The sequence below is a fragment of the Juglans regia genome, chromosome 1 (assembly GCF_001411555.2).
Source record: "Juglans regia cultivar Chandler chromosome 1, Walnut 2.0, whole genome shotgun sequence".
Classification (NCBI taxonomy): domain Eukaryota; kingdom Viridiplantae; phylum Streptophyta; class Magnoliopsida; order Fagales; family Juglandaceae; genus Juglans; species Juglans regia.
The window spans coordinates 43,254,875-43,315,822 of NC_049901.1; the positions used below are offsets into that span (position 1 = coordinate 43,254,875).

General features: G+C 34.7%; 7 protein-coding genes across 17 annotated transcripts; 3 read left to right on the forward strand and 4 right to left on the reverse strand.

The window, feature by feature from the left end:
• Positions 1-7,858: 7,858 nt before the first annotated feature.
• LOC108995902 (serine/threonine-protein kinase 19 homolog) lies at positions 7,859-13,853 on the reverse strand. 2 transcript variants are annotated; one of them, XR_001996928.2, is made up of 9 exons: positions 13,601-13,853; positions 13,432-13,505; positions 12,703-12,783; positions 12,025-12,117; positions 11,467-11,586; positions 9,724-9,795; positions 8,946-9,023; positions 8,461-8,731; positions 7,859-8,008 (listed from the first exon to the last, which is right to left on the reverse strand). XR_001996928.2 is itself a non-coding variant. In XM_018971570.2 (8 exons), exons 1-8 carry the CDS (start codon positions 13,701-13,703, stop codon positions 8,540-8,542), a joined length of 813 nt encoding a protein of 270 aa, XP_018827115.1. In that variant the 5' UTR covers positions 13,704-13,853; the 3' UTR covers positions 8,029-8,539. The 2 variants fall into 2 exon arrangements, 1 of the variants encoding a protein (XP_018827115.1); XM_018971570.2 differs by lacking the exon at positions 7,859-8,008 and having other exon boundaries at positions 8,029-8,731.
• Positions 13,854-23,505: 9,652 nt separating this feature from the next.
• Positions 23,506-33,308, forward strand: LOC108996013 (dolichyl-diphosphooligosaccharide--protein glycosyltransferase subunit 2-like). Of its 2 annotated transcripts, none has more exons than XM_018971728.2 (20): positions 23,506-23,617; positions 23,796-23,940; positions 24,629-24,821; positions 24,937-25,026; positions 25,324-25,386; positions 25,654-25,723; positions 25,945-26,009; positions 26,963-27,017; positions 28,274-28,401; positions 28,491-28,606; positions 28,991-29,060; positions 29,680-29,784; positions 29,930-30,019; positions 30,103-30,251; positions 30,469-30,580; positions 30,658-30,741; positions 31,739-31,819; positions 31,898-32,122; positions 32,588-32,710; positions 32,982-33,308. In XM_018971728.2, exons 2-20 carry the CDS (start codon positions 23,798-23,800, stop codon positions 33,096-33,098), a joined length of 2,079 nt encoding a protein of 692 aa, XP_018827273.1. In that variant the 5' UTR covers positions 23,506-23,617; positions 23,796-23,797; the 3' UTR covers positions 33,099-33,308. The 2 variants fall into 2 exon arrangements, with proteins under 2 accessions (XP_018827273.1, XP_035548209.1); XM_035692316.1 differs by lacking the exon at positions 23,506-23,617 and adding an exon at positions 23,684-23,700.
• An 869-nt stretch (positions 33,309-34,177) lies between these two features.
• Positions 34,178-37,995, reverse strand: LOC108995978 (probable methyltransferase PMT8). Of its 2 annotated transcripts, XM_035693839.1 has the most exons (8): positions 37,898-37,991; positions 37,438-37,748; positions 37,174-37,338; positions 36,862-37,044; positions 36,163-36,757; positions 35,441-35,553; positions 35,136-35,356; positions 34,220-34,760 (listed from the first exon to the last, which is right to left on the reverse strand). In XM_035693839.1, exons 2-8 carry the CDS (start codon positions 37,681-37,683, stop codon positions 34,436-34,438), a joined length of 1,848 nt encoding a protein of 615 aa, XP_035549732.1. In that variant the 5' UTR covers positions 37,684-37,748; positions 37,898-37,991; the 3' UTR covers positions 34,220-34,435. The 2 variants fall into 2 exon arrangements, with proteins under 2 accessions (XP_018827222.1, XP_035549732.1); XM_018971677.2 differs by having other exon boundaries at positions 34,178-34,760; positions 37,438-37,995.
• A 1,200-nt stretch (positions 37,996-39,195) lies between these two features.
• LOC108995975 (protein root UVB sensitive 1, chloroplastic) lies at positions 39,196-44,493 on the reverse strand. 6 transcript variants are annotated; one of them, XM_035692623.1, is made up of 4 exons: positions 44,391-44,493; positions 44,232-44,306; positions 41,647-41,689; positions 39,196-41,494 (listed from the first exon to the last, which is right to left on the reverse strand). In XM_035692623.1, exon 4 carries the CDS (start codon positions 41,247-41,249, stop codon positions 39,321-39,323), a length of 1,929 nt encoding a protein of 642 aa, XP_035548516.1. In that variant the 5' UTR covers positions 41,250-41,494; positions 41,647-41,689; positions 44,232-44,306; positions 44,391-44,493; the 3' UTR covers positions 39,196-39,320. The 6 variants fall into 6 exon arrangements, with proteins under 6 accessions (XP_035548516.1, XP_035548688.1, XP_035548331.1 ...); XM_035692795.1 differs by having other exon boundaries at positions 39,196-41,505; XM_035692438.1 differs by lacking the exon at positions 41,647-41,689 and adding an exon at positions 43,878-43,951.
• A 1,893-nt stretch (positions 44,494-46,386) lies between these two features.
• Positions 46,387-49,016, forward strand: LOC108995955 (uncharacterized protein At1g03900-like). 2 transcript variants are annotated; one of them, XM_018971634.2, is made up of 4 exons: positions 46,387-47,040; positions 47,530-47,820; positions 48,432-48,487; positions 48,739-49,016. In XM_018971634.2, the coding sequence occupies exons 1-3, from the start codon at positions 46,534-46,536 to the stop codon at positions 48,468-48,470; spliced, it is 837 nt and encodes a 278-aa protein (XP_018827179.1). In that variant the 5' UTR covers positions 46,387-46,533; the 3' UTR covers positions 48,471-48,487; positions 48,739-49,016. The 2 variants fall into 2 exon arrangements, with proteins under 2 accessions (XP_018827179.1, XP_018827178.1); XM_018971633.2 differs by lacking the exon at positions 48,432-48,487 and having other exon boundaries at positions 46,390-47,040.
• A 615-nt stretch (positions 49,017-49,631) lies between these two features.
• Positions 49,632-56,635, reverse strand: LOC108995956 (protein CHROMATIN REMODELING 8). Of its 2 annotated transcripts, none has more exons than XM_018971638.2 (8): positions 56,463-56,635; positions 55,940-56,088; positions 55,067-55,624; positions 54,483-54,894; positions 52,578-53,448; positions 51,697-52,306; positions 51,073-51,543; positions 49,632-50,668 (listed from the first exon to the last, which is right to left on the reverse strand). In XM_018971638.2, the coding sequence occupies exons 2-8, from the start codon at positions 56,027-56,029 to the stop codon at positions 49,982-49,984; spliced, it is 3,699 nt and encodes a 1,232-aa protein (XP_018827183.1). In that variant the 5' UTR covers positions 56,030-56,088; positions 56,463-56,635; the 3' UTR covers positions 49,632-49,981. The 2 variants fall into 2 exon arrangements, with proteins under 2 accessions (XP_018827183.1, XP_035549165.1); XM_035693272.1 differs by lacking the exon at positions 56,463-56,635 and adding an exon at positions 56,387-56,454.
• Positions 56,636-57,673: 1,038 nt separating this feature from the next.
• On the forward strand, positions 57,674-60,576 carry LOC108995958 (ABC transporter I family member 19-like). Its single transcript, XM_018971639.2, has 6 exons — positions 57,674-57,937; positions 58,418-58,578; positions 58,757-58,808; positions 59,083-59,219; positions 59,731-59,817; positions 60,084-60,576. The coding sequence occupies exons 1-6, from the start codon at positions 57,760-57,762 to the stop codon at positions 60,369-60,371; spliced, it is 903 nt and encodes a 300-aa protein (XP_018827184.1). The 5' UTR covers positions 57,674-57,759; the 3' UTR covers positions 60,372-60,576.
• The last annotated feature ends 372 nt before the right edge of the window (positions 60,577-60,948 follow it).

Here is a 60,948-nt window from a genome sequence, read left to right on the forward strand (position 1 = left end):
TTAATTAAAGCCTGTAAAGTTGATATTCTTAATACCTGGATGATAAATTTAAGCCAACTTTTGCCCGTATATTCAACATGATCGAGCAGCTAGCAGATTGCTTTTGGAAAGATAGGTACCCATTTGTGGCTTTTTAAAGACTTTTGAAATTGCAGGGATGGATGGATCGATGGATGACTGCTACTATTTACGATCGAATCTTTATTACGAAAAGCATATTTTGCTTTTGAAAGACATAACTTGTCATGATCTATATCCACTTGAAATATTTAATAATGGAAAATACGTACACATGTCATCTCCCAGCTCGCTCGCAAATAGTAATTTTGATCAATCAATGCGAAGTTCGTTCTAATTGCAGGTTAAAGTTATTAGCGATGCATATTAATTTAATATATATATATATATAATTTGCATGTACTCATGAAATCTTCAGTACCGAAAAAGCCATGCATATTGTCCTCATGATGTATTCACGCCTGCACGTACATCAATAATTAATAATAATATTATTAATATTAAAGTAATTAATTAAGTTAAATTCAGTATACATTACAAGAAATTTATTTATTTATGACCAATTATTTTATATAAAAATAATTATTTTTTATTAAAATGAATCTGTTTTCTTCACAAATTAATAATCATAATCATCACAAATTAATAATCTGTTATAAATATTTGTTTCTCTTGCAGTGATACGCAATATGCATGTATCTTAAACGATGGAATTAAACAAATCTCGAGAAGATATCATAATTAGCAAGCAAATTAGTTTCCGTCTCATGATTAACTATATATTATATATATATATATATATATATATATATATATATAATAAGTTACGACATGATCATCATGATCAGTAGTAGTACTACCCCGCCATTAATATTATTAAAAAGATCAATATCATCTGATCTTCTCGAATTAAGGTTTTAGTACTATTGTTGCAAGAGTAATTAATACTAGCTAGCTAGAAACCTCTTAATTTGTCAACAAAGCTAGCTAGCTAGGCCTATATACATAAGTGCTATGCCCATAGTTTAATGTTTTTGTAGGGTAATCCACCATCAAAAGGAATTTCTCACAGTATTAATGGAATAAAATGGCGCTCTCAATAGATATTCCATGCTTAGTCATGCACATTGCACATCCATAATTTAAGACTTTACGTCCTTTTCATATTCTACAAAATTACAAAATAAAAAAACTTGAAAATAATGTAACCCACATCAAATCATTCCGTTGATAGCTTGAAAACGTGGGAAATTGATTTCTACAAGTATAAGCATCTTGGATCACGCATAGCCTTGATGTGATTGCATGGAAATCACAGATCAGATATATATATATATATATAGACAATTAATTAATTAATTGATTTCAAATAATAAAACGTCTAGATTGGTTGAACTGATCATCACCCTCTATGATTGTTTTTGTTTTGAAAAACAAAACACCAATGGAGCAAGCTGATCTTGATCATTATCAGGGCTTGCAACAGCGCGCTAGCTGCATATATGCCATGCAACTGCATGCGTATATATATAATAATTCTAACAAGTTAAAAATGGTGCTCTTTTTTTGCTGTTGTTAATTATTACAGTTTTGGTAAATATATGCTAGCTATAGCTATATAACTATATAAGGCATGCATGCAGCAATTTTTGCTTTAAAGTCACGGTAAGATTATGATCTATTGAAATCATTATAAAAGTCGCGCAAGATTAACGTTCTTGTCATTCTCAGACAATATAGAATTTCGTAATTCATCAATTATATCATTCTACGTACACTCAATTTGAAGATGTTACATGCACGATCGATGATATTGCAATCGTCTCGGAGCGGGACAGGTACTGGCTGAATTGTATTATATAATTATATGATCGACATGGGGTCGATCGATTTATATATGATCTGATTATAGAGAGAAAACGTGTGTGGGGAGTTTGAGCTAATAATGTACTAGACTTCGGATTATTGATTTGCGCCGCAAACGTGAACGTAAGATCTCACACGTACACAGACATGCACACAGGCAAATTAAGAGAAAGAGATCGATCGAGCAATAAAACACAGATAATCAGAGTTTAGGCAGATAGACGAAATTATATTGCATGCATGCATAACAATCATGCAAGCACATGATGATGATATATGGATTTTGAACTAGCTAGGCAAAATTAAGTAATTATTTGAGACCCTGCGCGCATGTCGTGTCAACGTCATAAAAAATAAAACACATCCATACAGCTTGGCATTTTATATATGTGGATGCCGATTGCTCCATGCATGCATTATTTGCTCTCTAAACCCTAGCCTCTGTCCTTGTAAATATAGCTGTTAACTTAGTACGTACTAGCTCAAGATAGGTATGTTTCAACGTCCATATAATAATATATATATGTATGTATGTATTTAAATGTTCGTTCTGATCTCACTATCGATCGAGTCTGTTCTTTTCCCATCGTGTTTTGAATCTTTGTCAACCTAGCTATCTAATTATGTGGGATCATTACCGTTCGATCGGGCAATATATTCTTTGAACTTGCTCATGATCATGATCTGATCTGACTCCTGTTGTGTATTTTTCTGATCTTTTTTCAAGTTTTCCCCCCATTTTTCCATGCACCTTCCCAATAATAGAGAGATCAAAACATGACTAGTTGCTGTCAGAGTAGTGATGACTAGAATCCGTGAACCACAAGCTAAAACCAATTGGTAGATGTCCGAGACAGATTTCTCATATCAGTTTTTGTGTTTGGGAGTGAATAAACTAATAAATGATGAAATTGAAAGGAACATGAATTGAGACGCGGTACGTGATCATGGAGTAGTACTAGATCAATAAACTGAATCATATATGAAGATATTATATATTATTTTCCTTTGGGTCTTTTGTTTGGATATCTAAGATAGAAAAAAAAAAAAAAAAGAAATGGAAATGAAAGTACTCATAATTTTATTTAATTAGTATATTTTTATAATATGCAGATTCTTTTAATTAATTAACTTATAATATAATTATATTCCAAGTAGTAGGAGTACTATATACTACTTTTTCTTTCCTTTCCTATCCTATAAAAACACTCCCAAACAAGAAAATGGTGGTTTTCATCATTCCTTTTTTGGATAAGTAGGTAAGTTGTATTGGATCGAGAAAAAGTAACGTTAGAGAGAAGTCATTATAATAGTGAACACTTTATATTCACTGTATGGCTGCTTCTAATTGATTGTTCTTAATACTCATTTAAAGAGATATATGGTCTAAATGATATCATATTATATATATAAAATGAATATTTTTAATAATGACTTCTATCTATATTTATTCTAAAAATAATAAATAATAGTAGTAGTAGTATTGTTGGATATTACTGGTAATTTTAATGCTGCAAGCTGCTCAAAGTGGCCAACTTCTCTGATTTGAGGAGACACGCAAACCTGTTCCCGGCCCCTAAAAGTGGAGCATACAAAGTTTTCAGAGATTTTGCTTTTAGAGGACATTATTAATTTGTATGCTTTCTTATTTGAAAAGAAACATCTGGTAATTGGAACAATACAAGAAACTTATAAGCACCTTTCCTTTTAATATATATGGCAAAACGGCCGGCGCGTGAGCAAGACTAGCTCGTCATCATGTGCGCGCGTCGACCTAGTTTGCACGTGAACTTTACATGCCTCAGACTAGTCTCTAGCTAGTATCTATATATACACACTGCAGTAATAATTATATATATATATATATAGAAGAGAATCGTTGCCCTAAAATTTGTCAGATCTAACCCACTCCTATCCCCACAGTTCTAGGGCATGGCCCCCGCGTGCCGACATAATTATCATACATCATGAGGAATTCTAGCCATTGTCGATCGACTCAGGTGGCATGGGTCGTTGATACTTCCTATTCAACTACAATATTATTCTTGTTGTTCTCGGCCGGCCCTAATCAAATATTTAACTTACGTTTGAATTGAATTGAATTGAATTGGAGTAGAAGTTAAAAATTAAATAAAATATTATTATTATTTTAAAATTTAAAAGAATTAAATTATTTATTATATTTTATATTAAAATTTTAAAAATTTATATTGATTAGATAAAATAAATTTAAAATATAAAACTTAAAAAAGACTAGAAAACAAGTCTCTTCGTCAAACAGTACTTCAGATCTAGTAATTAATGAATTGCAGGGCAATACAACCAATCAATCGCCACTGTTTCCAATAGTGGCACCATATTATATATATAGTCCACCTCGATCACATGAGACAGACTGTAAAAAACGACAATGCCTGCATGCAGTACCTTTGAATCTTCTAAAACTAATATATAGGGAATATTGGATAGATCTTCTTTTAATTAATGAGTTGTTATCTAATTGCTTAAAAAAATATATATTTTTGCTTAAAAAAAAAATGTCTCCTAATGCAGGTATCATTAGGAGAGACATGTAATTATGAATATGTATTAAACAAAGTCAAAGGAAAATTTTACTTGAAACACATGATGACCCCACAATAATTAGAAACTTGAATATATAGCAACAGCTAGCTGCATATATGCCTAGAGCTAGCTAGCTAGCTAGCTAGGATCTAAGATCCAATTGATCAAGTGATCTCTTGAGTACTCTATGAAAGATCCACGCTTAATTAGCGCATACTCGATCGATCGATCACATACATTCACGTGTGACACTTACATGATATGCATGAGTACTACTACTACTACTCCACCAACCACATGAAATTATAATGAATTGGGTCCGACCCAATATGGGTACTTCAACATGTGCGTGCTACGTGCTACGTACACTATTTTGTCATGAAACCCTAGAAGTTCAAACACCAACCAATCCACAGTCCACGTGCTCCTACGCATGCAGATTAATTAATTTATATATAGTGAAATTCCAATTTCCATGCATGCACAACAAAAACACATGAGTACATGGGCACCATTTAATTAATTAATTAGCAAATTAAATAATAATTATAATAATACATGATGGCTGCCATGGCACATAATACATGTGTGACCAATCAATCACGAAGCTAGCTTATAGCTAGGGAAGCTACCAACTACTCATGGCAGGCAATCAAAGATGTGGCCAAAATATATGTACCAATTAATTCATGTAATTAACTCAAAATACCACTACTACCAAAAAAAGCCTAGCTAGCTTTTGGTGCAACAAGAAGACAAATATGGTAGAAGTTTTACGCGGTTGAAGAGACAATTGTGAGACAGAGACACGCGTTGGGTGATGTTTGGTCGTCAACAAATGTTGAGAGAACGAATTATTATTATTTGAATTGCCATGTTTGGCCGGGGTGCAATCAATCATATAATATATATATATAAATATATATATATATATATATATATATATATAAACTTGGAGATGGATATATAGGCCACAGAAGATTACATTAACATGATTTATCGATAACACGAATTAGAAGAATCTATATATATATATATACCCATCATCATCTTATACTAATTTCGAGGTAGATGATGATCTGAGATCATGATTTGGACAATGATCCATAATTATAATTTATATATGATGATAATTCGATTCAATTAAATTGAAAGTATTAATTAATTTAACTGCGTTGTAATTAATTAAAATCGCTCGATCGAGCTGCATGCACTAATTCATTGGCCGCCGCCGCCGGCCCTACCGATCGATGATCAGATATATATATATATATATAGATACACACACTAAGCCAACCCTAGCTAATGATATTTATAATTATTCGTTTTCTAACATCTTTCCAAAAACCTGTTTGTCATGTGGTGGGTAGCATCAGACATACCTGTGTACGTACAACTGACTTGAATTTGATGGTCCCTGACTACTCCCGATCGACCCATTTTTGTCAGCAGCGCGAAAGCTTCACTTTATCTAAACTTTACATCGGATTCTAGTTATTATTAAACCATCTTATATTCGAAATGATCAGTATATTTCATCCAAAGTTTTGGTGGGTCCAACGTACTGATCATCAACTAGTCTTTTATAATTAATCTAAAAAAATTCTTTTCTTTAATATATAATATATAGAATGATTTGGTCCAACGAACATGTAAGAAATAAATCATAAACAAGCTGTACGTACGTGTGTGGTTCGTTTAGCACTATTTTTGGGTGTTTTTGTTTAGGCAGTACTTGATCAACACTTGAAAGTCCAAAGGTAGGTACTTACTTGCAGTAACTGTGAGAATGGGCTAGGTGGGCTTAGTTTTTGGTACGTTGTGGTTGGTAGCATGAGATCACATTAATGTTAAGAACAACGAGGGCGGGCATAATAAACCTAAACCCCACGCCATAAATGAAATCGAACAGCTAAAGTCAAGAGTAGTGAACACTACCATTGTCTAAATAAAGCTCATTTGGCAACTTTTTTTATTTTTTTTAATTTCTTTTTTGTTCAGGCCTACAGTATTATGCTTAACGTTTACGGTAACGTAATCTTTACCGGCCCCCAAACTTCACTTCAATTTGAAAAGGGCGTCTATCTTTATTTTTTAACCCCCTTTTTTCGGTAAATTAAAAAAATATAGATATATTTACATTGGAGGTGGGTTTTAACTCCTTCATTAAGTAAGAAAGTGCCTATTATTTGGTATTTTACTTTTGGATTTCTGTTATTGTCAATTTCGAACATTAATTTAAAGCCGCTCATTAACTTATAAAACCCCAAATGATTCATAATTTACAACAAAAGAACCAAAGATTTGAACAATTTGAGATTTTACAACTTGTTTAGTAGAATAGCATTTCGATTTGAATTTTACACTGCTTACATAACATAATAGTAATGTTAGATACAATCTTAAAGCGTACAAGCCCCGCGTATTCCATTTAAAAAAAAAATGAAGTCCACAATTAAAAAAATTACAAAAAAATATATGACTTGCACACCATATAAATACAAATATTATTTCTCATATAACATAATAAACATGTCGGTAAGGGAAAACTTGCAAAACTTCAGTTACAAAGAAAATTGCCCAGAGTTGTGACTGATGCTGACAAGTTTGGATTCGATTTTTAGCTTCATAGAGAAGTTCAATTTAGCATCAAACATAGAAGATAAAGGAAGACAGCGATGATGCTAAGGCGTTTGCTTTGATTTATATAAATATATTATATAGCTTTATTTCTTTTCTTTTCTTTTCTTTTTTTCCTTATCTAATATGAGGGTATCAAGTCCTGTCATCCCGATTGAGAGGCATATTCTTGTCTATGCTTTTATTAATATTCAACGCAAAGATTCCCCCTACCCATCTGGTTTAGCAATCTTCAGATTCACGTTTCCATTTGATGTAAACTGCCATCAATTTGCTTGCGGCGCAAACAAAAAAATAGGCTTGGAAAACAATTTTTCCATCTATATATATATACATATATATTTAACAGTGGCACATAATGCCGTCAGAAGCTTCCTTTTTTTAATAGGATCAAATAGGGTTTGGTCCCCACAACACAGACCTTAAACGTAGGCCGACTCAAATTAACCCACAAGCCCATGGGCAAATGTTGAATTTCAATTGTTTTTTTTTTTTTTTTTTTTTACTTTTTTGACAGGTAAGGCCTCTCCTTGTATTCCAAATCTACAGTTGTTCAACTTTTGTTCCTAGATATATAATATGCCTCGGATTTTAATATGCACCTCATGTTCTTGAATATATTAATTTATATTTTCTGAACAGTAGTTGAAAAAAAATTCTATTCAACATTCCCACACACCACACTTTTTTTTTTTCTCTTACCAAATATGTAATATATAGATGATAAGTAAAATAATTCAATAAATTTAAGAAGAATAAAACTAAAAATTAAAAAATTAAAAAAAATATATAATATTTAGTGTGTAGAGATAATGAATAGCAAACCTCGTGAAAGAATCCCTTCCGGCGGTAATGTCCTAACCTCTGATTCCATTTCAATTGCAGCATTTAATTTTGGATTACTCCACCTCCTCGAGCACTAGAAGAATATAGCACAACAATTTGTTTTTATATATTTATTTTCCTTCACCACAATAGTATATAAACTTGGGTCGAGTCGTTTTGACCTTTTACTTTCTAATAGCCACCGAACTTGATGATGACAGTACTTAGGGCAGCGCTTTTTTTTTTTTTTTTTTTCTTAATAAGAAAACTGGTATGAACTGATTAGGTTACAAATAGATTTAAAAAAAGTAATCTCATAAATCGATGTGGCTAGATGTGATATATTAGATCATCTGCTTTATAATAAAAATAGTTTTACAATCTAATGCACCACAACCAACCATATCAGTTTGTAAGTTTTATTTTGTGAGATATCTTTGTGAACCAAACATTCCCCTATGGGTATATATTAGTCACTTTAATCCCCACATGTAAATCTATGGATAGCATCAGTAGCTTATCATTCCAGAGCATAAGAAACTTTACCTCTTCTCAAGATTGACAACCAAGAGAAGCTTTGTCATCATCGGATGGACCCAAGAGGAGATGGTATCTTCCTGGGGTTTTAATCTTTGGACACTTGAACAACTAAGCCAGTTGATGTCTGGTTTGTTTTGAGGTGACCCGAGCCAATCAGATCACGAAGATGAAATCTCATATCGAGTGGAGAAAACCGGAGACGCTTCTTCTCCATAGAAGTTAACATCATCTCTTTGTATCTCCTGCGGTTTAGGAAAGAAAGCACTTCCTTTCTTCCCTGTAACAAAAAGAATCGATTAAACACATCATATCCAGTTGTTGGGAAGATGATTCATTTGATATAATCTGGTTAAGAAACTCAAATCCACATTACAGTTGGAGATTATTTCCGTTTCACATAGGCTATGGACAATTATTATGTAATTTGCAGAAATTGTTTCCTATTGCCCACCAGAATGGTATGCAAAAAAATAAACAAAGCATTCGCATACCTGAGAGAGACCCTTTAGCACTGAACCAATATTTGGAATTGCAAACCAGTACATGTTCGGATCAATAAGCTGACGAGTCTAAAAAGAAGACAGCAGTTGTTAGTAAGAAGACAGGGCTGAATACCATCAAACCTTTTTAGAAAGAACCAAAAAGAAAAATAATAAACAATAAACTAAAATCATCCACACAGATATTCCAGGAGGTCACGATCCTTGCTATGAATTAAAAAAGGAACCCAAAAACTCTCTTATAAGTAATACATAACTATTCAGATTGATTCGTGCAATTGTGACTCATTAAAGATGATGAAGTTTCCACGTTCACATCAATACCTTGCAATATCCTAAATACCTTGCAATTTATGTGTTTGAGAGTAGAAACTTCAATACCTTACAATAATCTAAATACATTACTTTTGTTGAAAAATTTGTTGAGTATAAATCTCATTCAAACATTAAGAATATTTGTCTCCCATGAAAACAAGCACAAACCCAGTCTACAGCAAGAGAACATAACTTCTGTTTTTTTTTTTTTTTGGATCGGTAAGGGAACATAACTTCTGTTAATGTCACTATCGTATTATATGTTTTTAACCTGCCATGTTGAAACACCATGTACAACCTCTCCAAAGCTTAATCTTCCTAATCAGAATATCAGTTCAAGTTCCAATTCCAAATACACACGCACACAGCAAAATAAGTACAAAATATAACTGATCATAGAATGCAAAAAAGAATAATATTAAAAATATATCACTGAAGATTCCAGTTTACTTACAAAAAGGCCAGCATTGATTAAAAGGGAGATGTGTCCATCCTTAACCTTTCCCCCAAGTGATAAGAGTGTATGCTGCAGCAAAAGCATTGTTCTTTTGAGTTGTGTTGTATCTAATACAGCAAATAGTTCAAGCGGTTTTACCATTTATAGACAAACTCCCTTACACACATAAAAACAAATGTTTCATAAAAAAATTAAAATTAAGCAGCCTTCACATTCATTATATAGAAAAATAGTCAAAAATAGGTAACCAAAAGGACAATTTTTAGGTGAAAGTACCAAGCTTTGTCAATATAGATATGTCCATACATACCTCAGAAACAGTTTTTTTTTAAATAATTATTCTTTTTGTTTTTACTTTTTGTCCATTGTTATACAAATTCAAAAGCCCAACCAATTAAAAAATAATTAAAATTATAAATATTTAAGCCTCATTTGGATGTTGACCTGAGTTTGAGTTCTTTATGAATAGTAATGAGTTGAGATGAAGTGAGTTTTGTGGGGCCCACTTAAGATGAGTTTAAATATATTATTTATTTTCCTTTTTCTAATAATAAAATCTATATGATTACCTATCAAAATATGAGTTTAGATATATTTATGGGAAGTTAAAAAAGGTTGTGAGTCACATGTGTAAAGAGGTGTTGAGTTGAAAAAAGTTGTGGGTTCCGCATGTAAGGAGGTTTTGAGTTGAGATGAGTTTAGTGATTTGATAATTGGGTGTTTAAATGTTAGACTCAGCTTAAAATTAGACTGAACTGAGTTAATCTCAGTTTAGTTCAACTTCCAAACGAGGCCTTAATGTATGAAAAACCTAATATTCAGACCAAAAAGGTAAAGAGATTCATCAATTAATAACCATCATCTCTACAAAAATGTCAGGTGTTTTTTTCTCAATTAAAAAAAGACAAACATGAATATTCACAAAATTATTGAAAAACTATTTCTTTCTAGCATTCAGAAATAAGTCTATCAGTCCCAATGATATTAAATTTTTATCATACATCTCAATGTTCTTAATGTACCATTGTACCTACTAGAGAAATGCATAAAGGCTTGATCTATGGAACTTGGGATATATTTATTCATTTTGGAGTTGTTCTGGTAAACAACCAGCATACTCAAGTTTTTCCCTCTTATTAATAAATAGCTAAAAAATGCCTATCTTCTAAGTGCTTCACAAATTTCCAAGCCCAAAAATTACATGGTAGGTAGTAGAATTCTCAGGCAGATACCCAAAAATCTCAATTCTGTCAAAAACTTTTTTTTATAAGTAATTCTGTCCAAAAATAATTCACAACAAGATACCTTTCTTGATGAAAAAACAGTACAAATCAAGATTTATCTAGAGCATCAATATAAGGCAAAATGTTCTGGCATATTTAAATTTTAAATATTGATATAGAGAGAGGTATGATTCTAAGAGATAATGCACCACACAAAATAATGCACATCTACTATTACTTATTTTTTCTTGGAAAGAGCTTCTAAGTAGAAGCTCAATACATGTGGAAAACTATTGCTTAGGATGCATCAATTTGGTTAAACATGCATGGATGAGAACATATGTACTCACACATAAGCACACACGTAGTAAATAAGACCCTAACAGAAGTCACCAAAAGAACTAGGTAATGGCATAAAAGTTTATGTTTGACTAGTCATAGAAAAGTTTCTTATAGGAGGAGAATAAATAGTATTTAAATAAAAGATAGAAAGTGGATTGATATTCGTAACACTCACAAGCTCTTGATGTTCTATACTAGATTCCAGCTTAGCATCCACAACATGTGTTCTAAACCATTTAAAAACTTCAAGATCACCCTGCTTCTTTTCTCCCAGTCTTTTCACAACACGTTCTATCTACACACAAAAAATAGACAAGAGAAAATTATTAAGAGGAGTGCTATAGCAACAAAGGAATTATACAAAAGTAATCTCAAAAACTAACGTGGTTTCATGTAATCCATCATATCTACTTTATAATTAACAACTTTGTGGCTAGAGTACCGATCAAAAAAACAAATAACTTTGTGGCTGGAGTATTTCTTAATTATTAATAGGCTCCCAATCCCTTAAAAGGGTTGCATTGTACAAATCGCTGGTGCACAGAAAATCAAGCACACCATAGTCACCAAAACCACGGTGTCCATTCACCACCAAGCACAAACCCAGATTATGTGTGGGAGAACCTCTGTTTTTAAGTTTTTCACATTAAACCCCCACCCTTGTATGTGCTTCCATGAAAAATATGACCCTTCATCCTTCTAGACAACGTGAAATTACTCAAATGCAACCAACCTGGTTTAGATAGTCGTCCAGAAACATTACAGCATGATCATCCTGTCCGGTATTTAATTTGAAAATGCGCACTACTTTCTCTCTTCTTAAACACTGCACAAAAAAAACATCGCACCCTATATCAATCATAGACAACTTTGAAATAGAATTAAAACAACCAAAAATTTCAGACACAAGAAACATCAAAGAAACTACATACTATTTAAAATTTCACATTGTTAAATTTATTTTGATAAGTAATATTCACTGTTAAGTTAAACTTGAAAAATTATTTTTCTATTGGATATATAGCATGCGTTTATAAATTATCACTTTAGTATGCTTTTTTTTCTTTTCTTCCTTCATTTTTCTTCTTTGTTTTTTCTTTATTATTGCAAGACAAAAATTTAAGAATACGGCACAAAACAAATTAATTAAGAGTATGCATAGGAGTTGCTTCACATATAAACAGAAAAAATCACCTCCAATTGTACCTAATTTAAGGCCTGAATTAAGAAATTAATGTTTGCTTAGTACCGCGAGAAAAAAAAATTAACAGATTAGAAACCCTTTTCCCTGTTTAAATTACCCATCTCTAGAAAGGGAAATTATAATAAATAACTGAAATAATCGCCAGATATTGGTACCACATTCTGGACTCAACAAAATTCTTCAAAATTTGAAGGCCAAAAACCAGACCTCCAATTCTCTATCCACTTGTGTTCTGTCCTTTACGCTGCTGTACAATTGTGACCGTAAAACAAAGGGCTGAATTGCGACCTGAGAACATACATTAATTTAAAAAAATTCAAGGACTATAATGGAATAAATAAATATTACCCTGTACAATATTAAATAATAAAAATTCTACAATGTGTAGAGTGAAAACTTCATTCAGCGAATTAGAAGCTTGCTCAGACTTTTTTTTTTTTTTTTTTGATTGGGGGGGGGGGGTTTTGAACTCCAGACCTCCATTTTGGAGGCTGGGGGTTATGCTAATTAGGCCACAGGCCTTTGGCAAAGCTTGCTCAGACTTATTGACTAATTAATTAGGCCAAACTTAAACTTATGTCACAAATTCATTCCTCTAGGTTTATTTGAGTGGAATGACATGAGTAATTTTTACAAATAACAAGTATAACAGGCATCAAGATCAGGCAAACAATCTCGTCGTGTCCAGATAAGTTGTTGAGAGTTTTATTGGCCAAACTTAACAAGTATAACATGCATTAAACTTTTAGGACCTATAAGCCAAAAGCTGAACAGCAAGACAGATAAGAGTAATGACCAATTAGGTAGTAAATAGTAAAATCCTTAGCCTAATTTTCAAATTACGCGTAACTGAATTTTCATATTACCAATGAAGCACATTATGCAAGCGTGGTAAACATTATCCTGAATTTTCTGGAGAAAATGATGAACCCTAACCTTCTCAATGTGAGGGAACTGAGCTCGCATCATGCGAAGCGCCACCAGTGTATCGCTAAATGTAAGATTTTCCTCTGCATTAATGAAACAAAAATAATAGTAATCGCTTGAACAAAATGAAAATATTTCAAATTCAAGATTTTAAAAAATATATATATATAGCATTTACCTAGGGATAGAGTTTGATCAAGATCGCTGCATTGGGGCTCGGTATCTTCTTGGTCCCGGAGGCGTTTTCTGCCTCTGGATGAAGGTTCTGGAATCTCGTCCATGTTGTCTCCAAGACTGCAATTCGCCGCGAGATTCCGGAACCAATTGGAGTATATTCTTAGATCCTCGAGAGCACCGACTTCGCTCAGAATCGAAGGACGAGTGAAGACCGTTTACCTGCATCTGCATCCCTAATCCTATACAGAGCAAGATCTTATTTTATCATTTATGAGGTATAAATTTTAAGTTCAAAAATACAAATGATAGGTGCAGTCGTATTACGCAAGGTTCCTACAATTACTTACAAAATAAATAAATAAATACGATATTTATATATAAAAAAAAAAAAAAACTTAATTTTTTAATAATAAATTATACTCTTTTTTAAAATGATTGTACTTCACAACTATACATAACATTACTTAATTTTTAGGTTGCGTTTGGTTTCTAAACTAAACTAAGTTCAATTGAGTTCAATCTAACTTTAAACTGAATTTAACATTCAAATATTAAATTCTCAAATTACTAAACTCATCTCGACTCAAAACCTTCTTACACATGGGATCAATAATATTTTTCAACTTAAAATATATTTATACGTGAGACTCATAACATTTTTCAATTTCTTATAAAAAGTATTAAACTAATCTTAACATCTAAACATATTTTAAACTCAGTTTATATAGATTCTACATAATTCTCTTCGTTATTTAATTTATTATTATTCATAAAGAAATCAACTCAGTAGAGATCAGCTCAATATCTAAACCCAATCTTAAGTTCAAATATATACCATAAATAGCAAGATCATAGACTGAAGAACTTAAAAATGATAAATATTATCAGATATTGTAAAAATTATATCGTTAAAATATTTCATAAAATAAAGTTCTGGTTACATGATAGTTAGTTCTTTTAAACAATAATTATTGTTTTTAAAAATTGATAAATAATTTAATCAAGAAATTTCTTCTGATAATAAGTAAACAAATGATTCTGATTCTAGATAAAAAGAAGAACAATTTTATGAAAATTAAATTTGTTTAATTCATCATATTATTCCTCCTAAATGATTTTCTATAGTTACTATTATTGTTTGTCATGAATTTTATTTTTTTGTGGTTGCTTTGATTGACTCTGGATCGGATGTGAATTGTATCTAAGATGAAATAATTCCTAATAAATATTATGAGAAATCTATTGAGAGATTATTCTTGACAAATGGATCTCAAATGAAGATCAAGTATGAATTTAATACTACTCATGTTTGTCAAAATAATATTTGTTTTAAAATTCCTTATGTGCTTGTTAAAAATATAATTGATAAAGTCATATTAGGAATTCATTTTATTTCTTCTTTATATCCATTTCTTTTTTAAAATGATGGTATTACTACTGATCATTTCAGACAGAAAATTAAGTTTAAATTTGCTTCAAAATTTAAAATTGATACAGAAGAAAGTTTGAAATCTTTGATTTCTGCAAAAACAAAGCATTTAAATTTCCTACAACAGGAAATCAAATTCAAAAAGATTTCAGAACAACTGTCTAATACTTTACTTCAGTCAAAAATCAATTATTTCAACAAAAAACCGTTTGATAATGTTTGTTTAGATCTTCTGGATGTCTTTGGCATTGGAAGAAATATGTTGTTTTTTTAACTTATATTGAAGATTTTTCTGAAAATAACATTTCAACTAAAACTCGACCAATTCAAATGAATATTGAGACTTTAGAATTTTGCAAATATAAAATTCATGTTTGCTTGTTAATAAAATTATTAGGCATAGTAAGTCTCATTAGTCTTGTGATGTCTTTTATGTCTAGAAAAATACAGAGATTGAAAGAGGAACATCCTGCCTAATGATTAATTACAAACCTTTGAATAAGGTCTTAGAATAAATTAGGTATCATATTCCCAATAAAAATGACTTAATTCATAGGCTAAGTGATACAGTTGTCTTCTCCAAGTTTAACCTAAAATTAAAATTTTGGCAAATTCAGATTAATGAGTCAGATAGTTATAAGAGTGCCTTTATCACCATTTTGGACACTATAAGTGAACTGTGATGTTCTTTGGCCTTAAAAATGCCCCTAGTAAATTCCAAAATATTATAAATGATATTTTCAATTCATTCACTCATTTCACCATTGTTTACATTGATAATATTATTATATTTTTCATATCTATTGACGAACACTTAAAACATTTGTATTCGTTTCTAGATATCATTAGACAAAATAGTCTTGTTATTTTTGCTAAAAAGATTAAAGACTGCGTTTGGATAACCAACATACCTCAGCACTTTCTAAGTATTCTCGTACTATTGGAAATACTCAACAAGCCAAACAATTTAAAATACTCTCAATGGGACCCACAAACCCACTTCAATCTCTGCTCATAAGTATTCACAAACATTCTATAATATTTATTACTATTATATATAAATACATAAAATAAAATCAATATAATATTTATCACTATTAAATATAAATAAAAAATAAAATCACTATAATATTTATAACTATTATATATAAATAAAAAATAAAATCAATAATATTTATCACTATTATATATAAATAAAAATTAAAATCAATAATATATATCACTATTAAATATAAATAAAAAATAAAATCACTATAATATTTATCACTATTATATATAAATAAAAATTAAAATCAATAATATTTGTCACTACTATATATAAATAACAATTAAAATCAATAATATTTATCACTATTAAATATAAATTAAAATTAAAATCACTATAATATTTATCACTATTATATATAAATAAAAATTAAAATCAATAATATTTATCACTATTTATATATAAATTAAAATTAAAATCAATAATATTTACCACTATTATATATAAATAAAAAATAAAATCACTATAATATTTATCACTATTATATATAAATATAAAATAAAATCACTATAATATTTATCACTATTTTATATAAATAAAAAATAAAATCACTATAACATATATAAATAAAAAATAACATCATTATAATATTTATCACTATTATTTATAAATTAAAAATAAAATCATTATAATATTTATCATTATTATATATAAAAATAAAATAAAATCACTACAATATTTATTAATATTAAAAAATCACTATAATATTTAATACAAAAAATAAAATCACTATAATATTTATGGGACCCACACCTTTTTAAACTACCTATCCAAAAGTCAACAACTCAACATACTTCACACATCCAAACAACTCAAAATACTCTCAATGAGACCCACAAACTCACTCTAATATCTACTCATAACTATTCACAAACATTCTCAACACTTTTTAAGTATTCTCACTACCCAAACGTACCCTAAATTGTTTCAAACCAAAATGAGATTCCTTTATTATAATATTTTTGAAAACAAAATTTGACCTATTAGCCGTGCTATTGAATTTATTGACAAATTTCTTTATGTCATTATTAATAAAACTCAGTTACAAAGATTCATTAGTTCTTTTAACTGTGTTGCAGAATTTTACAAGGATATGAGAAAAAAATGACGTCCACTCTGAGCGACTACACTCCAACCTAGAAAAGAAAATGAATTTGTCCATTTTTCGGGGTCTCAAGGGGGTGTGGAAACACATAAGAACTCTTGAATGGAAATTGAAAGGGGATGTAACTCCAGTTCCTTCAGAAATGGTAAGATTTTTGGCACGAGAAGAATAGGTTGATCCGTATCATCTTGACTTGGTTCTGATTTCTCTATTTTTTTAAGCATAAGAACCTTTGACTGAAATTCATATTAATCTTATTAAACAAATCAAACTATATGTTAAAACTCTTCCCTGACTTAGTATTTCTATTTCTAATTCCTTTAAATTATTGAAACAGATGCATCTGGCATTGGTGATGGTGGCATTCTAAAACAAATTGTTTCACCAGACTCACATAAACAAACTGTTCGCTTCCATTATAGAGTCTGGAACACTGTACAACTTAATTATAGTACTATTAAGAAATAAATTTTATTTATACTACTATGTATTTCTAAGTTTCAAAATGAGTTTTCAAACCAAAAATCTGTATTACGAATTGATTGCAAAAGTGTTAAATATATTTTAGAAAGATATGTTGGAATTATTGCATCAAAGCATTTTTTTGCCATATGGCAAACTATTTTAAGTGTATTTGATTTTAACATTAATTATATTAAAGGATCTGAAAATTGCATTTCTGATTTTCTTACTCGTGAATTTCTGCAAAAAAACATGAGCAAAAAAAAAAAAAAGACAAGAAGAAGAAGATTGTCACTCCTCCCCCAACACTTAATACCAGAATTGTTAAATATGAGCCTACTACTCCGACCACCCAATTTGATATTGCTAACAGGTTTACTGCACTTGGTAGTATTCTCATTGTTAAACTTATTTCCTTTTCAATTGTTGTTAGTACGCCCTATGATTTTTACGCCAAACTTGTTAATTCTACTCAGTATAGTACTGCTTCTAAAACTGAGTACCTCAAAAAAATGTTTTCACAGAGCCTATTTTATGTTGAACCAAATAGGTCCATATACACAGACTCCTTCAAAACTGCTGTGAGTTATTTCCCCCTAGGTTTTCATTGGATTCCTGAGAATCTAGCAAAAAAACTCCAATATTATTATGCTATCCTAGTACAGGCTGATTCTCTTGTTATTAAATCTATCTATGATAAGATCGATAAGACGAAATTGATCCATCATAGTGTTTATATATTAAATATTATTACCGAATAAAAGTGGGGATCCCATCCTTATACAACAAAGAGGCTCTCAAATGCTGATATTGTTTATTGTTACTATGATTATATTGATGCATGGTTCAAATTCATGCTGTTTCATACTCCAGAGATGTCACACTCTTGGTTTCTGAATTTTGAAAACAAATTCAAAACTGAATTCCCCCTCTAGTTTCTATGATGGTGGCACCAATTTGGTCATATTCCTGAAGTCTTTCTTGAAAAAATTCAGAGAGCCATCAAATGTTTTGCCACTGTTTTCAAAATGGACCAGCATAATCAAAAGTTCCTCTACTTCCTCCATTTTTGCAAGAGATACAAAGTCCATTGGATATTAAAGTGGAGCTATGATCGGAATGGTGATTTGTTAGTCCGATATTAGTTTGTTAAGTAGTGGGACACATTTCTCCACATACAAGATGTTATTGACAATGTTGCTCGAGATTGAAGAGTATTGAGGAATTTTCACCTGTTAAACATATCGCTTTGCCTGAATATCCAAACACTTAGGCCACTACTTCTACTAAAGCTGCCACTTTTGTTAAATATGATAAATCCAGCAAATCTTCGAAATCTAAGGAAAAGAAGAAATTGATCAAAGGATTAACAAAAAAAGATTTGATTTATGTACTACAGGAGCAATTGCAGAATATTGATAAAAACTGATAAAAATAATTTTAATACTGAGTCAGAAGCATCCACTAAAATTTCAGTTACTGATTCCTACAGTAATATATTTAGACATGATTTAGAAGACACTCCAAGACTATTTGATGACTGATTCATCAGAAAAAACCAACAAAATACTCAGAAGCACCAAGTGACTACATCCAAAAAAGACTAATTGGTTGCCTGCTTTTCTGATAAGATTCTTCTGTCACTTGTACTGTTAAACTCTTTGTACTGTTTACTTTTATTGTTTGTACTAATTGCTTTGGCTCCTCCTTCGCCTAAAAAAGGGGAACCTCACCTCTGGAGAAGATAATATTCTTCTTCCATTACTAGCTATTTCTCCTCTCTCCCTTTCATACTACCCATATTTTTTCAAAAAATCCTTATGCCCTTTGAGTTTGTTAAGATATATTTTGTAAGTTATTCATCATGAATAAATATTATTTCTATTACTAAGTACTTTCAATTTACTTTTCATTTATCATTATTACCAGTTATATGGTCTTGGCTTACTTTCATTTTCACTACTTCCAGTTATCTGGTTATTGCTTTCAATACATTATTAATTTTTAGTTATATGTTCCTGCTTTTGTTTTACTTACACTTCACTCCAGTTATTTGGTCCCTAGTTAAACTCTCGTCATTGAGTCATGTTTCTACTGAAAAATTTACTGCCACCAATTTGACCTAAACAATGCCGTTTAAGTTCCATGCTGGAGCAATTTGAAATTGGGTTGAGTGAAATTGGACCTAAATGATGCCATTTGGGTCCAATTTCAATCCAAACAGTGTCGTTAAAAATCCCTCTCATACTTCCTTTCACCCCCCCTTAGGGGCGATCCCCAAAGGCCAAAATCATTTTCTCCCTCCTTCATAAAATCTTAGTGTTGCGCATTCCCATTCGCCCCTCTCTCTAGCGGCCCAGCCCCTTCCGTCGCTTGCAAGGTTCTCTCTCTCTCTTCTTTTGCTTTTTTTTTTTCTTGATTTTATTACATCTGTATTTTGAGATGATGAAATAGGAATCTATGCCATTATTTGGTTCTAAAATTTGGTTTTTGCTAAGCGCCTAAAGCTTCCTTTACCATTACTTACTGAAACGATTTGCAAACATATTCATATGCTTAGTACAGTTGGGACATACGAATATTTTGTTTTTATCATATTTTTTATTATACGGGAATTCATTTGATGTTATTGTATTTTTCACTTGGGCTATTTGTTTTTTATAAAGAAAAACTCTTGATTTTTTGTACTTTTACGGAAAAGTTATAGCTGAAATTTATCGAAACATTTAAAATATTAAAATATTAAAAAAATTATTAGCCTTTTCTCCAAAGTTTATTTTTCTTTTAGCTTGACTTCATTTTTTCTTTCTTCAGTTTTTCCCTAGTCCACTTGGTTTCTTTATTATATTTTACGCTTCACTGATGGATTTTTGAAAGGTAGATTTTACAAGCTTTCTAAATCTCTGATGCAAAATAATATTAGTAATATTATTATTTTGGTTACCGAGAGTACTTGAGGTACTCCCAAACACTCTCATTATTATTTATTATTTTATTATTATTTTTTATCTATTTTTTACTACTATTCATTACTTTTCAATACTATTCAATATTCTATTATTACTTTTTTATTATTTTTTCACTATTATTCACAAATATTCACTATCCAAACTCACAACGGACTAAACCAAACCAGAAACCTGTAAAATCGGAGGTACCGTTTTAGGAGAGTAACTAGTGCGTAATCGGTTTTGAAAAATGTAAAACTGGTGCATATCGGTTCGGTCCTAAATTTTGTCCAAAATCGAACTGGACCGGACCGGACCCACCCCTAAATATTATTAGAATATAATTTTTTAATATAATTTTTATTTTGAGATTTAAAAAAGTTGAATTGTTTATTATATTTTATGTGAGAGTTTGAAAAAATTATAATAATGAGATGATACGAGATGAGATTATTTGTGAAAACAAATTAGGCCTTATTAGTTATTTGGAACTTACGCGATTGTATATCTCTCGAAAGGCATTGATTGACTTTGTTATGAATCAAATATTTATCAATTCTCACAATATCAAAGAGTTCCTATTTATGCATCCCATTGCCTATCATCGCACGACTAATGATTATGATCTCCCACATTGCCAAGGTACCATTTTAAGAGAGTAGCATCATCTTTCATTCTATGTCGTGTAGGATGAGGAATGGTGTATTGGCGGAGTGTAAATCTGAGGAATGTTGGAATATTGATTTTTTCAAAGATTGGTTGGTTTGGAAAAAACATATATGTTGATTGAAAATTTGGAAAAGTTAAAAAATGGTAAGGATGTTCTTATTTGGGTCCCTAAGGTGGATGGTTTGTTTTCCACTAAAAGTGCCTAGCAGTGCCTTCGTAATCGTTCTTCCATGACCTCGTGGATGGATTAGGTTTGGCACCCTTTTATTCCCAAAAAAATGTCTATTTTGATGTGGAAGGCAATGCATGGTTGTCTTCCTGTGGATGATAGATTACAAAGAGTTGGTATTATTCTGATTTCAAAGTGTGATTATTGTGCTTCGGGTGCCTATGAGGATCAGAATCATATGCTTGCTTTGGATGAGTTTGCGTCATAGATTTGGAGTTGTGCTTGTCTCCAGTTAGGCATACCAAACTTGATTGGTAGAAATTGGAAAGAACAGGTTGAGTGTTTGTTTCGGCTGGCTAAACATTCATCTTGTAATGGACAAATTCTTGGTATCTTTCCTATTATTATCACATGGCGTTTATGGTGGAGGAGATGTAAGGCTCGGATGAAGGGCTCATTTGAAACTATTGAAACAGTATGGGTTTCTATTAAATATTGGTTGTCCTGGGTATCTTTAAAATTTAAAGATCGAACTTCTTTCAATAAAAAGGATGAGGAGTTGTTGCAATCTTTACATCTTTCTATCTTGAGACTTCGTATGAGGGGTGAAAAGATTGTGAGGTGCGAGAAATCAAAAATTGGTAGGTGCAAACTTAACGTAGATGGTTGCTCACTAATAAACCAGGGTGCTTTAGGAGTTAGAAGAGTAATTCGTGATCATGATGGAAAGTTGCATTTGGGGTTTTCTGCTCGTATTGGTTGTGGCTCTAATAATCATGCTGAGGTTATGGGTTTGCTTTATGGCTTGAGACATGCTAGTCGTATGGGTTTTGATACTATTGAGATTGAAATTGACTCAAAATTGATTATTGACTGAATTGGAAAGAGAAGACGTGGTTTGCGGTATATAGAAGACTACTGTGAAGAAATTATGAGCATTCTTGGTCAGATTCGTTTCACATGTTGACACATATATAGAGCGTGTAATGCGGTTACTGATTTTCTGACTAAATCTAGTGCTAAAGGGAGTAATGTTATTTATTCTTTTGTATTGGATCTTCCAAGGTCGGCTAGAGGCTCCTTAAGACTTGATAAGGGCGGTTTGCCATATTTGAGAAGAAAATAAGTGCATGTTAGTTACACGTCTTTACTTGAGCTTTTTCATTTATTAGGTTATCTTTATAATTGTTTTGTTTTGTTTTTGGTTAATTTTAGTGTCTTTTGCATACTTGGGTTTTGGTATTTTTGTAACCCCCAAGTATCAGATTGTAATCACGGTATTCTTTTGCCATAAGTGAGGGTTTATCATTAAAATTAGGGTACCGTCCTCTCATTTAAAAAAAAATAAAAAAAAATAAAAGAGTTTTGTTACAGATAAGTCGAAATGTTAACAAACTATTTATAGTGAGATTGTGATACCCCATATGATATGTATAAGGGTAAGTGTGTATAGGATCCCACATTGTTTGAGAAATAGAAGTTCTTGCTCTTTATAAGGTTCCAATAGGGTTCCAATTGCATCATTGACTAGTCTTTTTAGAGTAAAGGTTATGTAGTTTGGATATTTTACTGGAATGTTACAAAGATCCATACTAATTTTAAAAATATTAAAATACTAATAGTTTTTAATATAATTGATGTAAAAAGCTTTTACATCAACGATATAGAAAACTTTCAGGACAACGATGTATTGAACGTGTTAAAAATAAGATTTATAAATAAATTTTTTTAAAGATAAATATTCTGTATAGATACAGAAACAGTCTCATCTCATAATTATAATTTTTTTAAATTTTTACATAAAATATAATAAACAATTCAAATTTTTTAAATTTTTAAAAAATAATAATATTAAAAAATAATATTTTATTTAACTTTTAATTTTTATTTAAAATTATATTATCTCATTTCATTTCACTTTCTAAATGGAAGCAAAATCTAATTGCCCATCCATGACCTAAAATTGGGCTAAATCCAAAAGATCAGCCCATTTCGCAGTCTGAACTGGGATACTCGTAATTCAATTATGATAATTCTGAAAAATAAAAATTAATCCAATAAATTAATAATCGTTAGTAAAAAACTCGGCGCACTGCTCGTCCTCTTCGTTCGCAGCTCTCTCTAGTCAATAGTCGTCGCGTGCGTAGACTCACTCGACCCTCTCACACGCACAGCACTCCCGGCCTCTCCAGTACGATCACGCTTCCTCGATCTAAAACCCTAGGGTTTCGCTAATAAACCACACAGTTACACGCACATAAGTTTATATAACACGTATATATGCCTTTGTGCTTGTATTTTGGAAATGTGTATATGTATAGCTGAAGTGGTTGCTTGATTTGTTTGTTTGTTTGTTGTTGTTATTGCAGGAATGGCCAGAAACCTAGTCGGATCTCTGGTGCTGGTCTTGGCAATTTCGCTTTGCGAGGCTGCATCGATCTTTCAGCCAATCTCAGAATCCCATCGATCTGCGGCCTTGGAGCTCTTCACGCCCGCCGATGGGTCTTTCGGAAGGTTAGCGGAACCCTAATTAGCGCCCTCACTTTGATGTCTTATTAGTCTATGTTGTTCGTTTCGATCATTCTCTGTTTGAGTGACGAGGAAGCTGTAGAAATGTATCGAAAATGGAATTTGAATATTCTGTGAGGTGAACTGAATTAGTGCTGTTTTTGGATTTTAGTCCCGTAAATGTAAGATTTGGACGTCAATAAAGCATAACTGAACCCTCACTGAATCTGTGTGTAAGTAATTTTTTGTTTAGTTCATTTGGAGCGAGCGAAGTAATCTGGACTTGAATCTCTCGGGGAGGTCAAAGGGAGATAAAGGTGTCTTGGTAGTGTATTAGTAAGATTTAAAATTTGATTCTGGTGTCAACACGAGAACGTGTCTTCTAGAAAATAGCGTGTATTTGAATGCTTTCTCGTTTAGGATCATTTGGCCTTCTATCAAGGCTTTTGCTTCAGTTAGAAGCTGGAGGATTTTCATCTAAGTTCCATAAAGCCCTAACAAAACCCTTAGTTTGGTAGCTTTGTCTCCTAAGTGAAAAAATGGAAATAACTGGATCTTGAATAATCGCCGTTGTTGTGCAATCTTTGGTATATTATGAGTCTTAATGTTGCTAAATCTTTTGCATGGGCTTTGAGGTTTGATCATTTGTGTTTGATGGAAATTAACTATTCAGTGTGATATTTTATGTTACCAGCTTAGAAGAGACATACGAGGCCTTAAGAACATTTGGGATACTTGGAATCCAAAAAAAGCCTGACATAGGCACTGGTTCTTGCCAATCTGTATCTGAAACTCTTGAGTCATCATCTTCTACTACAAAAGATTTATTCTTCGCACTAAAAGTTAATAGCATATTGGAATGCAAGATTGATGAGGCAATCTTCCAGGTATCCTGTGGCCCTTGCACTGATGTGTTGTTCTCAACTTGCCTTGCAAGTCGTTGCTTTTGATAAATGTGGCGATAAATCTCACCTGATTCTTAATTATATTTTTCTTTTAAAGGACATCACTTCAAGGCTTAAAGCTGTTGTCAATGATGGAAATTCATTGCTCGACTTCTACTACTCAATAAGTAGTTTGGTACTTATTAAGGTAACAATCGCACAATTTGTCAGGATGTATTCTCTAATTTTGATATTTTTATTCCAACTTAAAAGTTTGGCCCAAAATTTCAATTAGTCATAAAAAATTTCTCTAATCCTTCTTTATAGTTCCTCATTTGTCTAGCTTTCATTAAATTTGGTGGTTGTAAAGTTGTTTTGTTTTATTGATTTTGAAAGGGATTTGTTTCTCTTTAGAGGTTTTTAACTTGTATATACTTAGCATAGCAGTTCACACGTTATTGATTGATGCTTCTAAAACAATTTGTTTAATTAATTATTGGTGCAGGATCAAAATTCTAGAGTTGATGTACTTCTTGGTGATGCTGATGGAATTTTCCGTTCAATCAAGGTAGGTTTCTGTAGGACCTATTACCACCTTGCAGTGTTTCTAAGGTGGTACTAGCTACCATTGTAAACTTGCCATTCAGACAGGGCTTCACATCTGCTTTCAATAGGATGTTAACACAGTTGGATTTGGCTGGGGATGGGAGGATCATACAGGAGCTGATCCTAGTCTCTTTTAAATTTTCATCTTTGAAGTCCCTTTTTTGTATCCCTTTTCTAATAAAAGGTTTATCTTTTGAATGTTTGACCATATGCCATTCATCATTGGCAGGCTTTGAGTCAGAGTGATGGAAGGTGGCGCTACAGTTCAAGTAATCCTGAATCTAGTACCTATGCCGCTGGTAATGATTTATCAGGAGTCATTATATTGTATGATGTCATTGTGTATAGCATTTGTAACATTTGTTGTATCAGCTTTGGTTTTATTCCTGAAAAGTGGTTATATACTTAAGTCAGGAATGAAAAGTTCCTACTCATGTTCATATTTGGTGTATTTTTTTATCATTTAGGATTCTCTGAGTTGGGTTATGATCATGACCTGGAATAATTGTGCTTCTTTCAGGATTAGCCCTTGAAGCACTTGCTGGAGTTATATCTTTAGCATCTTCTGAAATTGATCACTCCTTGGTAATTTACATTCTTTCAATTCTTTGTTTTGAGAGAAACTTTTGAATGTTATATGAACCTAAAACATTGGTTTAGTATTGTTATATTTATGTTGATCAAGACATCTTGAGTTCGCTTACCTTCTAGAGTTAGAGGGTTTGCATTTATTAAGTGCGAAGACCCCTATTCCTTGAGCAAGTTTACTTGCTAAAGCTTTTGTATCAAACATGATTGCGATCTATGGTATTTCACTAAATCACAAATACAGGCTTTGATGATTGCCATCTAGGTCAGGTAGTTATATGGCCATTCTCCACATGCTCTTAACAAAATTTTACTATTGTTAGAAGTAAAGCTTTATAAATTATTTATTTGGAGTGTTACCTTAGCGGGACTGTAATTGGTTAATGATCCTAATCCTAAATGACCCTGATGGGAGATATTAGCTTTTACTAATTTGATACACATCCCATTTCTCATTTGTTGTTAGTTTCACCATCCTTTTAACTAAAAATGTGCCTTTGATTTATTTTTTGGTGCTTGAGCCTTGAGTTATAAATTATTAAGTTTGATATATGTTTCTTTTTTTCATTTCTTAATTTTGTATAAAGGTGATGTTGAGGACAATCTAATGGCCCCTTTTTGGATGAATTGTGTGAGAGGTGGTGTTACCAACACTGGTAGTGGCGAGTCTTTAACTTGGTTCCCATACCTTCTAACCCATCCTGAGTTTGAATTACTGAATTACTTAATCTAGTGACTAAGGCTGGAAGAAAACTTGTAAAATAAACTCTACTTTTCCAATAATCTGCACCTATTTTTTTTCTTGCTATTGGTATCCTGGTGCACTTGCCTGTAAATCATACTTTATCTAGTGTTGTCATAGCTAGTTTGTTGCTTCTAATATGGGTTTACCTTCTAGACATTGTTTATACTTGCATATTCCATATCTTATATGTGGTTACAATTAGCAGATTGTTACATTAAAGAATGATATAGTGAAGCTCTTTGACAGCATTGAGAAATATGGTATGTGTAGCTCTGTCTTCCCCTTAAAAAAGCTCCTTTGGATTTTGATAATTCTACACTTCTACCTTCCAAGTATGTGATTTCTACTTCTTTTCTGTCATTGCTTGCTTTACTGCTAGAAATTACTTGTAATATTCTTGGCTACAAGTTCTCAAAAGAATGATGGAGTAAAAGGTGGTCTACAGATTTCTAGCTCTTTCTGCAGATACAACATTAAACAGTACCCACACGAACCTGCTCTAGCCCAACCCAATTCATTTCCAACCTAGAAACAGCTTCAAAGCATAACAAAATAGTGTTGAAGCAGCACTATTGTTATTGCTAGTTACATGTGCATGCAGTGAGTTTTTGTGGGGGAAGAAGTGCATTAGTAGTTCTAGTAAGGTTCAGATGATATTGGACTTGGTTATTTATCTCTTTTATTGATTACCTATCAAAAAAGAAGAAGATGATATTGGACTTGGAACTCCCGTGGTTGGGTCCATCTGTATTTAGAAAGCTGTTGCATTGGGTGGTGATTGATGGTCATATTTTATTTGAATTTTCTTGTGGACTGAAAGTATTAATTCCTAAAGCTTTAATGGATGCTTTATTTTAGGCTGCAAATGTAAGACTAAAGGGATGCCTTACCATTATGCAATTCAACTTATCTACTGAATAAGGGGATCGTAGGAAATACAGATAGAAAAAGGGCGACTGTAGGAAACAAATTTGGTTTGTTCATGCGGAGCATACAAGTGAATGAATGTACCAAAATGGTGCCTTATGGTTCAACAATGCTGAAAATAGCACTGGCTGAGGCAATTAGAGAAGATAGTTCAATGACCATCGGGAGAGGTCCTCATCAAACTCCTACAAATGGGTGAAGGGTGGTAACAGGACCTGGTCTTTAGCAGCACCGTTTTGTTTAATTAATAATTAGGGTTATATTAAAGTTATGTTTGAACATGTATTCTTTTCTTGCTTAGTTTAAATTAGAATGTCTCAATTCATTATTTTCTTGCTTGTATTCTTGATCTGTCCCTTTGATTTCTGTCTGTATATCTTCCACTTATTGTACATCATTACTCATATTAATAGAATTATGTTCTGTGTGTGCATTTACTATTTGTTCCAGATTTTAAAATGACTTATAACCAAGCTGATAATCTATAAATTAGTAGGATCTTGATGTTTTATAAATTCATCTTCTGTCTTCAGTCTTATTGATACCTCATTTAATTGTTTACTTATATGACTATATCACCTGTCTGTAGATGATGGATCCTTTTACTTTGATGAGAAACTTGTTGATGCACGTGAGCATCATGGTCCTCTTTCGACTACATCCGCAGTTATTAGAGGGTTGACAGCATTTGCATCTGTGACTTCTGGAACTATCAATGTCAGTGATAATATACTTATTTTTAATGGTGTTATTGTTCTGAAGTTCTGTTGGACTATCTGGTGATGCTTCGCTTTTGTGTTTTTCAGCTTTCAGGCAACAAGATATTGGGTTTGGCAAAATTCTTCCTTGGAATTGGAATTCCTGGAAATTCCAAAGACTTCTTCAACCAAATAGACTCGTTGGCTTGCTTGGAAAGCAATAGGCAAGAGCTTGCTTGAAAAGCACCAATATTGTTTTATTTCTTGCACTTTTTACTAATCATATTCTATGAATTGGTTTCTACCTTAACTACTACTGATCTTAGATTTAATTTGTATGTCTAAACATGTATATGTGTATTGTATTTTATAATCTTTTAATGGTTCTTTTTTTTTTCAGTTCATATTTTTCCTTCATTACGTAAAGTTTGGGAAATGAAAACATTTGGATATGAATGGCTTTTGGTTGTTACTGGAGCTTCACAACATAGTTTGAATATGTGGCAGACATTTACATATTAGTTTGCTACATAAATGTTTTAGATAGGAAGTTACAAAGTGGTCATTTATTCTATTCCAATCTTTTAATCTTTCCTTTGGTGGTGCAGGGTTTCTGTCCCACTGATTTTGTCACTTCCAGCTACGGTGCTTTCATTAACCAAGAAAGACCAGTTAAAGGCGTGTCAACTTCTCTAAATCTCTTAAAAAATCTAGCCCTTGAAAATTTGGTTTTTCATTTTGTATGTATGATTTTCAAGTAGTTGGTGAATTTTTAGGTATCATGCTCTTAATTCTGTATTATTTGAAAATTATAAGCATGGTGGTACCCTCTAAGCAAGATGGTAGCACACTGAACTGCATGAAAAGAGATCAATTATATATAAATTCAGTTCCAACCTTTGTTGGATTTTAAATGACAGATCTGCACATATGAATCAGTGTAAAATTTACATAGATTTTAATCATATTTTTCTCATGTCATACTTAGATGTAATTAGGCATGTTTGTTGTATACCACCAGTGTACTTTTGCGATGCCTTTTATATCAATAAAATTTTACTTTTACTTATAGAAAAAATATTTTTCTCATGTCATATTTTATTCGACCTGCATCTATCAGCAATTGTGAAAATTGATGCAGTTGCTTGCATCTCTCATCACCTCTGCATCCAACTTTTCAACCGTGGTTCTCTTTACCATTACAGCAATAAGTGGCTACTGTTTGTTCTTCTGGTTGATAGAGGTTTTATATTAAACTCAAAATTAAGCTGTTTTGCGATTTATAAAATTTGATCAGGTTAAAGTGGATACTGTGCTTGGATCTAGCGCGCCACCTTTAACAGTGAAGCTCATGCAAGCCTTCATTTCTGGTTCAAAGGATTCTTCCGTAATTGAGACCCAGGTAGGAAAGGGCTTATTTATTTTGGGCTTTTTGTTGGGTGAGATTTGTTCATTTACGTTCATTTGAGTCTTTAGATATCATCTGAGATGTTGACTGTGATTACCTAACTTGGTTTGATGCTTTGTTGTGTGTAATTATAACATAGGAACTCAGGTTTGACCCAGAAAATGCGGTTCATTTATTAGATGTTTTGCCCAAGAGTGTTGATGTTGGAAATTACATCTTTGTTTTTGAGGTAACCTTTTTGTTTTTGGGTTCCAAATACATCAAGATTTAAACTACAACTGGTGCTGAGTTCACACATGTTGAACTAAACAGATTGTGCTTCATGATTCTGTCGACAAAAAAGTTTATACAACTGGTGGACAAACTCAAGTTCCACTATTTGTTACCGGAGTTATCAAAACTGACAATGCAGAAATTGCAGTACTTGATAGTGATCTTGGCAGCATAGAAACCCAGAAGAAGTATGTTATGCCCTTTCTACTGTTTTTTGTTATATTATATGAAATAATAATGCTGACTAGTAACTCATTTGCTGGATTCATGCCATCATAATATCTATCTGGACTTTCTTTTCCTTGTTACTTTATCATATCATGCTCTATCCCTCTACATTTATGAGTTTTGCTTCATGCATATAACTTTAACTCGGTGCATCTTCTACGCCATGGACCCATTCAGGCTTGATCTGGCTGGGGAAACTTCTGTATCATTATCTGCAAACCATCTCCAAAAACTGAGACTATCCTTTCAATTAACCACTCCTCGTGGGAAGTTTTTTAAGCCACATCAGGTTTGTCGTTTTTTTTTGTCTGCCTTTCGAATGAATTAAATCCAAATTTAGTTGGTTGTGATGTTTGCTGCGTGCAGGTATTCCTCAAGTTGAGGCATGAGACCGAGGTTGAACACATATTTGTGGTGGGGAACTCTGGCAAACAGTTTGAGATAATTCTAGTTAAGTTTCTTGGATTACTTGTTAATTATATTTTATTTATAGCTCATTTCATAAAACGTTCCACACCATTACATTTGGAAAAAAAAAAATTTAAAACAAAGCCTTCTGTACCCTCGCCCCTCCCAAAGAATGGACCATGGCACAGGTGGTGCAATATGTGGTTGAGATAATTCTAGTTAAGTTTCGTGTATTACCTGTTAATTTTTATTTCTTTATAGCTCATTTCAACGAAACTTTTACCTCTATTATATATTAAAAAATAAAACCTTCTACCCTCACCTCTCTCTCTCTCTCTCTCTCTCTCTCTCTCAAAGCATTATGGACTATGGCACAGATGGTGCAATGTGTGATCTGGCACATGATAAATGCAAAAAATTTCATTTTCATATTCTTTGCCTGCTCACTGAAATGGCTAGGCTTTGTATTCGATATAACTTCACTTTTGTACTGTTTCTAGCAAAATAAACCTTCAATGTCTAGGCAATGAGGACTCCTGTTGCAAACAAGAGTTTTGGGGATGCTCTGGCTACTTCTCGAAGATAATGTATTACAAAAGCACACATTCACACAGCACACATATACACCCGCACTACGCACATAATTCACATATTATGTTGATTACTAGGATACACCTAAAATTTAAATGTGGAGTACTTGATGCATTTGCAGCACCTCTGTACACTAGGAAAGGGAGCCTAAGAATGCAATAATCTTTAATGTGATCTAACTATTTAAGATTGGTTTGGAAATTGTTTATCTTGAAGGGTGCCTGTACTGGCTACTTTTTGGTTCTAGGAAACTGGAATGCATGTGCCTAGACTATTGTCAAGTGCCTTTTTTTGGACTAAAACAGTTAAGACTTAGAACTTTGTTTCAAGTTGCATGTAGATATCTCCAGCATCAGGTAGCATGGTTATCAATCAATGAACCAATTACCCTTGATTTTTAAAAACTAGGATTCTTTATTTTGCTCATTGTTGGCAATTTATTTTGCAGGATTTTCTAGGACTGGTTGAGAAGTTTTTCTATCTCTCTGGCCAATATGATATTCAGTTAACTGTTGGTGATGCTGTCATGGTGAGCACTGCATTTCATCCCAAATTCTCTCTTAATATGTTTCTGGTAGTCCAAGCAAATTTGTATATTCTTTTCCAGGAGAACTCCATTTTGCGGGCTGTTGGCCATGTCGAACTAGATCTACCCGAAGCACCTGAGAAGGCACCCCATCCTCCTGCACGACCTGTTGATCCTTACTCAAGATATGGGCCTAAAGCAGAGATAACCCACATCTTCAGGGCTCCAGAAAAGCGCCCACCTAAGGAACTCTCTCTAGCTTTTCTGGGTCTTACCCTTTTGCCATTTGTTGGATTTTTGATTGGGGTGAGTTTTGCATTAAGAATTCTTCTCATTAAATTGTTTTGTTTAAAATATTGTGTCCGCTAAGTTTTTTTTGGCAATTCACTTCTTGAGCCCTGGATTAAACGAATGGTGTCCAGACACCATATATAGAAATTGGTCTAATACCGACTAGCCTGAGCTGGATGTCAAGTTCTTGTTGCTTAGACATCAAAATTTTTATACAAATGACAACTTGGTAATTCACGTTAAGCTCCATGCCTTTGTAAATAATCTTCTTTTAACTGGTTTTGTGCTATTCTCCGGTTGATCTTTTGTTGCTAATGACCTAATGTTCTAATGGCATTTATGTTGTGCATATGATGTCAAGACATTCTCACGCATGATTGTCACTTTTTTGAATGCAATTCATCTATTTTTAAGTCCCTTAAGAGTATTCCAAGACATTGAGGGATGTATTAAGTTAACCTGCTTTGATGTCTTCAACAGCTATTACACATCGGGGTGAATCTAAAAAACTTCCCTACTTCGGCGGTACCAGTGACATTTGCCATCCTTTTCCATCTTGGCATTGCAGCAGTTCTTTTGCTATATGCGCTGTTCTGGTTGAAGGTATGTCTTTTACTTTTGTGCTTTGATCTGCTCCTTTTGGGGTTTTGACCTCTGGTAAGGAAGCCTATTTTCAGAATCTTTGGGAGAGAATAATCTTATTATCAAATCGTGAAGTGTTGATATTTTAATGCATTTTGCAAAGGTTAATTAGTGTTTTTTTTTTTTTTTTAATGTTATTTCCAAAACGGGCACCACCTAAATATACAGTTTTCTCCTATTTTGAGTTCTTTTAATATGCTTGTGTATTTAATAGTACCTATTTCGTGTACAGTGGGATCTATTTACAACATTGAAGACTCTTGGCTTCTTGGGAGCTTTTTTGATGTTTGTGGGGCATAGAACCCTTTCCCATCTGGCCTCAACATCTGCCAAATTGAAATCTGCCTGAAAGAAGAATGAAATTTTTCCTTCTCTTGAGAGACAAATGAAGAATGTGGAATTTGACGATAAACAGTGGGTGGGACTTCAATCTCAATTTTGTAGGACCTTTATTTTTTTTGGGTAATTTATGTCGTGCCTGCCTGTTCCATGAATTTCAGTGAACAAGCTCATAACAATCTAACATATTTAAACCTTAATTACTGGGTTTCTGACTGCACCCCACCCTTTTCTTGTGGCTGGAACGTTTCTCAACTTTTTCAGCAATTCATGTGCCATACCGTGGCAAAGCCATTAACATTCTCACCTGGTATTTACAGCATGCATCTATGGTTGCTACTGTTTTTTGAACAGTTAGAGAGGCCTTGCGTTTTCCATGACGGCTTAAATTTTGTGAAAATTACCGATAGGAGGGTATTTTCGACCAGAATCTCAAGTCCTAAAAGCTCCATCTCAGTGAATAGGTGAAAATCGTTGGGATCGGGGTTTTGGTGCCAAACCGATATTGTTGGGTGATACTCAGAACCGGTCGATCGAGGGAGAGAAAATTGATAGTCTTGGTCTTGACGTGCATCGGTGTGATTCTTCGGTCTGCCATTGGTGTCTCTATGATGGAGGAGGGAAGCCACGTCATCTGCCATGAGTTTGGGAAGAAGAGTTGCAGAGGAGAAAACATAAGAGTGAGAAAGAAAAAGAGGGGGGAAAGAAGAAAAAAATGGAGGTTTTATTAATCACATCTTGAAATGGCACCGCTGTTCCGTTATTATTATTTGTTTTTTTTTGTTTCTAAACTCTAAAACGATGTCGTTTCACTCATTCAAATGAAATGACGTTGTTTTTGTATAGGTATAAAATAAAATAAAAATAGGAAAACCATTGTCAGCCATTTCAACGGTTTATCCCTAGTTCGAACCAACGTCGAATCAGTCGACGTCGGTTTTGATAAAATACTGCCGCCCTCCAATTGGTTTCTTGTCAGTTTCGGCCGGTCTCCTGTTCTGGCAGCCGGCCAAAACTGCCAATTTTGCCGGTTTTTGTACAACCTTAGTGCATACCCTTTCCAGGAACTGCGAAGGAATAAAAGCATACTAAAAAAAAACTTTTTTTCATGTTTTTGTCCGATGGAAAGAGGACTAAGAAAATGGAGAGATAACTAACATACAAGCTCTTTCAGAATTTCTTCGTAAAGCCAATTTCATTATAATACCCTGGGAGCCCCCCTACTTTCCTAATGAAAAAGATTAAAAAAACAAAAAAAAAACTTCCAATTTCCATATACAGAATGGATATAATGTGGGTGAGCACTGTTAGGGTCATCTCAGTAGCCATGCATGACTATGTTTCATGCTATTCCAACTCCCTGAGGCTCTCACTTGTAAGCCACATCTTCTTTTGGATCATCAAAACTGTATCATCCTCCTCATCTTGCAACACGTCTCGGCCTGCATCAGTTGTAGCCACTGCCTCCCAGTGTAACATTTGGAGATACTTCTTTATGAACTCCACCACTGATCGCTTATCACGGACAATAACGAAACCTTTCGGTCTAAGCATCCGATCCATCTCGATCAATAGGTCCTCGACACTGCAGCCTTTCCTTCCAATATCAGAGAAGACAGTCCAAGCATGAAGTAGATCATAAGTTCGTGGGTAGGTTGAGAAGGCTTCACACCTGTCATTCTCTCCCAAAGGAGTATCAGTATTTAAGTACAATATAAGAAGGCCCGAAGTTGTTGATCATGCTTGGGATGACTTTGCCCTAAGTAATGCCAAACGATTTTCTAATTGGAATACAATGATTTTTCCTACGGTAAGTTTTCGAAGTCTACATGCCGTCCTTTTTTTAACCGGCCTAAAGAGCACCACCAAGAGAAAAAAATGATTCAAAATCTCACAAGGTTATAGTTAATTTTTCAACTACTTTGCAAATAAGCCATCGTTTTGCAAATTATCCTAGTGATCTTTTGTTTTGTTGGTTACATCATATCACCATAATGAATTGTTTATTACTTCTCAAAAAGATCAAAGAAAAAATTATTGAACATACCAGTCGTGAACCGTCCCTATCAGGCCTCTATCATACACTATCTTAAGAGTGTTAGGTCCATCTTTTGGCACCACATTCATGACCCATACATCTTTGTCCTTCAGAGCAGCTGCAAATGAACCGATGTTTGCCTTCATGTCCATCAAGTTCCTCAGAGTGTCAGACTTGATCTTCGAGCTCAAAAGAGTCCAGTAATTCTCAACTCTTTGTTGCCAAACTTCCTGTACCACCTCAATTTAGTCATTCACCAAGTTCTTGTGTGTCTGTCGTTACATGAAACAGATGGAGATTGTGCAAAAACTTACTGTGTCCTTTTCAAACATTTCATTAGAATATCCGAAATCAGCTAGCCGTGGGGGTGGAGTTATTAATCGAGCTGGCCAAGGAGCCAAACTACTTCCTCTTCCTCTCTGGTTGTCTGATTAGATCAACAAACTATTTTGTTAATAACTTTTCAATTTCCAATCATGATCTCATGAAGTTAGGGAAAATTGATAATGCAGTCCAACAAATTAAGACAAGTTTTTAATACAAGTAAATGTTGCTTAGGTATTAGAACAAAACCATAAAATATGATATAAACTCTAAAGTATAAACTGATCCAAGAGATTCCAGAGTAGTTTATAGATCAGTGTAGTGCAGCAAGCAGCTTCGGTCTGATGTTCATGCACTATGGTACCACAAACACAACATCGGCTTTTCCCTAAGCCTACCCTCTCCAAAAGAAGTAAACAGCTTGTACTGCACAAACTAAACAAACTGACGACATGATAATCACTATTGCAATGTCCAAAACTGACTTAAGAGTATGTAACTAAATATTATTGGTTTTTAGGGGAAAGACGCAGAAACCCCGCTCAAACTACCACTCAATTTGAAACCATCCCCCAAACTATCAATTTTTGCAATCATCCCCCAGACTATCAAAAAATTGTGCATGCATAGTTCTATTAGGTGATGTTTTAGATTAGTGCATGAAAATATGATCGAACTTTTCATAATAATAAATAGCGGTAGCAGTACTGACATTCGGCGTAAGGTGTGATGCAAGCTTCCATATGCATATCCCACACAGCGTCTGGGTCATTATCGGATCTGCAGAGGGGAGGTTGGGTCCCGGGCTCTCTTTCCATGTAACAATCATTAGTCAGGGGCTTGACCCAAATAACAGTTTGATTCCTTTTAGCAGCTATTTTCCAGCACATGCGTTCCACAAGGCCACTCATTTCTTTCCATATTCTCAGATCCTCTTCATCCTGTGCATAAGCTTCTGGAGATGAGTAGACAAAATAACCTCCTGGTCTAAGTAACCTATCCAGCTCAAGAAGAAGGATGCCATCCCTTTGAATCCAATCAATCCTACAGCGGGAACAATGCGCAAGTTCAAAAGATTGACTTGGCCAAGGGAGTCTCTTTGTGCCTAAAACACCAAGATATGCAGGAATTCCTCTCTCTAAGGCAAACTGGATCTGGTTTTGATGAACATCATTTGGTGCTAATGACATTGCAATAATATCAGAGGAAAGCAGGTATCCTCCAAAACTGGCAACTCCACAGCCAACATCAAGGACTGTCCGGATGCTTCCCTTATTGTTTAAATTATAATTTGGAAAGTTGAGCATCTGCCAGTGCAAACCATGGATTAGTCATTGCTTTACTCGCAGGAAAGAATCCTTAACTTATATGATTGATATTCCCCCCTACTGTGAAAGAGCATTTGACTTACATTAGCAATTGATGCAATGTACTTATCAGCTCCATAATGGAAGTGAGTTCCACCTCCAGGAAAGGAAATCTTTTCACCTTTGACAGTCATCCAGTTCTGGTCAGACTTCTCAGTTGCCAGGTGGGTATGAGGTATATTTGCTTTCCATACCTCATCCCTGCTTATTGGCCATTTGATTGGTATCTGTTTCCATAAAGATTAACAGAAAGCTAGCAATGCAATTCTACCTGTATCTAGAGGCCAAACAACATGCAGTTCCTCGATTTCCATTTAACAAAAAAAAAAAAAAAAAACTCAAGCAGGACATCTCACCTTGTACCCTGGTGGAGGAGGAATCAAACAATTATAGCGTCTCTCGGGAAGTGGGCAATGTCTCTCGTAGTGCTCCATCAGGGACAGATCCAGCTTCAACCTTGTCTGGTATATGAGATTTCTGTCTAAGCAAGGAATCAACTCCGACAGTCGATCATCACAAACCTTCAATGTCATATTTAGGAGCAAACAAACTTATAATATTTCAATTTGACATCAGCGTACATGAATCTGCTAGAATAAACTCGGGCATGAAAAACTCACTGGAATGCTCTTTAGCATGACAGCATCCTCTCCATCTTCACCAGGTTTGAAGGAAGATTCATCAGCATCATCATCCCCACTCCAATAAGAAGAACCAATTTTTTTTAAAGATTTACTGCCATATTCTAAAGCAGATGAACCGTCTTTGCGAGAATACACGTAAAGAAAACCGCCAAAGATCACTAAAGTTAATATCAAAGTAACCAACCGCTTCTTTTGGTTTTCATCAGCTCTTCCCCTCATCATTTTTCTGAACGAAAAACCACCACCCTTCTACCGTGACCGCAACATGCAGAAGCTCAACATCAAATCTATAAATTCGAATTGATTGATTGTAAACAACCCAATACAACTATCTTTACACCAAAAGCACTCTTTATACGTTTCACTGCAGAATTGCCTCAGTTTTTTTCGTTACAAGTTTCTCAAAAATGGCACCAAGGTATCAAATTTAGGTAACCTGAAATCAACGCAAAGTAGGTGAGAACTGGAAATGCTCGACAAAACTGCAAATATCGAACCAAAACTGCAACCAGATCAAAATTATATCCAAGAAACGCTTGTACAATTGCATTAAAATCGAATGCCACGGAAATCAAGTAACCCCACTGACAAGTTGTACGCTTCCATGGCCCCCGGCCCCCACCCCATGTTCTGGGCGGGCCTTCCTATGAAAAATGCAAAGACCCATATAACCCGATCCCTGTCAGATAATGTCAGATGAAACAAGTATATAAACAATGAAACAACTTACCAAATGAAACAGTAGCAGTACTTTGAAAACAACTGAGTTATGCGAAACCTGAACCTCTGACTGACACATCTAGTGGCATAAATGAAGCAAGAATAGTGAGAGGGACAGGAAGGGTAAGAAGGTAAGGTAATGCTGAAGGGTTTGTATCAAACGAAAGAATTGGCACCGACAGTTGCCACTTGCCAGCTTAAAAAGCAGTATTGAAAGAGATTGATGAAAACCCAGCTCAAAAATCTTCAAAGTGATTGATGAGAACCCAGCTCGAAAGCTCAATCATCCTTCTTTTTCCCCACCAAAAAATGTCGGCAATATTTACAGCTATAAACTTTCAGTTCGCAATTATTGGCTCAGAAATGTCAAAGGGAACACGCCAAAGATACATGTTTACCACGTAAATAATTTTGGTCAAGCATGTTGATTATGGTATGCGCTGAGTTTGTGGGTTAATATGTGCTGAGTTTGTGAATTGTGAACGTAAATGCTAATTCAGAGTCGCAGGAGGACGGAGGGACAGTGACTCTGGAAAGATGGAAATGGCGACGCATGCATGAGAAAAGGAGAACTTATATGATCTCCATGACTCCATCCTTTTTGGTACGAGTCTTCGAGTTCGATTGATACATTAAAAAATTAAAATTTATATATATATATCGTTGCCGAAGGAAGGATCCTTTACAGTTCATCATGCGAAGGCAAAGGAGAAACAAATGAGAAACTGAAGAATGACTTTTTGCCGTTTTAACAGGTCATAAAATTGCGCATGGTAGAGTGAGCCAAATCGGAATGTAGCTGCTTCAAGAAAGAAGAGAAGAAACAGAAACGAGGCAAATTGGTCATCATCCTTTGTAAAATGACAGTGCTAATAGGTATGGGAGTTTTAGCAACATTAGGATCTAACATTAGGGAGGGAGGGAGGGCGGGAGAGATTTGCCCAGGAAGCCTTTTTCAGGTTCCAGAGATGGCCAGTGTGAACACGACATTTTATTTTTTAAAAAAATAAAAAATAAAAGATAATTCCCATTTTATTGCACACTTGAAAATATTGATTATTTGTTCTATTTGTTAGCAATATTTAAAATTGTTCAACTGAATGCAGATGGAAATTGTCATCCAGAGGCAGAGGTTCGTATCAAGAAGCAAAAGACGAGGCCGCATTCCCTACTCGAATCCTGTTAGGTAAAGGCCTTGCAATAAGGCCATCCATGACCCAACCGACTGATTCCCCATCATTCTTGACATGGTTGAACTCCCTTTGAACATACTCTAGAGATATTTGCAGCCTCCCCCCAGTTCGACAGTCATAGGAAGCACTTCTTGCTTCAATTGCCATACTTTTCTCCAACCAGTACATATAATTGACATGGAACAATGCCTTGAGCATGTCATGGGGTAAAGAACTTTCTTTAAGCACTACGCAGAATCTTCCCATTTGCTCAACCAAAATGTAGCCTTCATTTCTATACAGATTCAACAAAGCGAGTAAATCCTCTTTGTTGCTGACAAGATCACTGAGCTTAGATCCGAGCTGCAGCCGGCACTCAATTTCGGCAGCTGCATCCTTTGCCTGGGATGATAGGACAACTGGTTGTGCTTTGTACAAAGAATTGAAATTAAGAAATGGAAGAGCTGGGAAAAGGGGTTCCTCATCATTGACTTCTTTGGTTGGAGGAGCTTGGCCACTATGGAGATATTCACTAAATATCAAACTTGCACGATAAGGATTTAAAGTCCTCAGTTGAATGGATTGATATGACTTCAGATTGCAAAACATGTGAATCCAAGTAACCACACTAAAAGAAGCAAGAGCAAGAGATGTGGAGGAACCAATGGAATTACCCAATGCTATACCAAGCATGATACCAATAGATTTGCTCACCATTCCTTGAGCTTCACCCTTGGCAATTACCTCAGCAAAGTTCCTTTGAGCGGCAAAACCAGCATAGAAACAGCTCCTGGTAGCAGCCTGGATGAGTGCAGCAGCTGAGCGTCCTGCTCCAGCAGCAGCACCAATGGGAACAAAAAGATGTGGAAAAGCAGGAGTCAGCATCTCCAGTCCGAAAGCAGCATTTTCCAAAAGATCAGCAAACAACCTCCATCCCTTGGGATTAACATCAAAATGCCTCCCGTACTTGGAGAGCATAATTTTGCTGAGATACCCAATTCCATCTTTGAGAACCCAGTTGACAGCAGCAGCAGTAGGGATGGCTCCTTTCCCTAATCCAATGGCATAGAGCAAGGACTGCGTGGCAAGCACGCCGCTGACTTGGCTAGCGATGCCCTGGACTCCTCTCCATAGCGAGTATTCCAAGTAATCATTGGTTACACTGTGTGGAAAACCTTCTGGGAGCATCAAACGCATAAAGAGATCTCTGCAGCACAACCATACCCTCTCTTGGATGAAGGATTGAGTGAATCTAATACCAGCTCCAGTATCAAGTTGGGCAACAATGTATGCATCATAATAATTATCAGGGATGAGCTTGGTCCACTCACCTCCCTTTACTTCCCAGACAGACCGTGGCTCCAATGACTCAGACTCCTCCTGAGAGGTAAAAGCACCAGTAGTAGTAGTTCTTGCGAGAGCAGATTTGGCAAATTGCAAGTGCCAGAAGCAGCATAACATGGACCAGCAGAGTATTAATACCACGAGAAAAGGGTAATGAGACTGTGAAGAATCGTCATGCCACCACCAAGATCCCTCAGAACCGTAAGGATTATTCCAACCACCATTATTGTTGTTGTTGTTGCTGCTGCCGCCGTCGTCACTGCAGCAGCAGCAGCTAATATCACCCAGCAGCAGACGATGGAACAGAGAATGAAATTGAGAAGGGTTGCCCCTGTTTTTTTCCAAATTATCAATCTGTTGGCTAATATAAGGAAAACCACGACCATGAGCAATAGCACTAGCACTAGCCTTGGCAAGAAATGGGAATGGGGATGACTTCAAACTAAGTGACAATTCACATGTAGAGAAAAATGGCCATCTTGGTGGCTGAGTTAATAAGGTAGGAGACATCAAATTTCCCGAAAGGCACGTGGCCCTAAAAGCGTGGTCCATCTCTCACACTATACCGCCACCCTTTGCTGGGTCATTTATCCTCACTCTTTGCTTAAAAAAAAACACTAGAAATCATGCTCCTAATAAAAGCTCAGCCTTTGCAACTTGGGATTGCAATCTCTCCACTCGAGTTTCTTTGATGAAAATGGGGTTATTCTTGCACTCCCTTGCCTTGATTTTTCAAACTTGGCTCTAGAGAATGTAGAACAGTTTTCAGCCCTTAGAACTTCTTAAAGCTTGATTACCTGCACAATGACTTTATAGAGCTTTCATCAATAAATTATTTATTTACATTTTTTACCTCTATACATGCATGTGCAGTATCCTATCATAATGTTTCCAGAAAACAGTAGAACCGGAGTTGGCATGTACTCTCAAATTAATAGAACTAAATTACCTGGATGAGCAGATTGTGTTGCCAGTTTAAGTGGTGATTCTTTCTTTATAAAGAAAAAAAAAATGACAGTCAACAAGGGAGAGTTCAACATAAAACATAAAAATGAGAGTTCAACATAAAACATACACCAAGTTGGAGTGCGAGAAGAGAGCAAGAAAGACATATGTGAGCTTTCATCCACGGATAGAGTACGCTGGAGAAGAAAGACTAACCAAATCAACCTTAAACTACATTCAGTAACAAATTTTTCATGCAGCATCCATCCACAAATACTCTCCAAAACCCACCCACTGGAAAACAAATCCCCAGATCATGTAGATTTCAATGATTATATATCAGGATTCAATGGGGTATAGGACGTGAAGTCTTTTGCATCAATACCAAGCAGATTTAAAAATAACATAAGCAATTCCCCAAGAAATCTTAATTACCCTTAGTTTTCAACTAAAACCTCAATTTAATGGCGTGAACGCAAGATGTGTTAATGAATTAAAATCAACTGGTTTTATTATGTCCTAGAGTTTAGCTCTCTGGTATCCAATTTGAGTACTAAGTTTTATAACAAATTCAAACTAACAAAAAATATCAATGTCAATATCCCAGCACCCTGACAGTAATATATTTAATAGCTTCATTAGTCCTCTCTTGAACTCGCATTATAAAGAAAATATGGTTATGCAACGACCCAAAAAGGCTCAAGCCACATTTGGGCCATGTTACAAAAATACTAGTCAAATGCTACAACCGAAGCCCATGAAATCATTATAAAGAGCAAGAACTTCTCCCTCACAAACAACGTGAGATCTTATTCACCACCTATACTTGCTCAATTTTGTCGAGTGGTGACAAGGTCGTACGTCTTGACAGGCTCTGTGCTTAAACCTATAAAAAAAAAAAAATCCCCAACATTTTGTCGGGCCTTTCCATCATAGGTGGCACGATTCAAGTCCCACATTTCCCATTAGTATTAGCTCACATACCATTTGTAATGACCCAAGGAAGGCCCAAGCCACATCTAGGCCATACTCCAAAAGGACTACTCAAATGGTACAATTGGAGCCCCTTAAAATCACGTTAAAGAGCAAGAACTTGTCCCTTCCAAGTAATGCTAGATCCCATTCGCCATATGCTCACTCAATATTGGGTATCACAGATTATGAACCTAAAATTGATAAGAAAAGTCAGAAGTTTTACTCATCCATCTCCATTCTTAAAAACTAATGAACTGACACCTAACAAGTCAGTATCACTCAATGTGGATATATCAGACATGTCCGCCATTTTAAACCTATCAAAACCAACCTGGCAACCCCCCAATCCAGAACTTCATTAATGAGAATGCACAAATTTATTCTTTAACAAAATTACAACCAGACCTGGTTCTAACACACCTCGACTAGTTCTATTAGAGAAAACCTGGGCAACAGCCCATCTGCCCATCGCAGAAAATCAGCCCACCAATCAGAATGCGACATGTCAGCTTGGTTTGGAAAATTGCCATGCATCCCACTACACCCGAACAGCCCATCCAATTCCCCTTTCTTCCTTCTCTTCTTCCTATTCGAACCCACCACGCGACGGCACCCACTCCATCCCAACCCAAATTCGACAGCACCCCACTCATCCCCGACGGCAAAGAACCGGCGCAACTGGGCAAAGAACCCAAATTAGGCAATTTTGGACAGTTTCGACATCACTTCATAATCTGGGCATAACTCTCTCATCCGAGCTCAGATTGAGATGATTCAAGATGCTATGGAACACCAAGAAAAAGCTCTACAACTTTCATGTTTTGAGTTTTGAGATATACTGGCTGCATCAAGGTCGAAATCGGGCTTGAAGTTGCTGCACCTACACTATTGACGTTCTGGAACGTTCCTTAGCATGCAATTCTTCAAAATATTATGTCTGACATTTTTATAAACAGTTAGAGTCCTCAATTTCTATTTACATTTTCTAACACATTATTATTTTTTATTGTTTTGATAAGTAACAAGAAGGGGTGAAACAAGAGGAATTTCTGGGAAAAAAAATAAGCTTCGGTATAGTGCTGGAACGGGGGAGGGAAATAATCAGTTGTTTTTCTTCCATTATAAACAACCTCCATAATCTTATGTGTCTCATTTTGATTGGTGGGCTGTTTTTCCTCCAACAACAACTGGGCTAGTCCAAAGAGTTTCTCTTATTATTAAGATGAGTTTTTGAACAAAAAAAATCACATTTTTCATTACCGAACAAAGATTTTCAACTGCATTAGTACTCCTTTACGCTGACACTTAAGCACTGCATTGTAAATACACATGACCTACAGCACCATTTAAATAAATAATTGTTAGCCTACTTGCGTTAAATTTAAACTAGCTCGTAAGAAAATAAAACAAGAAAAATAAAGCACCATCCACTAATGCCAAACGGCACATTTATGAAAGGAAATACATTGATTTCTTTCACTGCATTAAATAAATATTTTCTGAAGATGGAGGGGGGGGGGGGTGTTCACATGTGTGCTTATACACTCGACACCCACAAACACCTACAAGCTTAAACGGACACAACGCCGTTCAAAACTGGATACAAAGCCGTACCTTAGTAGTATAGATTTTGTCGCCATTCTCGTTTATGTAAAACTGGAGATACATTTTCACCGGTCGTTCTATCCACTGAAATCCCACATAAAATGCCAAAATCAAACACCTAAAAGCGGATATAAAACCAACAGAATCGTAACAAGAAGAATCAAGTACCTTGCCCAACAGTCTTCGTGCTAGGGTTTAACAGAGGGAATTCGTGAAGAAGATAAACAATGGCCAGGGCTTTAACGGTCCTCCCAATTTGTTCCTGTTCCAAAGAAACCCTTGGTTTCTTTTTTATTTACTGCTCTCGAGGCCCAAACCATTATTCCCCACCCAAGCCCATCCCGGTTCAGGGAACTTCGCTGGATCGATGGAAAATGATACCTAACACTACCGCCTAGTTTGATTATATAAATCATAATCATCTTATTTCATTTTATTTAATTATTTTAAATTTTTATATAAATTTTAAAATAAAAAATTATATTTTAATAATATTTTATTTAACTTCCTATAAAAGAGACCTAAAGAGATATCGTTTCGTAACTAAAAGTTTTAAGTTTTAATAAAGAAATCTTGTATTTTCCTCGATAAAAACTAATTTCCAAATAAGTTCTCTTTTGAGGAAATTCTAAATTATGAAAAGATGACAAAATTATTATTTTTTTAATTTGATCAAATATAATTATCAAATAATATGCTCCTTATTTTTATTAAGGATCCTATTATTTCATAGTATATTGCGTTGTTAAAAACAGTGTGTACACAACTAACTGAAAGTATTATATCACTTATATTTAAAAAAATGGCTAATAATTATTAATTTTCAATTAATAATATTTCTCTTCATGAAAAATTCTACATAAAAGTTTTACATTACACACTTCACGTAATCAATGTGTAATTTTTCATTTTTATCTTTTTATTTTAATGCTTAAATATATGTGTATTTAAATAGATGATAAAAATGACAAGTTACATATTAATTAGGTGAAAATATGTAGGATAAGACTTCCTTATAACATTTCCCTTTACTTGATGTATTTGACCTAAAATCTTAAATCTCTAAATCATATATCCGGTTTTTTTTCCTTGTTCAATCAGGTCTTATTCGATTTTACAAATGATTTCAACTCATCACATCTCAATATTTAAACATCATTTAAACACAAATATTTTTTAATTTTAAATTTTTAAAATTTTCATCTAATCATTATAATTTTTCTAAACTTCTAAACAAAACACATAAAATAATTCAACTTTTAAAATCTCAAAACAAAATGAACGTTATAAAATGATATTATAATAATATTTTAACTTTAAAGATCATAATATTTTGAAAAATGATATTTGCAGTCATGAAGCCGCTCAATCCACATGAAAAAAGTAAGTAAATATAGAATTTACATAAAAATAATTAATTTTTTAATAGTAGGTCTTACTCTTTTTCAAAAAAATTATATGGTATTTACACACTTCATGACTATATCTAATTACTCTAATATTTTTATTTAACTTTTTATTTCTTATTTTTTAAAATCTAATAAAATATTTTAATTCAAACTATTTATTTACTATTTACGTATTTCTCGTCCCAATTCATCTGTATAACAGAGGCCTAAGTCATTAAATTACGTAGAAATTTTGTAGATAGTTACGTAATTGAGATGAAATGAAATGAGTTGTTTTATTGAAAATCGAATAAAATATTGTTATAATATAATTTTTGTATTGAAATTTTAAAAAATTAAATTATTTATTATATCTTATGTGAGAGTTTAGAAAAATTATAACAATTATATAAGATAAGATAATATCATTCGATTTTGTGCAAAAACCAGCCCTTGTTTAGTAGATGGTGGTTCTTTCTTCTTTCTGTGCAATATTAATTTTCAAAGGTCTGTTTAAATTTAGAGATGATTTTATCTCATCTTATAATTATAATTTTTTTAAAATTTTATATAAAATATAATAAATAATTTAATTTTTTTAAATTTTAAAATAATAATAATATTAAAAATTAATATTTTAATAATATTTTATTCTAACTCATTTAAAATTATCCTATCTCACTATTTAAAAACTTAAAAAAAAATAAAAATAAAAAAAAGGTAGGAGGATACCTTTCAAACACTCTTCAAACCCACGTCTCTCTCTCTCTCTCTCATTTGATTTTGATATACCTTCTTCCTCCTCACCATGTGACCCCCCACCCCGCCCCCCCATAATTTCCTTTGCTTTCTCATCATTCATTCTTCCCCCAAAAGTGAAAATTACCTACATTCTCAATTCCCAGAAGAAACTCGAAAGAACTATGTCGTTTAACCAGCTGGAGGAGGAGGACGATGAGGCCGCCTTGGAGCAGACCCTTTTGGTGGTCCGGGAGGTGGCCGTCTACAAAATTCCGCCTCGGACCACCTCCGGCGGTTATAAGTGCGGCGATTGGCTCCAGTCCGATAAGATCTGGTCGGGTCGCCTTCGGGTCGTTTCCTGCAAGGCCCGCTGCGAGATCCGGCTCGAGGACCCGGCATCGGGGGACCTCTTCGCCGCCTGCTTCGTCTTACCCGACCAGCCCCGCGAGAGCTCCGTCGAGACCGTTCTTGACTCGTCACGCTACTTCGTCCTCAAGATCGAGGACGGCCGGGGCAAGCACGCCTTCGTGGGGCTCGGCTTCGCGGAGCGCAACGAGGCTTTCGATTTCAACGTGGCGCTCTCCGACCACGACAAGTACGTCCGGAGAGAGCACGAGAAGAACGAGAGTGGGGAGGCCACTGACGATACTCACATCGATATCCATCCCGCTGTTAATCATAGATTGAAGGTATGATTTCTGTTGAATAGAATCTGAGAAATTGTTGTTAAAAAAATTCTATTTTTTTTTTGTTTTGTTTTTTTGCTTAGTTTGATGCAAAATTGAATGCGGTATTTGGTATGTGTCGTTAATTTGTGAGAAAATTTTCATTTCGGGTGTAGATGAATGTGCAGTTAGTGCAATCGGTGTCTGTAAGTTTCTAAGAGTAGTGGTGGTGTTTATCTTTGTACAGTTGAATGTGTTGGACTGGAATCATGTTTGATTTTGTAAAATGAGTGTAGTGCATTTGTGTGAATTTTATGTTTTGAATAGAAGAGTGCTTATTAATTATTACCTATAAAAAAAAAGAGTGATTATTAGTTATTATTGGCATAGACTTTGATACACTGAGGGCGGCGATCTTTCTTCAACCTGCCTTTGTTCGACCTTTTGACGGCTTAAATTTTTTCTCCGGTTCTATTTCTGGATGGAATTGACTTAAACATGCTTTTATTATAGGAAGGAGAAACAATCCGGATAAATGTGAAGCCCAAACAAACTAGTGGAACTGGTATGCTTTCAGCGGCTGGTTTGACAGGGGGACTTTCTGGAACTGGAAAGCCTAAAGCTTTGGGCCTTGCCCCACCACCCACTGGGGTGGGAAAAATTAGGTCTCCACTCCCTCCTCCTCCCAATGATCCTGCTGCTGCTCGGATGACCTCTGCCAGTCACCATGGGGTCGATCTCAAGGAATCTAAGGAAAATGTGAGACATTCTAATGATCCTTTGTCAGACCTTTCTCCACTTGAGGTTTGCCCTCAACCCTTCACCCTCATTATCTCCCTCGTGATTCACATTTTATGAGAACTTGAAACTCAATATGTTGTAACTGCTTGCCCTGAAATGCAAAATCTTGCATTTCCATTTTATGCTGATCTCTTTTATTAAAAAGAATGACATGCTTTCTCTTCCCTAATGCGGAGGTAGGAAATCTTTAGTTTAGTTTGCAGAAAGAGGCACGGTGGTCTTCTTACTTATAAAAAAAGAGAGGCACGGTGGTCTTCTTATGGCTGCCTATTTCTGTTCTCTGCTATTGACTGCATGTATCATTTTTGCCTAATTAAAGCTAAAAACATGAGATGGCCTGCATTAAGTGGCAAATTTGTAGAATATTTTAGCAAATGTCACTCTGTAATAAGAAAGATTGATATGGATTTCATTCACAAAATGTTAGCCGGATTGACATAGCAAATGAATTGATCATGTAAGGATCCCTGAAAAAATGATTTGCTAACTGCTCAGGCTCCTGTTTAGTCTTGTTACATGATGTGCCCAAGTAGTTTATGTTGGATATTACAATTCTTTGAGGGATCATTGATATGTGCTTATTATATGGTCACCGGTTTTCTATGTTTATCCAGAGACATTGTTATAAACTTCGTTGCTGGTCCAAAACTTGAGGTGCTGATCTCATCTGGTAGGAATCACATGGATTATAAATTTTGATATGCTATTTTCTACTACAATAAACTTATCTTCATGCCTGCTTGTGTTCACTTGGTTGATAGACTTCCCAGACAGAAAGCATACCGAATAATCTCTTGCTCTACTAAACCTCACCTTTTTTTACTAATATATGTAGTAAATTTGTATGCCAAGTGATTGATTTCAATCTGTGTTTAAATGTGAACGTTGTGTTCATAGCACATTGCTTGTTGGGATTTGCAGAGAAATCTTCCCTCAGCAACTGGATCAGGATCAACGAAGACCGCGGCATCAGGATGGGCAGCTTTTTGATTGTGTGAGCATTTATTAATTGTGATTGAGATCCTTGTTTGATGTCTTTTGAAAAAAGAAAGTAACAAAAGAAAATGAGAATGAAAAAAATAGAAAGTAAATATCTCTGGAAAATAATGTCCCCTGGAATATACCTATGTATGCTTCTTTTGTCCCACTTGAACCTATAAGATATTAGTTATATGACAAAGGCTTTTTTTTCTTTTTTATGCTTGGCTTGCCGATACAATGTTTTTGTCAACTAGAATGTGGCATGGCTGGCTATCTATCTAAATTGGGTGAGTTTAGATAGTTCTCATTTTGTCGTATTGGCACACTGATTTGAACGGCACATTTGGCCCTGTAATTGAAACAGAAAGGCATACTGTTTTTTAACAGTAAATCTAGGACTAGAAAGGCACAACTAATGTAGTACGTAGTAGTAGTGTCGTCGCTGGACGTTGAAACGAGCAATGGACTGGCCATTGGCCAATGATAGTGGCTAATTCCTTCCCTTTACAAACTTCACAGTTTCCGAATTGTAGCGATGCTAACAGTGGGGATCCACCTTGTCCTACTACTTTCTCGTGCAGAGCTGGTTTTGGATTGAGCAAACAGTGGTATCTGTATTTGCTCTTTTTTATCAGAAATTAAAATATATGATAATGGGATTCCTTAACATAAAAATAAATAAATTACATGGAAACTGGTCGACGAATCAATGCATATACACAACTGTCTGATTCGCAAAGAAGAAAAAAAGAAGGCAATGTTGCCTGTATCTGATACATCCCAGCAATTGGCTCTCGTATTGCTCCTAATCAGAAATTTTTTAAGAGAATTTCTGATCTAATTCTGCTCATTGTCTTCCAGAAACAAAATAAAAGTATACTTCCGGCTATGCCAATTTCTATGAATAATTACCTTTGATTACCGATCAAAAAAAAAAAAACCAAAACCAAAACCTTTAACCTTTGGAATTTAATACTGTACAGTAAAAGGGTGTGTTCGTTGTGGTCTGAATCGGAAAGGGCCAAAAAAAAAAAAAAAGTACCTAGAAACTATAAAGGGAGCTTGGCTTCTTGTCTGTCACCTTTGCGACTAGGCGGTTGAATATGGGCTCCAGATCCTTGATGATGAATATTTGATGAAGTCAAAACAAGGCATGCACAGGGATTACCAGTGGTTGACGATATTATTGTTCTTGATACTCTGGCTTTAGAACCCAACATGATTCATTCAGGTCTTTCACCAGTGTTGCTATTTCCTTCAAAAGATTCTTAAACAAAGGCAGATCCTCCGTAGGTATCCTGTCTTTAAAGTGCTGCACTATGCTGGCTGAAGTGGTGCTTCCGCCTCTTTGCTGTATAAATGTACAGATCTTACGTATCAATACTTCAGGTTGTACTCCAGCTATGTTCTTCGATGATCTAGAAGGCCCAACATCGATAGATCTTGCCTGGTTACGAGAACTTGAAGCCAACCCTTGCTGATTTTCAAGTCCAGCACCAACAGCTCTTTCTTGGTTATTTCGGATTCTAGCCAATAGTTCAGCTGAAGATAGTGCCTTCCCAGCAGATGCCCCAGCGGCAATGCCATTTACATTACTAATTCCATTACTGGAGAATTCATTTGACTGCTGACTACTATTTGCCAACTTAGAGTTCACAGTTGAACCAAACTTCTGGCGCACAGATGATGGTGCACCAGCAGTCCCAGATTTCCCAGTCCATGTTGGGACAGATATACTGTCCCGACTTCGGAGCATTCGTGACTGGCGTAATGCTTCTGCAGCTCTTTGTGCAACTTGGGAAGCTTGTTCCTCAAGCCTCATCTTTTCCTCATCGTGAGCATTCATGATCACATCATGGTTCATAGCACTCTGTAAAATTAAAACAAGTGGGAGGCACAAAAGAGAACTGACTCTGTTCAGAAAAATTAACAGTCTAATGGAGCAACCCGGTATCTCTAATATAAACAGTTAATTAATGCCTTCTCGTGAAAAAGTGGCTTGCACCAAAATCAGCTTTGAGTATAGGTAACCCCATTAAAATCCAAGTTCTTTTGTGACACTGGGAGAATTGTGACAAGGCTTCCCTTATCACTACATATTAGCTTTCCTGCTTTTTCCCCTATGCAACCAGACGAACATTCAGGAAGAAAAAGAACTTTAATTTACAACTAATGTTAAATGTTAACGACATCAAATAAAGGTAAGAGAACACAAGATAACAATACTGGCAGTGTATAAAGGGGATTGTAGGCAAGAATATTGAGTAAACTTACATGTATCCCATGGGCATCAAAAAGATTCCTTAAAATGTTTGCTTCTTCATCTACATCACCATCGCTGTTATCAGCTTTTTCTTCTCCTTTACTACTGGAAGTTGCAATGTCTGATTGGTCACCATTTTCAGGTGCAACAACATCAGCATGTCGTGCAGAAACTTTAAGAGGTTTATGCTCATCCTGCTTATCTTTCTGAGACCCAACAACATTTACATCTTCAGAAAGCTGACTGAAAATATTAGATGTTTCAGTTGACCCACCCTCTCCGCCATCATTCAATGTGAAGAGATCCTTCATATCTCGAGATTTAAAGAACCTTCTCTGTTGTGGGTTCTTCAAAATCTTATTGGTTAGAAAATGTTTATAAATCTGTCGGTGGTACACCTTCTCCTCTATAGTCCCACGTGTGATCAATCTATATACTGTTACATCCCGTTTCTGACCAATACGCCAGGCACGCTCCCTAGCCTGTTAAAGCAAAACCGAACTTGCTGTCAGCTGTATTAAGTATTCCATTATCTTAAATATTCTTGAAGTGGAATGAATTTTATGAAAACAGAGGAGAACGAAAACAAGGGAAAAGGGAAGGGGGGGAGGGAAAGAATCAAACAGAGAAGATACCTGCATGTCAGTTGAAGGGTTCCAGTCAGGGTCGTAGATAATCACCCGGTCTGCACCAGTTAAATTTGTGCCCAAACCACCAACCTTGGTTGTCAAAATAAAGATAAAGACATCATTTGAATTATTAAATTCATCTATTAAGGCCATTCTCTGTCTTATGGGAGTAAGACCATCCATTCTCCTGTAGCTATAGCCAGCAGCAACCAAGAAATTCTCAAGAATATCAAGCATTTGTTGAGTTTGTGTAAAAAGAAGAACCCGATGGTCTTGTTCCTTCCAAACCTTCAGCACTTGTTCAACAACTTTCATTTTTCCACTGCGTTCAGGATTCCCATAGTCTGGGTTATGGGACGAATGCTCCCTCTCAAGAAGATCAGGGTGGTTGCAAATCTTACGCATGACATCAATTCCATAAAGCGAATTTCTATTCCCATCTAAAATCTGTTCCACCTCAGTGCTAGCCAGGAAAGCTCGATACACAGACCGTTGCTCTGCAGTGAGGCTGCAAAAGAGGACATGTTCGGTCTTCTTTGGAAGGTGGGCATTCACATCGGCCTTCATACGTCGAAGGAGATAAGGCATGATCAAGTCCCGCAGGACCACAGCACACCTGCATGGTGATAAAATACGACTCAGAAACTGATGTAAGGAAAAAATTGAAATTCATAAATTCAAGAAATCCCACTTGACGAAGTGAATATTGAATTCATTCTCTGCCTGCTCACACCTCCCTCTCTCTGCAAGGGCATCTTTCAACATTCAAGACTAACTTGAAATAACTCGAGATGAAAGAAGCCAGGTTTCAATGAGGATGTACATGGTAAAAAAATTTTAAAAATCCAGACCCTTATAAAAATGATCAGAAGTATCACAAAGGCTACCTGTAAGCTGTGGATACTTGTAATGGTGAAGCATTAGCATAACCACCAACAGATATGGGAACTGCAAACTCTGCCTCAAATACAGGTAAGACACCAAGCTTCCCAGGGAAAACAAAATCAAATAGAGACCAGAGTTCAGTCAGCTTGTTCTGAATTGGTGCACCAGTCATTATAATGCGATGAACAGTCTGTAGCTGCTTGCAAACTAGAGTAATTTCAGCATTAGGATTCCGAATACGGTGTCCTTCATCCAGAACTGCATAACCCCATTCAATATCAAGCAATTTTTCCCCTACTATGCGCAGTTGCTCATAAGTGGTGATAAGCAACCCAGATTCTGATTGTAAAACACGGTTTATCAAGGAATCCCATTTTCCATTGCTCCTAGATGAGATGTGCCCCTCGTGTTCACTTTCAAATGAACCTTCACTTTCATAATCACTATCATAAGACTTGGCTTGCTTCTTCCTATTAACAGGATCCTGCGCAGAATCATGTAGCATCTCCACATGAAAGTTTGGGTACCATTTTTGTGCTTCCCTTTTCCACTGTCGCAATAGTGTAACAGGGCAGACAATAATCGTCGGTTTGTACATATTACTGAAATGCAGTGCACCGAGAAAAGCTAAGACTTGGATGGTCTTACCAAGACCCATCTCATCTCCAATAATCCCACCTGCTCTTTGGCAATGCAATTCCCACAACCACTGCACTCCCACTTTTTGATAGTCAAAAAGTGCAGAAAAGATGTTTTCTGGTATTTTTAGCCCGCCTTCTAGTGTTACATAAGGAGGTTCATGATCATCCACATTTATAACATCCTCTGGCTTTTCATCTTCACAACTGGAGGTCACCACATCTCTTGCATCTTCTGCAAGAAAAATAACAAGGTTGGTATGAAGATTCAAAGAATGATTTAGGGCATGTTTGGATAATGAAATAAGATGAGAATTCTGTTAATAGTAGTGAAATTGTTTGAGTTAAGATGTTTTATTGAGTTTAGGGAAATGAGAGAAAAAGTTGAATAAAAATATTATAAAGTTAAAATATTGTTTGAATATAAATTTTAATATTATTTTTGTTTTAAAATTTGAAAAAGTTGTATTGTTTTTTATGTTTTGTTTGGAAATTTGGAAAAGTTAAAATGATTAGATGAAAAACTTGAAGATTTGAAATTGAAATGTTTTGTGTTTGAGAAGGAAATTATGAAAAATTTTGAGATGAACTTGGGAACGTGGGATATTTGGGAACATTCATGTGGGAACGTGGCCTTAGGATATATGGGAACGTGGGAAACGACATATTATTACAAGATCCCAGTTCTGATAAACTTGTTGGTTAAAAAAAGGTTGTTTCCACATGGCCATATTCATGTGCTGGTAACTAAAATATGAGGGCAAGGATTCCATGCAGGTATGATTGTGTGCATGTTTCCTGCATACAATTTATACGAGGGAAGGCAGTTAAAGGTTTTAAAAAAAGGTTCGGTATGCTGACCACAGTCATTCCTTCAAAAATTTTAGGAAGAAACAGAAATACTTGGTCTCATCGCGAGACAAAAGAATCATTGAATGTATGATAAACAAAATACAGACTGACATAAAATGGACTAATCTAAAGGCAGGTCGCTGGAGTATACATGTTGACAAGCCACATGATGTAATTCTAATGACCAGACAAGGTGCAACACCAACACAATGCATGTCATCAACAAGTTCCTACCATGACATTACACCCTATTCAGAAAAAGCTACACTGAAATAGGCCTAGGTAAAAATATCAACTAAAGGAAAACCTAAGCACCTATGTGCCAGTTCGCAAACAATAACCTGAGATGCTCATTCTCAGCTACAACTAAGCCCAGAGAACCAACTTATATCTAAAGCAAAGAGATGTGAAACATACCAGAATCTTCCAAGTGTTTTTCTTCCTGAGAAACGAGCTTTGTCCACTTCCTGTCAGGCAGAGGCCGTTTCTTTTTCCTTTTTCTTTGTGATTTTCTATTCTTTTCTACCTCTCGTTCGGCAGATTCAGGAAGTTTCAAAGGTGTTTTGAGCCTTTGAAAAGGGTGAGTGGGTGCATCAAGCTTTGGCAAAGCTTCTGGATCGAGGAGCTTGGTTGCTGAACGAGCTTGAGCAGCCACTGACATTGCCTGTACAGCTCTGGCAACACTGGAAGCAACAAGATCATCACTCTCATCTTCTTTGTTAGGTACATCGTGACTATTAGATGACCCCGGTTGTTGAAGGCGACGCTCAAAGCCCTTCAACTTATGAAACGGAGTTAAAATTCCTTTCCGAATGAATTCATCCCTTTCCTAAAATGTAAACAAGGTAAAATCAGTTCTTACCATTCCTCAATCTTCCATTGAAAAAAGAAAAAAGAAAAAGAAAAAACATCATAATCCTGCAATCCTATCCTTTCAATTCTGCTACAAATCTCATCAAGTACAGTGCTGAGTAGAACTTTAAGACAATGTTTAAACTTACTGTTTCCACAAACCCAGCAGATGCTGCATCCAGAATTGCATCAAAACCAGAATCCTCTTCAAATTTGACTATCTTCTGTCTCTTTTCTACCTTTTTTCCTGGCTTCTTAACATCTTTTAGCTTCCTCTTATGCCTTGGCTCCTCCTTGACCAGATTTCGCAAGGCTTTGTCTTGTTCAACACCTTTGGAAGAGTTGTCCTTGCGCAAATTCGAAAGTTTTTTCTCAAGCTGTGCCTTGGTTTTCTTGAGGCTTCTTAGCCGATCAGTTGCCAAGGCATGCTGGAGGTCTAAGTCGTTAGGGGAAACTTGACCACCATCCTCTTGATTTCCTAACTCCCTACCGTCATTACCATCATAAGCATTGTCATCGTTACTTGAAACATTATTGGATTGTTCGACAGTGGATGCAACAGCATCTATTTCAAACTCTACTGCCCTCAATTTATGGTACAGTTTTGCTTGGCTAGTGGATGACGGGTCAATACTAGCTGACTTCTCAGGAAGTTCCTCCTCCGTGCTCCCTCCACCTTCACCACTGTTCTCATCATTCCTTGCAGCCTGCCATTTAAGAACAGCTATTGTCAGATTCCCCCATTTCAATTGACTAATTCATAATTTGTTGCCTCTAAGACCCATAATCATCCTAAAAAATATCTTCAACTCCTATCAATGGAGATATTAATAACAAAAACGGTTCTCATGGAGTTCAATCTCTCAGCGACCCATAAATTAGAGAAGTAACCCTGACAATGATTGAAATTTTCTACGCAATCCTCATGTTCCCTAAAGTGCTCATCAATGTTTTTCAAAACTAACACAACGAACAAAATTTACACATTCCACTAATTTTAGTTTAAGAGTCTAGGCTGATACCCCAGCTAATATGTCACGCTCGATATCTTCAGGATTCGCGGATGTTATTCCCAAACTGCTGAGCAGAATTCTATCCTCGTCTTCCTCCATATAAATGGCACCAGTCGCTCATCCACTCAAATCTCATGCGCAGACAATAAAACGCCCACCTACCAAAAAAGAAAAAACAGACGTTATTTTCGTTGTACATCAGCATCTTCAATCGGGTATTGATATTTGTTAACACGTTCTCTCGCCAGTAAATTGTGAATGTTCTTTACTTCTCGAACCAACACATTGAAACCATATGTGCATTCACTCCGTCCTCAAATATACAATTACATATCGTACATTTGGCATAACAAGTTGGGGAAACGAATTGGTAAGAGAAAACAGAACTGACTCATATAAAATTGAAGCAATTTTGAAAGACAATATTCAGAAAGTACAAGGAGCATGGGCCAAAACCTCAAACCCCCCCACAGAAGATGGAAAATTCAATCTGTAGTAACCCTAAATTCAAGGGGCCGATGAAAAAATTCACCTCCTTCTCCCAGTCCCGCGACGCCTTCAACATCGCGCCGATTCTCCTCTCTGAAAACAGTAAATTCAATAGCAAAGTACGTATATATAAACATCGCGTGGCTTCTTCCGCAAGATTTTAAGAGTCGCCAGCGAGGGTAACTAGTCTCCATACAATCTTTTCTTCTTCTTTTTTAATCACTTTTTTTTTTTAACAAATTTCTCGACTCACAGTTTAAAAATGACAATGTTAATACTCACACAAAATTTTTTAACTCAAAGATAGTTAAAGATGATTTTAAATAAATTAAATAAAATATTATTTTTAATATTATTATTTTAAAATTTAAAAAAATTAAATTATTTATTATATTTTATATAAAAATTTATAATAATAAAATAAAATAAATTAATATGAGTTTTGAATTTAAATAATAACTTTTTACTATTTGTGGCTCAAAAATATTATATTTTTATTATTTAAAAATATTAAGAACATAAGGTGATATTTAGATAATGAATTATGGTGAAAATTAAAAATTGAATAAAATATTATTAAATTATTTTTTAATATTATTATTATTTTAAAATTTAAAAAAATTAAATTATTTATTATATTTTATATAAAAATTTAAAAAAATTATAATAATTAAATAAAATAAAATAAGATAAAATATTTCTTATAGCTAAGCGGACCTAAATATTTTCAATCTTGTCAAGATTCATTTGTTAGTTATTCAATTTTAGTTAAAAAAATATTTAGTTTTTTATTTTTTTAATCAAAATAATTATAATTATAGCTCATATAGAAAAAGAAAATCTTAAAAAAACTTTATGAGTAGGAAATTATTGATATACGAAATATTTAGTATTAAAACTTTATTTTTATTAAAAGATTTTATACATAAATTTTACACATACTACTTAAAAATATATAATTTATTTTTTTTATTTTCGTGTTTTATAAAATATTTTATAAAACATGATAATAATAAAAAATAAATTTATATATTTTTAAAATAGTATACAAAATATGAAATTTTTATACAGCACAACTTTTTTTATTTTATCACGTTGGATGTTTGCAACCACAAACAGAAAATGAGAACATAGTTGACGTGGCTTTCTGTTTCTTCGCCGCGTGTAGGCCATTGGTGCGGCCGAGTCCCAACTACTATTTTTAGTACAACAACACACCAAACGATCATACGCGTTCACGCCTCATTGGCCATTTGGCTAGAACTGGTTTGCATCGAGTTACTATAAAACCACTGGAAACCACAACATCAGCGCCGTACTACTTTTCTACAGAGCCAAAAATGGCGGATAAAGAAACTTCGAAGCCGATAGTAGAAGAAGTGGAAAGTGAGGATTTGAACAGTATCAGAGTCTGCGGCATGCAGTTTGCGTATGAAGGGGAACCACCGCTTTTCGCCGACTTCAACCTTAAGATCCCCCCCGGATCTCGATGTCTTCTCGTTGGCGCTAACGGATCTGGTTAAACAAAATCCACACTCTCTTAACCCCTATGATCTCTAGTTTTCGCCTTTATTACCGTTCTTTTTTTTTCTAATTCATTTCCTTGGTTAAATTTTTTTCTAGAAAGAAGTAAATCTAAAATATCCATGGAGTTTAGTGTGAAATTTTCACAAATTGGTTTATTATTTCTGAAAGAATACGTAGTTCTCTGAATCCATTTCCTGAAAGAATCTGTTGTTCTTTGAATCCAATTTGTGTCGAGTTATTGGCCACATGACTTTTAATATTCTGGCAGATAACAAAATTAAAATACGCGGACATAATGGTAATGGGTGAGATAGCCTGAAACAAAAATTGTGCTTTCTATGATATCTCTTCGATAAAACGTGAGATTATATACGTGTGAATGTGCGAATTACGAGTGGTTGGTCAAGTTGTAAGGAAGAGTTGTGTGAATAAAGAAAATTGTGAGACTAATGCATTGCTCATTTTGTGCAGGGAAGACCACTTTGCTGAAGATTCTTGCTGGTAAGCACATGGTTGGAGGAAGAGATGTGGTGCGTGTGCTGAACAATTCGGCTTTTCATGACACTAAGTTGGTGTGTAGTGGTGACTTGGCATATTTGGGAGGATCTTGGAGTAAAACCGTTGGCTCTGCTGTGAGTTCCTAAATTCTACATCAATAGAACTTGTTTTTTAAGACTATGAGCGTGGTATACAATTGCATTGATAGAGATAAAGAGCTAATGGTGAAGTGCCCCTCGATTGAATATTTAAAGCATGTCGAAATTCACAACTATGTGAATCTTATATTTGATAAACATTGCAAACATTCAGGGTGAGATTCCACTTCAGGGTGATTTTTCTGCAGAACATATGATATTTGGAGGTGCGTAATAAGCTGCACACTACATTTTTTCATATATTACTGATTTTTTTTTAGCTGAGTTTTCATATATTGCTGATAATCAAATGATATACCCACCCCTTATGGGATAAATAAATAAATACAGGAACACCTCTGCTGCTGGCCTTGAGATCCTTTATTTATTATAAGCACGCATGTGTTTGTGTATTTAAATAATTTTTCTCTCTTCAAGAATTTTTCTTTCTTGTTGGTATTAAGAAAAACTGAGAGATTATACAGAATTATCTTTTGGCAGTTGAAGGGGTTGATCCGGATAGGAGGCTCAATTTAATTGAGCTACTTGATATTGATCTGCAATGGCGAATGCATAAGGTATCTGATGGGCAGAGGCGTCGAGTCCAAATATGCATGGGTCTTCTTCACCCTTTCAAGGTATCATGGATTAATGATGAATACGAGACTCAGGCCTCATTTGTTTTTACAATACATATCATCTCATCTAATCATTACAACTTTCCAAATATCCATGCAAAATAAAATAATTAATTAAATATTTTCAAATCTCAAAACAATAATAATATTAAAAAAAATATTCTAACAATATTTTATTCAATTTTTAACTTCTATCTCAACTCATCTCATCTCATCTGCGAAAACAAACGAAGCCTGAATGTTACTTACAGGGTTCTAACATCATTGTTACAATTTTTCTTTTTCTATCATTGTTGGAACTCAGATAATTGATGTTTACTTGCTTTTTTTCCCAAAGTTAAGCATGCATAGTTTCTTTCTTAATATCTCGTTGAATTGCATTGTCTTCGGCCTCTACATGACGGCTGTATCATATTGTATTTGGTTCTATCTCTGATGAACATTCAGTACTGAAATCTAGGGAAAAATCTCACTCATACCTATGTAAACACTATTCATTGTACATTCACAGGTCCTTTTGCTAGATGAGGTTACAGTGGACCTGGATGTTGTTGCTAGACTGGACTTACTCGACTTCTTCAAAGAAGAATGTGATCAGGTTTCAGTTGCTTTTATCTTATTATATTCAGACGCATTAATTACTGTACACCAGATTTGAAATATGTCAACACTTAAAAAGGGGAAGACACTAGACATGAAAAAGGGTTTGGAGACACTAGTAAATCATGTGGTGGTGAATCATCTCATCAATTTGCAAGCCACATGTAGAAAATATGGCATGCTAGCTTTAGACGAACACATATTAATGACATCTTTTTTATGCATTCACAGTATCAATAATAATGTTTATCATATTTTCTATAGAGAGGAGCCACAATAGTATATGCAACCCATATTTTTGACGGTCTGGAGACATGGGCAACCCATTTAGCATACATTCAAGATGGCGAGTTGAGGAGGGTACAGAAGTTATCGGAGGTGAATGAGTTGAAGAATTCAGCCAATCTACTCTCTGTTGTAGAGTCTTGGCTCCGTGCTGAAACTAAGCGTGAGAAGAAGAAACCCACTAACCCTCCTGCCCAAATCCAGAAGACCTCACCATTTGGTAGTTCTCCCTTTATGTCATCCAGGCATATGGCATACTTCCGTTAATTTTTCTGAAGCTAATTCTTGTTTGTATGATTGAAATAAAGCTTTAAAGATAATTGATAGGAACTCAAATTCAAGGCAAAAGTAGAAAAATTATGAGGAAAAAAAAAAGAAGGTTTTAAATGATATGCCAAAGTAACATACGTCCATTTTGCTCAATACTGTTCCATACTTAATCGTATAAGTCTTGTTTGGTAGAGTAGTGAAAGTAGTACTCTTCACCAGCACTCATGAATAGTACGAATTGATGATAGCTGCTAATACCAGTCATCGATCGGGTTTGTTGGCCACATGGTGAGCCATAATGTTCTGCAAGCGCTAGCTACAAGAAAAATGAGTATTTGTGATAGATTATTTGTGATGAAAATGACTATTTGTAACGAAAACAAACTTATTTTAGTATGAAATAATCATTTTTCCAGGAAATAACTAGTCACAAATAAGCAGTTTTCTTGTAATATGTCATTGGCAGATAATGATGTGAGAACTAATTCCTAATATATTCATATTGATCAGCGACATTAATTCATTATTATTGGAATATTGAGATCAGTTTGTTGTATGTAACATGATGAGAACA

Coding starts and splice junctions, on each gene's coding strand:
- LOC108995902 (XM_018971570.2), bottom strand. CDS start 13,703: ATGGACGAGATTCCAGAACCTTCATCCAGAGGCAGAAAACGCCTCCGG. Junction 12,784..13,431: donor AGTTCCCTCACATTGAGAAG/GTTAGGGTTCAT, acceptor GTATGTTCTCAG/GTCGCAATTCAGCCCTTTGT. Junction 8,732..8,945: donor TGCTAAAGGGTCTCTCTCAG/GTATGCGAATGC, acceptor TTTTTGTTACAG/GGAAGAAAGGAAGTGCTTTC.
- LOC108996013 (XM_018971728.2), top strand. CDS start 23,798: ATGGCCAGAAACCTAGTCGGATCTCTGGTGCTGGTCTTGGCAATTTCG. Junction 25,724..25,944: donor ATCTAGTACCTATGCCGCTG/GTAATGATTTAT, acceptor TGCTTCTTTCAG/GATTAGCCCTTGAAGCACTT. Junction 26,010..26,962: donor CTGAAATTGATCACTCCTTG/GTAATTTACATT, acceptor TACAATTAGCAG/ATTGTTACATTAAAGAATGA.
- LOC108995978 (XM_018971677.2), bottom strand. CDS start 37,683: ATGATGAGGGGAAGAGCTGATGAAAACCAAAAGAAGCGGTTGGTTACT. Junction 35,554..36,162: donor CATCACACCTTACGCCGAAT/GTCAGTACTGCT, acceptor TGATCTAATCAG/ACAACCAGAGAGGAAGAGGA. Junction 35,357..35,440: donor AAATGTTTGAAAAGGACACA/GTAAGTTTTTGC, acceptor GAGGTGGTACAG/GAAGTTTGGCAACAAAGAGT.
- LOC108995975 (XM_018971675.2), bottom strand. CDS start 41,249: ATGGACCACGCTTTTAGGGCCACGTGCCTTTCGGGAAATTTGATGTCT.
- LOC108995955 (XM_018971633.2), top strand. CDS start 46,534: ATGTCGTTTAACCAGCTGGAGGAGGAGGACGATGAGGCCGCCTTGGAG. Junction 47,041..47,529: donor CTGTTAATCATAGATTGAAG/GTATGATTTCTG, acceptor CTTTTATTATAG/GAAGGAGAAACAATCCGGAT. Junction 47,821..48,738: donor CAGACCTTTCTCCACTTGAG/GTTTGCCCTCAA, acceptor TGGGATTTGCAG/AGAAATCTTCCCTCAGCAAC.
- LOC108995956 (XM_018971638.2), bottom strand. CDS start 56,029: ATGGAGGAAGACGAGGATAGAATTCTGCTCAGCAGTTTGGGAATAACA. Junction 54,895..55,066: donor CTGCTGGGTTTGTGGAAACA/GTAAGTTTAAAC, acceptor TTTACATTTTAG/GAAAGGGATGAATTCATTCG. Junction 51,544..51,696: donor ACCCTTCAACTGACATGCAG/GTATCTTCTCTG, acceptor TTGCTTTAACAG/GCTAGGGAGCGTGCCTGGCG.
- LOC108995958 (XM_018971639.2), top strand. CDS start 57,760: ATGGCGGATAAAGAAACTTCGAAGCCGATAGTAGAAGAAGTGGAAAGT. Junction 58,809..59,082: donor AGAACATATGATATTTGGAG/GTGCGTAATAAG, acceptor ATCTTTTGGCAG/TTGAAGGGGTTGATCCGGAT. Junction 59,220..59,730: donor GTCTTCTTCACCCTTTCAAG/GTATCATGGATT, acceptor GTACATTCACAG/GTCCTTTTGCTAGATGAGGT.